Below are 72,089 nucleotides of genomic sequence, written 5' to 3'. Positions count from 1 at the left end.
GGTCTTAATTTGTGACCAAGCATTGGGCTCTTTTCTAGCCTCAGGCTCCTTATCACTGTCCTGAAGTGGCCATAGTTTATTCTGGGTAAAATCAATTTGACCCAGCTCAGACTCTGTAAATTTCTTACGACACAGCACGGACAAGACTTCCGGGGTTATGTTCCCCGTTGCCTCACGCACCAACAAAATTGCACTGGCAATTTTTGTATTAATTCCAGGTATCATTCTCAATTGCTCAAGGGTAGCAAAATTAATTGAAACCACTTGTGCACTAATACCAGATGTAACTGACTTGCCTTCTGGACTCTTTTGTTGTGACATATTTGATAAAAATCAAAATAACAACAACAAAATCAGAAATAAATTTAATTATTTCAATTCCAGAATGATCCAAAAAAAAAATTCTTTTAAGGATCCTTAAACTTCAACCAAGGTATACTACTATGCCAACTATAGGGATTTCCGATTGTATAAGTCCCAACAAACTGTCTGGAAATGTCGAATAATTTTTCAATTATTCAACCTATTACACTTAAATAAGTGTTTTAGACCTAGAACGTAATCGACTAAATTCAATTACGCCTCACCCGGTCCCTTTTCCAACACAAGTCACAACCGTTTTTAGACTGGCAAGTTGGCCAAGCCTAAAAATAGAAGTTCGGTAGCGATTTATTGGTCGGCGAAATATGGGCTCAAAATGAACCGCTGCCACCAATATTGTAACTGTGGGAAACTTACCAGGTGGAATCAGTCTGTACTTTATGCTAATTGGGACAATAGCCAAATAATATTGTCTAGCAACACCAGCAACGTCTTTTCGTGCTGCCCGCGCCAAGGGAAATCACTCTTGCTGTGTTCCGGGTTCAGGCTATCGCCCCGTAGGCCGTACCAGACCGTACGCGAGCACTACAGTTTCTTGTTTAACGTGGGTAGTCGACGAAAGTCCCCATCTGGAATTGATGGAACAACTTATTTCCAGTCGAGCCCACGGCAGGCGTCATATTTACCTCTCCAGCATCCAGTCTGGGCCAATACTGCTGGAAACAGTACCAATTTAAGTATATCACCCAGCACTGAACACTAGTCCAGATATCAGCCGCGACCGGGAATCGAACCCGGACCGCTGGCCTTGTAGTCCAACCTGCTAACCACTGCGCCACTGACTTACGCAGTGCTGCTGCGGGAGTGAGTCTCATGAATACACTAAACAAAATTAAACACTGTGTTTTTGTCACAGGGAGATGAAGCGTCATGACACAAGGGTAAACATTGCACCTGGTATAAAAAAAAACAACAGAAGGTGTATCTGGTCTCGTTAATATATTAGACACAAATTGTTTCATAGTGCAGAGGAGTTATTAGGGTTTGTGAATACACTGGCAAAAGGTGGGCATAACAACACAGTGTCAAAGTGTGTTAGGTGAACTTGGGCTACCGGATATACATATCAAAAGTAGCTATAACCTCGCCGCATTACTGGGCGACAGTTTGACTTTGGCTCATTGACACATAAGCTCAAGGTAAACATTATGTGTCTTGTGTCTTTTAGTTTGTAATTAATATCAGACAAATTAATGTTTATGCACTATATCATTTTCCTTATAGGTGCTACAATGGTTTTGAAACGGAGATTTTCTGCTCATCATTTCTTTGAAGATGTTAGAAAGCACAATGTGACAGTGATACAGTATATAGGAGAGCTCTGTCGGTACCTTCTATCAGTACCAGAGGTAAGTCTTTAAGCTAGTGGTTAGTGGACAGATTTGACATTGAATGTATATTTAACGTAATGAATCATATAATCGGCGTATCTGACACAGAGAATCATATTATCTGGTTGACATTCAATACATATCTGACGTAGAGAATCATATCATCGATTTGACGTTGAATGTATATTTAACGTAATGAATCATATACTCGGCGTATCTGATATAGAGAATCATATTATCTGGTTGACATTCAATGCATATCTGACGTAGAGAATCATATCATGGGTTTGACATTCAATACATATCTGACGTAGAGAATGATTTATCCTGTCACTTGCAGTATTTTCGACCCGATATCAGGGTGCCGTATATCTTTCTTGATATACCGTCAGTTGATCATGTGACCAGTGATATACCGTCAGTTGATCATGTGACCTTATGATTGATATTGTTGTCATAAGAAATTTTGCAACGAAACCATCATCATTGTGTTGGAAATGTCCGAACTAAGAAAATGAGTGGTCAAATAATGAGTTTTTATTCAAAAACGAAGAAGTTATTCCGATTTTGCCAATAATCACGTCATTATATAAGTGACGTCATTACGAATATGACGTCATTAAAGCGGTTGTCGCACACTTATTTTTGTAAAATAAATTGCCAAATATCGGAAAATGAAGTAATGACAAGATAAATAGAATAATAGTTTAGTGCCTAAGATAGAGAAAGTTTATCTGGCTCGGCTCCGGACGTTATCAGGTTCGCCTTCGGCTCACCCGATAACCTCCTCCACCTCGCCAGATAAACTTTCTCATCTACGGCACTAACCTATTATTCTCTATATCACGGGCTTTACATTCAAAGCGTATCTGACGTAGAGAATCACAGTATCGGGTTGACAGTGACGAGAAAACAAATTTAAATTAGATAAGCTAATTTTAACCAGAACATTTTTTACGGGCCACATATAATTTAAGTATTGATATCTAATTTTGATGCTTCATTGTACACTAGAGCAGCCTAGATGGCAAGCATAAAGTGAGAGTGGCTGTCGGAAATGGATTGAGAGCTGACATATGGGATACCTTCAAACGAAGATACAATATTCCAAATATTTGTGAATTCTTTGGGGCAACTGAGGGAATGGCTGGTTTCGTAAACGTTAGCAACAAGACTGGATCCTGTGGTCGTTATTCGCCTTTGTTGGTACGTACGTTTCAGAGTACGTGCAGTTTAGTAGTCGCGTTTTATATAATAACTCTTCTATGTCAAACAAGGCATTGCTGAACGCACATCGTATTTCCGTACCTTCTCGAACAGTGAAGAATTCACTGTTTATAAATTCAGAGAGCTATGCGCTCGCAATCACAAAGTCGACAACAGCATTTAGAGATAGTCATCGATATTTGCTTTAAAACTTTTGAAAAGATGAATTTCATAAATATAATTAATAAATGATAGTTGAAGGAACTGGTATGGCGTCAGAAAATGTCCAAAATGTGTGTTTATGCTTAAATACGTCTTTAAAGTTTTAATTTAATGATGATTTAATTTACATTTAAGCGCATGCTGGATCCATACAAGAAACTGCTCGTTAAAGTAGATGTCGATACAGGCGATGTTGTAAGAGATAAGAATGGGCACTGTATTCCCGTCAAAATTGGTACGTGATTAACGTGCTATTGGTATGATACGTTATGTTTTCTTTTTGTTGTTTTTGTTTGGTTTTCAGAGTTATTATTCGCCATTTTTCTCTTTTTTTATGGACTTAGACTATTTCTGCAAGGTGTATTAAATCAGACAAGTGTTAGCTGAAATACAGTTGAAACTTGGTATCTCGAACTCAAACTTTCGGCTATCTGGAAGACATTTTTAAGTTCTGTCCCGAAAATATCCCCATTTTTTGTAACGGGAAAATATATCTTGATATGCACCCACAGGTGAACCAGGCCTACTTCTTGTCACCATGCCTGAGATGAACGTGCAAGTCTATAAAGGCAGTCGGGAAATTAATGAAAAGAAATTGCTGAGAAATGTACTTAAAGAAGGGGACTGTTACTTCAACCTTGGAGATATGTTGGTATTGGATGCGGACTACTTTCTTTACTTCAAGGATAGGATTGGAGATACTTTCAGGTGAATCACTGTCTCTTAACGAATTTAAGTACCAACATGTATAACAGCTTACGGACCTTACCTCCGTGTACATTACTTTTCGGAAGAAATATATATGCATTATGTATGTTGAAACAGATTTATTCGCCAGAAAAAAAATGTACTACATGCGACAGAAATCGACAAATCAGTCTATATCGGGTGATATTTGTTGTTAGTAACCGTTCAATGTTTTACTGCAATGATTTATATATCTTTCCTTCAAATTCAATTTAAGAGTAAAACACCAAATACGACACACCTTACTGCGATCTTATACCGTGCCATCTAACATCTAAAAATCCCTTGACAATATTTTTCTAATATGTCTTCCTTTACAAGAGCCAAATAGTAGTCATTGTAAATGTTTATGGGCTGTTTAAATTTTGAAGATATTTATTATCAAATCTTGATAGAGATACCATCACAAAGCAATAAGAATGGATGTCCTTAGAATATTGAGCACAGAATACACATCGTAAAGCAGACCACTAAAAAAGAGAAACTGTAGTTTAAATAGAGGATATTACATGAGTGTCTTTCCATATTGAATTTATTAATCTCGTTGAATAAAATAATAAAATGCGAGGCTCTGCCTCTGTGGAAAGTCACAAATGTTTTTTTCCCTTTTTATCACAGGTTAGTTTTTCCTTTTAAAACATCAAAACTTCTACATTCTTTTACTATATAAACAAGTCAATTTCACCAACGTCTCCTATACTTATAACGACGTCGATTAGTGTATTATCATTTTTATTTAATGGCTTTATTACACTCCCGCGACGTCAAACATGTGATAAAGGCTCATATTGTCTTTGTTTATAATGTTGCTGCCACATTTTTTTGTTTTGTTTTTTGCTATGAACATAAAATATATCAATTTATTGATAAATCCTATTTCTGATAATTGTTTTCTCTAATATTTGTGAAAGGTTTGAACGGTCATTAACATAGTGTAAAGTATTATTTAATCCATTGTTTAGATTACCTCCCTTTATAGCTCTGACTATGTAAGTTCATATGCAGTATTAAAAGTAATGCTTTTCTAACAATGTAATTATGCATAATATTTATTTGAACATCTGTTTCATTTAGTTTTACCATAACTTGCTTTAAAGCCTTATGGGACTTTAAAGAAATAGAAGACTGACTGCTTTCTTTCAATCAGCAAGATACAATTTATTTATTAGAATAATATTTAAAAGCGTGGGCGTGGGGTAAAAACAGCTGTGGTATACCAGACAACGAGATCGAAAAAATGGGGAGTGAAAAACTTTTTCTTACAATGACTATACATAACATATAAAACAGAATGCAACACAGTATTTACCCTAAGGGGTACCAAATGTTTGAAGACTCTGTAGTTCTCACTCAGTTTTATTAACGTTTCGGCCATAAGGCCTTTATCAAAATGACAAATTCCGAGAATTACTCTACATCATGGCGTCTCATAATATAACAACATTTGAAATCAGAATGGACAAGAACATGTTGGAAACATGGGCACTGCCTTGGAGTGATCAGTAACCTATGCGATGGTAACTTGGATAACTGGGGTGGGTGGGGTGGAGATAGGGGTTAAATTGTTATATTCTACCAATTAAGTTACATCTTTATTTCATATAAACAATAAAATATTCAGACCTCGTTTCTGCACTTGTGAGCATTTCAGTGGTCATTTAGTATGACATGTCTTCTTATCAAAAATAGATCAATATTGACATGTTATGTTACAGATTAGAAAAATAATTTGTTCTGAGAAACTTCACCCTCTAAAAATGCTCCCATGAAAATAGCCGTTTAGCAAGTACGAGTATGTAGAAATTTTCTCAAAGAAAAAAACTTATCCCTGGAAATTCACAAAGAAAATGGTCTGGATCTTTTCCCAAATGCAATAAGCAATAAAACTAAATCAAACATATAACTGTCATATCCTCATATGACTCATAATACCAGATTTCATCAACAGCATGGAACTACATTTTGGACAACTTCACATGTAACACGGAGTTGTCACTTCCTGTTTGGTGTAATCGGTACTAAATGCGTTTGTGACATACCCAACTATTATGACGAGATGGTGTAAATATAATAATTCCCGCTGATATAATCTTAATGATAAAATAGTGTGCTAAATAACTTGTCTGAACAGAAAGAGCACATCTTTAATTATCTTAGTACAATAGAATAAATGTATCATAGATCTATTTGTTAAAAAAATACCTGAATATACCTTTTAAGCGCAACCATTTTGTTTTTCATTCAGATGGAAAGGAGAAAATGTTTCAACCGTTGAGGTATCCAGTGTTTTAAGCAAACTTGATGTCATACAAGACGCAAATGTATATGGAGTGGAAATACCAGGTATTTTAACAATATATATAGCTGTAAAATCATCCATATTCTATATAATGACAAATTTAAATTTCATTATAAAAAATAAGTCCTACTCATACTGGACACTTATCTCCTGTTGGTTTAAATCTGTTGCAGCTTTATCTCTCCAACTTATCTCCTACTTGCAAAATTGTTAACTACTGTTTGAGTCTTTTCTCAATATGACCTACTACCGTTTCACTCCGACCACAGTATCTCTGCAACTGAAAAGAGGCCTTATTGCAAAAGTATTCTACTAACGTTGCAATCCTTATAACTGGATATAGTCGTGTAGGAATTTGACCATTTCTATTGAATCTTCATCCCTGTTGTTTACCTCAAAGTATTTTACAACGTCCACAGTACCTCTTCAATTTAATCTAGTTTTTTTCTCGAGGTATCTAAATTTACTGCTGGTGCAGTCTGTCCACAGTGTATCTGCAATTCAGCCGAATAGAATCTTAAATGCTCGTGGTTCACTACTGTTGCACTCCCTGCGCAACTGAATAGAATCTTATCGCAAAGTATTTTTATCGCAATGTGTTTTTTACCAATGTTGCCGTCCGGCCTCAGTACCTATGCAACTGAACAGAATCTTATCGCAACATATTTTACCTATGTAACTTTGCAGTTCGGCCTAAGTACCTATACAATTGAATAGAATTTTATCGCCGAGTATTCAAGTGTTGCAGTCCGGCCTCAGTACCTATGCAGCAGAATAGTGTTATCACAAAGTAGCTAGTTTACCAACTCAGTACCTATGCAACTGAATAGCTAGAGTCTTATCGCAAAGAGTTTCATCAATGTTGCTGTCTGGCCTCAGAACCTAAAATATTTATCTAGTCTCGTAGTCCTTCCTCAGTACATATACAACGGAATAGAGTCTTATCGCAAAGTATTTTACCAATGTGGTAGTCCGTCCTCAGTAATTAAAACTATTTTACCAGCGTTGTAGTCATTCCTTCCTTAGTACCTACACAACTGAACATAATCTTATCGCAAAGTAATTTACCAGTGTTTTAGTCCGCTCTCTGTACCCCTGCAAATTAAGTCTTATCTCAAAGTATTTTTCTGTTACTGCAGTCTGTCTTCAGTACTTCTAAAATTGAAATTTTACAAATGTTGCAGTCTGTACGTAGTACCTCTCCAACTGAAAGGCTTTTCTCACTGTTGCAGTTCGTTTTCAGTACCTCTGCAAATGAAGGGTCTCATAGTAAAGTACAGTCTGTCTGCACTAACTCTACAATTCAATACTGGTTTATTAGCAAATGCATGTAACCTTACCTTCCGCTGTTTTCCAGTTTTGAAGTCTGTCTATAACCTGTGATGCTGCAATTATCTAATCTCAAGGCGTCGCACACCGTCAATATTACCTCTGTAACAGACTTTAGATGTTGCTTTTTAGTAAATCAAGAAAGCTACAAGGAATAAAGGCTTTGTTTTAAAAACATGTATTGCTATACGTATTTCAGGCACAGAAGGGCGAGCAGGTATGGCATCGATTCATCTGGAAGACAACATTAGATTCACACCGGATGTACTAAAGGACATTTTCCGTCATGCAGCAGAGCATTTACCACGTTATGCCAGACCGATGTTTTTGAGATTTCCTAGGGAAGTGTCTTTAACAACAACACTTAAGCAACAGAAAACACAACTGCGAAAGGAAGGTTTTCATCCACAAGATATAGACGACCCATTGTTCTATTATGATGAACAAAATAAAACATATTCTCCTCTTACTGTTGAAACGTACGATCAGTTTTTTACAAAGTCTAAGCTATAGTTATAAAGTATTAATGTTGACGGTTGTTAATATTGACAGAGGGTATGTTTAAAATGTGAATGCTGACAGTATTCATTTTGTAACTGTTATTGTTGATTGTGTTAATGTTGACGGAGTTAATGTTGAAATATTAATGTTGACAGAGTAAATGCTTACAGAGGTTATTAACAAGATTGAATTGATGATGACAGTGTTAATGTTAAAAGTGTACGATTTAAGGGAAAAGTTTTTCTCCGTCATTTCCACAAATACAGGTAGGGTAAATGCACTTACGTGTTTGGTAATCTCACATATTTTTCTGTGAAATGTTTACCACATATGTACTACCGGAAGCACAACATATGATTTTAAGCGGTGCCCATTTGGGAATACAATGTCATATGTTGGACCCCCTCCGGGAGGGGTATATCATCTCGATCGGGATAAATATGTATGCACCGGTCGATGTAACGGGGGTAACATAAGAACAATAGAAAAACATAAAAGTTTTGATACCTTGTTATTAAGAAAGTGCTAATTAATGCTCATACCATCATGAAAACTTTTTAAGATACATATATAAAAGTTCAGGATTTGTTTACAAAACAGGTAAAAAACGGATAAAAATGTACACAGGCGCGTTTGTATTGGTGATATATAGGTAAATGAAATCAAAAATATAAACTATATAGAATATAAATGTTAGCAATTTTTTTAGAGATACTGAAAATGTTAAGTTCTTTCTGTTGTTCTTGTATTTCAATATTCGCCGATCCGACCGAGGTAATATACCCCGTTCAGGCGCGCGTCAAGACGCCACACAACGAAATGTGCAAAAAAAACTGCGCGCACGCCATCAAAACGGGGCCTCCGTGGCCGTGTGGTTAAAGTAAATTACTTCAAATCACTTGCTTCTCACTGATGTGGGTGTTTTCTGAATTCTGAATTTTTTATATGTAGGCTTATGGAAGGTCGGTGGTTCTACCAAAAGCCACTTCCACTTGTCAAAACACAAAATTACAAGCTACATTATGAAATTGTGTTAGCCACTTTTGAAATAGGCCCCGATTTTTAAAATCTTCTCAGACAATAGCTTCCCCTAGGAAGGCAGTTACAAGTCTGCAAGTGTCCTAGCCCTGGTTGGAAAGTCAGAAATAAGCAGAGCATTTATATACAGCTTTGTATTTGCAAAAGTCATAATGTATAGTTTATAGGGACATGCCTCAATACGAATGTACTTCTTTTATTTTACTTTAGGGCCTCCGTGGCCGAGTGGTTATGGTCATTGACTTCAAATCATTTGCCCCTCATCGATGTGGGTTCAAGCCTCACTTGGGGCGTTGAATTCTCCACGCGAGGAAGCCATCCAGCTGGCTTACGGAAGGTCGGTGGTTCTACCCAGGTGCCCGCTCGTGATGAAACGATGCACGGAGGGGCGCCTGGGGTCTTCCTCCACCATCAAAGCTGGAAACTCGCCATATGACCTATTATTGAGTCGGTGCGACGTTAAACCTAACAAAATAAATAAATACATTTCTTTTATTTTATCTTTGACAATAGCTAGCTATGGGTAAAAGTCTTTCTTGGAACATACTACGAGATGTACTTCTTTGTCAAAAATTAGTGCAACTTTATTTAGCCGGTATAAAATATTGAACTCAAAGAGATAGCATAGTACTACTAATTAAGAGGATTGTACTTCGAGGCCTTAGTTCTACCTGGCATGGCAACGATTTGAATAAACATAATTTCGTTTAAAGTCGTTCTCGTCCTCCAAATCTGATCCACGTGAAGAAGTTGTAATTTGTCAACTGTTAATTTGATATGGATTAACGATATTCAAATACAAATACATGGCATAGGAAAACTCAGCAAAATTATAATTTTTCAGAAAACTAGAAATGTGCTTTTATCAGTCTCCCACCCATTACCACTACATTAAAACTGCCTTAAAGTATGTTTAAATTGTTAATCTTATTTCAAACATTATACAAGAAACATTATAAAATATATCACGAACCTTTAACCGGGTTATTTTCTAAAATATAACTTTGTCATTTATGTTCCATGTTAATTGTACGGAAAATCGTCACAATTTTCATTAGCGGATTAATTAATAACTTGGAGTAAATTTGTGGTGTTTGTATTTTTTGCAATTTTATCATTGTCATTATTATTATTATTATCATTATTTTGTTAAATAAAATGTCCTGTTTCATGAAGCATTCTCCACTTAGACAGATTTTCCTGAGTATACCCGTTTTAACTTTCAGATAAATCTCAAGACCTGTTTAAAATTGAATGTTAAAGTTTTACAGCAAAGTAATGTTTAGGTCAATTTTCAAGATATGTAAAACTGGTCGGAAATTTTTTACTTAAAACGGACTTTTTTAAAACAAGTGATAATATTGTTTACGGAGTCAATCGTGCGCGCACCGTATATATGACATGTTACAGTCGCTTAAAGTTAATCTCTGGCAACTGCGTGTGTCGACTCTTTTTGCTCAGTGGTTAGAGCATTGGACTAGCACTCAAGCGACCCGGATTCAAGGCACTTAGGATTTTTCGTCATAAAAACGTTCGTGTAGGACTGTTATTGTATAGACTTCTTAAGTGGTCTATAAGGCGTTTATAGACCTTATCGAAACAAAGAAGCCGATAGGTAACCACGTTTAAAGTAAATATTGTAGAAAATTACTGAAGTGCAATTAACTGAACTATTGCAGCTGTAAAATGTAGTGTCTTAGTTAAAGCGACTCGACATGATATATGTTCATAGTATCTTACCAAATTAACAAAATTATTTGTGTTAATGGGAGTAAAGCGTTGCAATGCTTTTGAAGTGACAAAGAAATTCAGCATTTTTCTCGCCTTTGTACACATACCTAACGCGTGTTTTCAATCACTTCATCTTTTTTCAGTGTCATATATACTTTGTATGCCAAAAATGAAAAAAAGCACCCCAACTGTGGGCTAGTAGCTTCAATAACACGCCGTTTTAAACTTTGTTAACCTAAATAAGCAGCCTTGGTTACTATGCCAAAAATAAATAAAAAAATCACCTCAACTGTGGGCTAGTAGCTTTAATAACACGCCGTTTTAAACTTTATTAACCTAAATAAGCAGTCTTGGTTACTATGCCAAAAATAAATAAAAAATCACCTCAGCTGTGGGCTAGTAGCTTTAATAACACGCCGTTTAAAACTTTGTTAACCTAGATAAGCGGTTTTTACTTAAGTACATTGATAATCGCAGTGGGAAATTTTCTTACCCGTTATTTTCCAAATTGGTTAAATATAGGTATTGATCTATCGATTTTTACTTAAAACCAATAAGATCCAACTTCCTGATTCTTTTGATTGGCTAGTCGCTGGATGAAATCGAGTGTTCTAATTTAAAAGTTTTAGCCGCACTTGATATAACTTTCAAATATATAAGAGTTGAACCCTGCAACACTAGACAGAAGGGGTTGGCAGTATCTAGTAATAGGTTTATCTGATATAAATTTATACATTTACACTACAATACAATAACGTTAGATGCCGAGCTTTTTCAGTAAAGGTAAGATAAAAGATTTTTTAATTAACAATGTTTTTAAAATATACTTTGAATGTTAAAGTGGAGCGCCACACTATGGACAATTAAAACGTTGTTGAATAATTTGTATAACTTGCACAGTATTAGAATAAATCACTTAACATCATTTCACGTGTACATAAATCAAGTTAGATCCTGCATGCTGTTTTCAAGAGAATGAATTTTAAGATGACGACAATTATAAGTTTTTTACAAATATTACATTTTTTATTTGCTTATTTTTGAGGACATTGATACTTAATTGAACTCACCGTATTAGAATTATGTATCCATTGTCACGTGTATACTTATTGGTGTTAGAATTTTGATGCGACATAAGTTTACTATCATTTTTGCTTTGCATGATTTCTAATATAACCGTTACTTTTTAAACATATTTGTAATATTTACTGAGTACTTTTTTAAAAAAAAGGAAGAAGTAAAATATACTTTGCAACAAACGATTTTTCCCAAACAAAGTAACATTTCTGTAATACAGTCTCATTTATCGTGACGATATGGTCATTTAATTTAGTGGTTCTTATTTTACAGCACTACCTACAAACCATTAGCTATGCTTCAAATTGTGTTGTCATTGTGCCTACTTGGCTCCCTGGCTAGTGCCCAGACGTCGTGTCCGTTAGACAGTAGCAGGGCGGTGAACTTGACAAACCAGGGTCTGACGTACATCGACGAAAGCACGTTTGATACGGTGAGTCGCTTATTACTTGCGTTATTTAGATATTAGCGAAAGTTAGTATTTCTTGGGAAAAAGGAATCGAACTCAAAATCACAACGAATTACAACTGTAAACAAAGCATTCCCACAGGAAATACACAACACGCTGTAAAACAATACGTATCAAAAATGATTTTGAAGCATTTCACTACCTGCTATATTGTATGAGTTTGAGTCACAGAAATATTCAAATTGTCGGGTTTTAAATTTTTATTCTTAATTGCTCGCCCATGTCAAAACATGTCTCTCCGCTACTTTCCAAACTTCCTTTCAAACAGCTTTTCTGCATGTTAGAAAAAAAATGAAAAGTATAAACTGTAATTTCGCAAATATCATCTTTATTGTATTTAAATTGACGAATGGTAAGGTTGTATTCGGGGGTTTGAATGCTCAGTTTTACTATCTTGGCGCTTGGACTGGTCTTTGCTAGTTTTTAAGTTACCAATATTTTGTATTTGTAGATGTATGACTGTAAACAGTTTGTGCAAAACATAACATCCTTGGACCTTTCAAATAACAAAATAACAAACGTCGATGTGGACAGCTTTGCCATTTTCTTCGAACTACTGTCGCTGAATCTTTCAAATAATCGAATAGCCTCACTGGATAACGGTACATTTTTTCCTCTCCGGAAGCTAGAGAGTCTGGATCTGTCTTTTAACTCGCTTACAAAACTAGAGGCTGGACTTATTAGTTTGTACAATTTGAGGAACGTTTGGTTCAATAACAACAACATAAGTGAAGTGGATCCTAATATTGTTGGGCAAGAGAATGTGGCATTAATGTATTTCAACATGAATAACAATTCAATGACCTATTTAGATCCGTGGCCATATAGAACATATCAATCTTACCAAAGACGTACGGACCGGGAGTTCTTTTTTGAGCATAACAAGATTTCGGAACTGAAAAATTACATGAACTGGACTTATGACCTGAAATATCCATTTGAGGTGCTGGTACACCTGCAAAACAATCTGCTGAATACAATCGGGGTAGAAACATTACGACAATATGACCCTGAACTGGATGCCCAATCCGTCTTCGCCGCGTTCTTAACGTACCAGGCTAATATTACACACAACCCGTTCTTCTGCGACTGTAAGCTTTATGACTTAACAGAAATTGTTCGCCGTGGTATCTTTCGCTACTCCAGAGTGGAAGAATACAGATACCGATGTGAATTGCCGTCGTCATTTGCTGGAATAGACTTCCTTCATGACCTTGAACTTGATCAATTTGTTTGTAATATAACAAATAACTGCCCTTCAGGTTGCTTCTGTCAGGATCGGCCACACAATGACACCTTTCTCGTTGACTGCACTGGTGCCGGTCTAACTGAGATGCCGGATGTCATTCCTGACCACAGTCGATCCAAACTTGAACTGATTTTAGACGGTAACAGCATCGGCGCTTTAAAGAACACTACTTATTTACCACAGATTTACAACATTTCAATAGTCGGGAACCAACTGAACAGCTTAGATAAAGACGTACTGTCAGGAATGAATGCAACGCGACTGGATTTTAGAAACAATAGAATCACAACAATTCCACGTGAAATTAAGAAATTTAGCTACAGTTCTGTCCAGCTCTCTGGAAACCCACTGGAGTGTGACTGCGACTCAATGTGGATGGCCGAGTGGATAGAACTGGACAGTGATGAAGGCGATATGTCTCTGACCTGTGATTCAAAAACTGGTGTCCGTACGATAGTGGACATAAGCCTTAAGGCGCTTGGTTGTACAAACGAGTTGCTCATCATCATTTGCGTTTGCCTTGGTGTTATATTGGCACTACTTGCAGTAGCGGTCGTATTTGCAAAACGGTGTCCTTATGAAACCCGCGTAATTCTTCACAAACTCTTTCGCATTCGTCCTGGACAAAAGTATGGTGTCGATGGCGACGAACAAAAAGATGTTGACATTTATATCGTTTTTGATGATATGTGTGAAGATGTGATTGGATGGGTTAGATATTTTCTAAAGAAACTAAACCGGAAAAAGCCAATCTATTCAGTTTTGAATCCTGCCAGATTTATGGAACCTGGAAGTGAAGCCGTAAATATTCCGAAGTGGATCGGCAAATCAAAAAGAATGATCGTTGTTCTCTCGGACAAGATATTTGACAACGAGTGGCGTTGTTTTGAGATAGAAGATGCTGAGCGTCGTATTATAGAAGCTGCCGCACGTCAAAATGGGAAAAACACGAATGAAAATGAAAATAATGAAACTGACATGGATAATAACAATGATGAGAATGGAGCAAATAATAAAGAGGAAAGAGAATTTTGTGCTATAAACATGGAAGATGAAAATATAGAAAATGCACCTAATATTATCTATATTATCTTTAACAGTAGCGATTTGCTGAAAACAAAACTGGATGAAGATAGATGGATAGAAAGAATTGGCGACAGACGCAATATAAGGAAGGGCAATCCAAAAGAATTTGATCTCAGAACTAAAGCATGGCAGGAAAAACTCCAGCAAGAGCCTTGGAAATCGAGGCTGGCCGGAAAAGTAGTTCTGTCACCTGATGACAGAATGTTCTGGTCAAAATTACGTTATGAGCTGCCACCAAAAGGTAACGGAGTAGGTGACGGCAATTTCACATTTAAGCGCGAAACTCCTCGAGAAAATCCAAGGAGACAACATTTGCAAGAACAGGAAAGAATTCGAAATGGTCCGAATGAAACTGAGGTTAGGCAAGTTCAGAACAATAGAAACAGAAAAACAGCTGCAGAGACTTCTGAAAAAGCTCGTGTTCATAAAACTCCTAATCAAAAGTTAACAGTAAATGACAAATTTTTAGACAATAACAGAAAGTATGTTCCTACTAAGAAGAAGGCTGCAAACAAGGGGGATCTGCTTAATGGTTTGAAAATTGACAATAGAATGGGAGTATTTACTATATCTAGAAATGAGGAGAGTGTGGATAAAGCACAAAGTCAAGACAATGATTCTAACTGCGAACGAAATAATCAATTATTAGACGTGCTGCAAGAGATAAGTTTTTCAGGACCCGATGCTAGACCCAAAGAAACAAGAATAAATATTCCAGAAACATTAAGTGGAAAAGTCCTTAGAGACATCGTGTCTAAGGTTAGTGATAATAAAGGGTCGCCGGCAAATTCGAGACCTGGTAGCGGTGTTTCAGAATGTGGCGATAAGGAAACAAGCAAGCGTATATTTACTATTGGCACACGGGGGAGTGGTCAGTCTAGTAATATTTCAAACTTATTGGGTTATAGCAGTAACATGCGCAGAAACGCGAGCAGCGGAACAATCGTCAGTAACGTATCATCAAATACTTCATCAAGTTCAAATGCTTAAAATATATCAGACTGTCTCGCTGTTTAGTCCGCCCTGTGTATTACATTTGTGCAATAATTTCACTTATTTGGTCATTTGTTTACATACGATTATTTGGTGCAATTCAGTTTTTTTTCCCATTTTCTATTTTTACTACTATCATTATCAGTGTTATTTATGTTGTAGTTGTGACAATGGCCATGATGGAAATGACTATGATGATTATGAGAAACACCATTGTCGCAGTCATCCTCCTCATCATCATCATCATCATTATCATCGACCTAGTCATCGTCGTCGGTATATGAACTAATATCAAATATATTTGTTATTCTCAATTAAAAAAATGCATTCAGTCTAGCAAGTTTTAAATTAATGAAAATTACTTTTGTTTACATTTCAAAAGAATATGATATCAACAACAGTTTCTCAAACCAGAAGTATTTGTACGAAGAAGGAAACCAAATGATTGTTTGACTAAAATTGTCTTTGTCTTAGTGTATGATCGTGCGTACTTCCAACGTATTCGTACACAATCCCGATGTATTCCTTTACAATGAACATGTATTCCTATGCAATTTCAATGTATTCCTATACAGTTCCGATGTATTCCTTTACAATGCACATTATGTTGCTATACAGTTCCAATGTATTCGTACGCAGTTTCGATGTACAACAAATGTATTCCAATACAATGCACATATATTGCTATACAGTTCCATTGTATTTGTATGCAGTTCCAATGTATTCCAATACAATGCACATATATTGCTATATAATTCCAATGTATGCGTATAGAATGCCGATGTATTCCTTTACAGTCATTTTTGAATTACATTATATCAAAATATTCAAATTATAATAGTAGCATTTGATATACATTTATTGCCTGTACATTTATTAAAAATGTATTAAAATATTTAAACTGTTTTGAGTTGTCACTGTCCAATACAAAACTCCAGAATCTTGTTTTCAAATAATACAGAAAAAAACATACATGCTGCACGTCCACCTACCTGCATGTGGTAAAAACTCTCAGTCAGAAAATGGCTAAACTGTTATGGCCTTCTACAGTACGGTCCGCAGACACTTGGGGCCAGGACCCCAAGTCGACCACCCTCCTCCGACCCTGCCAACTGTTAGCCAATATTTTTTGGCATTATAACACGTACTGAGCATAGGTGACGATCATAAAACGGGTTTTGTTATTTTGTTACAATTTTAGCATGTACAATCAATGCTCTTTAAAAGGAAAGATGGGCAACTGTGGCAGGGTGGGGTGTGGGGGTCCTGAGCCCATTGTTGTATGGTCAAGGACATCGCAAAATAAACGTGCGGACGTTTGAACAAATACTACAGTAGGATTTTAAATGATTTGTTTTATACATTTAATTGACAACATATGCTTGTGCTACTAGTATATCATTTGTTTATTTCTGCAGACTAGCGCAGACATGATTAGGCCTTTTCATTAGACGCTGTTACTCCAGTGCTAGGCGATGGCCTCGTTATACCTCTAAGCCATGAGCAACTTTTGAGGAGAAAGTGTTCCATGCCAAACCAATGACCTCTGTGGCGGCCCAATAGAGTTTTCGAGAAATACATTGTTATAGGTTTCTTCTACAACTGTATTATTAGAGGCTGATTCCTGTTTTGATCAGGCAGAATCCCGACTAAACACGGTTTGTAGAGACTAATGCTTCATGTATTTCTGTCTTCCCACTGCGCCTTTAAAGACTACCAAAAATGTGTCATATGAAAATGCTAGCCCTTGTTGTGGCATCAAATATTTGAATAAATATGACAAACGTCCATATATGAATGCTACAAACAAAATTTGGTGAAAATCTGTAATCAGTAATGTGGTTCGCAATAATATGTCTTTTAAAAGTTTCTCCATTTTGAGCCCTGTTTATTCGGACCAGTTGTTTCAGAAGTTGAAAACGTTGACGCTGGGCGATGGATGATGGATATAAGAAATTAAAAACACTTTTGTTGCACGAAATTCACACGATTTATATGCATATCCGATCCCTCTCTATGGTAAATGAGAAAACGGATCCCTCTCTGTTCGCGCACATGCAGGACAATCTTTGTGGTAAACAATGAACTCCAACGTCGGTGAGCTCGGAAAAATCGAAATTTTCGTCCTGAACACACTTTTGTGCATAAAAACATAGGGATCCGTTTTCTCATTTACCAAAGACAGGGATCCTGCATATACACCGTGATTCAAGACATAAACATGTAGTTTCTTAGTGAAAAAAAAAAACAACGTGAAAATTGGGACCAATTCCATAATATGCCGATATACGACGAAGACAAAAAGTATGTACGAAAGAAGAGAGCCATGTTGTTGCTTTATTGCTCGCTGACTTTCATAGTTCAAGTGAAACTTGAAAAACATTTCCGCTAATTTAACATCTGTTTTAACTTTTCGCTATATATACACGTGTACATATGAGCCGCCCCATGAGAAAACACCCATAGTGCGTTTGCGACCAGCATGGATCCAGACCAGCCTGCACATCCGCGCTGTCTAGTCAGGATCCATGCTGTTCGCTAATTCTTTCTCTAATATGCAATAGGCTTTGAAAGCGAACATGATCCATGCTGGTCGCAAACGCACTATGTTGGTTTTCTCATGATGCGGCTCATATATATAAAAAGTGACGATGCCCTCTGGCAGCCATATCTATGGATGATAAGAATTATGTTGAGGTCACCAAACTATGTCGTAAAAAATAATTAGGATCAGCCAATCGTATAGGAAAATGTGTAACAATTTTACCTCTTGAAAAAAACAACACCCAAGGAATATTTTTGAGAATATTTCAAAGTCGGATCAGCTGCAGGTTTTAGATTTCCACTGAATAAAAACAGGGAAATAGAGCCGATGTGCCAGTTACCAGACAGATCAGGGACTAATAATAGATATGTTTGATGAATTGAATGAAATTTCTTGTTTAACTCAAGGAGGTCCTTACATGTAGCTCGTCGAAAAACCTTCTGAAAGAATTATAATATACATCATTCCTGTCAAATTTTATCAGCCTAAAATGTGGATGGTCGACGTACACTCAAATGGGTATTTTCAAAAAAAGTATGTCACAAGTGTACCAAATAAACCTAATCAATTTTATAGGCACAATGAAAAACTATCCTTTATAGCATGCCAGGTCGATAATCTTTTTTATAATACTTGTAATTAAGAAAACGTTAAGAGGTTTAAAGCCAATCAGTTTTGTTATAAGATTTAAAAATAAACGTGGTAAAGTATCGGGAAGTCGGGTACAAATTTTAAGATTTTCCCTATATCTATATTTAAACTATGATACAACGATCAATTGATTTTATCGGTATGTATAAAAACCGCTGACAAAACGAAATATGTAAATTCTATTATAGTGAATCGCTTTTGAAGTACAATTGTATATGCATAAGAAAGAAACTTGATTGTGGTTTCTGTTATCACGCTACAAATAGATAAATTGAATAAGTATTAAGTTCTTCAATATTTGAACTTGTGTGTTCATGTTGGCAAGATTTTTCCGTTTTTTCTTCGTGGGTTACAAATAACTTTGATTTATTCTCCTAATAAATAATTTCCCCTAGATGAAAAGTTCTTGCCAAAATAGAACTTCCTGTTTTAACACTTTTTTCACGCCACTAGTGATTAGTTCGTTCAAAATACATGCAAGGCGCATTAATCCAAGTTTTTCTTTTTACATTTATCTCGTGTGTTTTATAAAGTACCTCCTTTTTCAAGTTTACTTAATTTCAGAATTGCCTTAATAGTTTGTAAAGAAAATATTCTATGAAATGTGAGCGAGTGCGGTAGTCCTGATGTTATATTTCCTAAAAACTAATGTTCTTCAAGCTGACAAAGTATGATCAAATTATTTAATTTAGATTTTTTTGTTCTTTTCGTTTAGCACCGTTCAGTTATGTAACAGCGGGCAATTAATCTAACCTGTGTTCCTGTATTCTGTACCAGTACAAACATGTTCTCCGCAATTAACTGTCAATTTCTCCACCTGAATCAGAGGTGGAGTGATTTCAGACACTATGTATTTTATCAGAGCATCACGGAGAACATAGGCCTACCCGGAGATTGAACTCGAGGCCCCTTGATCCGTAGATCTGCGCTCTCTCTACTGACCTGAGCGGACGGATAGATTAGGACCTACGACCTACCTTTAAAGCCGTGATGCCTGCAGGTGCACGTCAAAACATTGCATATCGAAAGTTTAAAACTTTTATGAATTGTGTTATTAAGTTGTAAACTGAATATAGGCCTAAAGTTAGCGTTTTGATAGTTTGACGTAGGTTGCAAGGCGCTACGCCATAATCTATTTCAACATATTAAAAATACAGAATTAAACAAGTATTCTCTATAATACATTCTTTAAATTCTTTATTTTATAACGTTATTATATTTTTAACAGTTTCAGAACACTAAATTATTCCAATTAAATACTTGGGTTTTAGTTATTTCTTTTTGGAACGGTTCCACTATACATAACTTTTGCTTATATTCGCGTATCAGTTTTGAGAGTAAGATATCATGATAATTGGATGTGTCGTGTTTAAAAGCTCCTATTTACTGCTTAAGATACCTTTAAATGCATATGTGACTTGACGCGGAAAATGTTGACATTCTCTTTTTGAAGTGATTATCATTTCAACGGAAGATGTTATATTCCAGCCCGAGTCTTGTCTTCTTTATTGACCCTAATATCTTGCATGATCAATAAGATCAATACATTGATTACTTCACATGTATCATGCATTATTTCAAAATTGAAGAAAAGAAATTATATATAGGTTATAGGACAAGTTTTTGTTATTATCAAAAATATTACCAATAATCCATTATGGAAGAACGTCAAAAACGTCTACAGTAAAAAATGTCGCTGTAAATTTGAAGGTGTGCTGTTGAAAGGAACGCTTTTACCTGATAAGGAAGTTCTCCAATGGCCTATGGTTTATCTTTAGATAACGCATTTTTTGACTATTGTACTTCTTGAAAATTGTATTTTGGGCCGAAATAGATCCATGCCAGATTTCTGTAACGAGCATGTTTTTAATAACAGGGTAATTTTTAATTAGTAATCTAGTGTAATTACAAAGAATTACCCGCATTTTAACATCAAATAAATGACGTTTTGTAAGCATGGCGCGTTTGAATGTTTAAAGCGTATCTTTGATTTGTTTTACTTACTAGCCTGTTTTTGTTAAAATCTAGGTTTGGCAAGTGAATATTTCTAGGTTTGAAATGTAATCAGCATGTGTTTTTTCTTCTAACTTTATTTTTCGAATTAAATTTTCTTAGTCATAATTATGCACCCTTCGTAGAATTACTTTACTTAGTTCTAGCCCCTGCTCCTCTATCCAGAATTACTAACATTGGGATAAGTGTCCAATGTATTGGTGCTTTACACCTGACATGCTAAAAAACTGGGAATTATTTCTCGGAGTGTCTTAGAACTGTATCTTGCACTATCCAACTTATATTACTAAGACTTCTGGCGGAGTCACTCATATGGATTTACCGGTGTCGATTACGCAGAAAGCCTAGATTGTTTTCGTTCTAACAAGCTCTCAGAAATATTGTGATAAAAGTAGGCTTATCAGGATTAAGACGTCGTCGGGAAGTGCTTCTGTAGTCCAACAATTTTGCTTTTTTTACGATGTATCATTGTAACATGCTGTTTTCTATTCTACACGAAAAGTAAGCAAGATTTAATCAAATGAATTAAACGAAGTCATGCGGCAGAACTCGACATTATAGTCGTCTCTCGTTGGTCACAGTGTCTTGGTATGAAACATCCAAAAACAATGACTAGATTTATGTGCCCGACAAACATCTGAAACAGTTAATATACTATGATAAAATGGTCCGACAATAGGAATCGTTGACCAATTTGTTTCCGTTTAATTACAGACTTTAAATTCATTTGTTGTTTATACGGTTAACTTTACTTTTTGGATTTAAGAGATTTTAGAGACGGCAAACTGGTAGGCTATGTGGGGAGAGCACGACAGAACGAACCATTAATCTGGAAGTGGGACAATGGAGATTTAGACAATACCTATCTTGACATATTCTGAAATGGGAAGACAGCTGTAAATTGAAAACTATTTTTTAAACTATAAGACACACTCTTACACTGGTAATGCAAAACAACAACAACAACAACAGTTCTGTACTATAAAGCAGGTTTAACGTTAAAACTTTTTTGGAATGTGCATCGTCTGTTTTAATAAAGTTAATGGTAATTTTTGTTATACCAATGTTTGTACAGTGAACATTAGCCTTGGAAATCGTCAATGACTTATGCAATCACTGCAAGTCTGTTAGTATGTAAGTAAGTGTCTGACTCAGACAGACTGTACCAGTTTGCAAAATGAAAAAGAAATTAAATTGTAAAATTGGATTCTCTAACCAACAAACCGTAACAAATCTGTGAATGTTTATGAAACAGTAGTTTGGCAACCGACTGGATAATCTTTTTAAATTTTCTTAACCATTTCGGCTCCGATTATCTAGTGTTTTGGGAAGAGAAGGGACACAACTATACAAAATTTGAACAGCCTCAGGAGTTATCTCCTGTGAACAAAACACAGGGTCTGAACATGGACTAATGAAACAGGTTCCAGCCTTACAAGAAACCAACTAATTTTGTGCATTTTTCAATACATCAAATATTCATACTGTGGAATGCTCTGAAAAAGAATCAAACAGAACTGAAATTAATTAATCTTTATTGATCAAATTATCTATCACATATTTTACACCTTTTTCATTATCAATAAATAACATTCTCTTTTTCAGCCAACTCTGTAGATCATGGCCAAACTAAAAAAATAAAGACTCCTGTTGTTTTGTAACACATAAAATCTAAATGGCTAAAGGCTCTGTATAAAAGTAAACAATGTAATACAAACGATCATAATTTGGAGCCTATTTAAACTGAACAGCCTCAGGATCAAATAAAAGGTTAAATCTTGAGAGTTTTCTTATTTAGAAAGATTATTCTCAATAGAAGGAACTTATTCAGTATAAATACATTTGTTCACTTTAAAGAGATGATGCTTTCCAACTGTTCCTGAAAGGAGAGCTGCAATTTAAGGTAGGTTCCAGTGAAAAGGAGATTATGACAAGTTGTTCCACTTTACAGAGTTTTTACGGGAAGTTCCACTTTAAAAAGGTTTCAGTTAAGAGTCGTTCCACTTAAGAAAGTTTCCAGTTAAGGGAGGTTCAAGTTTAGTGAGGTTTCAGTGTATTTGTATTGAATTCAAATTTTTTCTATTATTAAGATAAACGCCATTACTCCCTTTTTTGAAGCAATGACGGCCAGAGAAGAAATCATATTTCAAGCATTTAACTACAAAAGTGTCACACTGTTACTTCTCTAGAATAAAATATGTCTAGATTTCACATTCAGACAGATTTTAATCGTTCATTTGTTAAACAAATATTTGTATTTGGTTGTACACTTGAGTTGTTTGAATAGGCCCTCTCGGTGTCCTTTATTTGACCATGGTAGTTATCTCTGGAACAGCCTACAAAAAAGATAAACTTTTTAAATAACTCATTCATAACAGAAGGGGAATTTTTCAATATCTTAAAGATAAGAAAATGTGTATCTTACATTTTAAAGCAAGTTTCCCACAGTTTATTTTTTTTTTATTTTCAGCATCACATTAAAATCTGAAATAATGCAAAGTAAGGGAAATAACTCAAAAATTGTTTCAGTAGTAAAAGGTTTGACTGCTTCCCTTGCTTGAAAGAGGTTTCTCACAAGAAGATTACGTCAGTTTCAAATAAGTCACATTTAACAAGACACATGCCCTGCTCCCTTGTGGTCATCATTTTTGATATAGCAGAATGAGCTGACGGAATTTGGTAGATCACACAAGGAAAATCTGGGTGTAGTAATCTTAAAATTTGGTCGGCAGTTTCAAGGTGTTTGAAATTTTCCATACTGCCATAAACATGTACTACAATGTATATAGAAAATTGCCAGGCTCCTGTAAGCCATGTTTTAACAACAAGATGAGACAGCTTGAAGGAATTTGGTGGAACATTATCAAAAGGACATTCAGTGATTAATATCAATATTTTTTTGTGTATACAATATTACCTACCCATGATTTCTAAGTCTAAAAGGGCCACTTACATTTTGAACAAATCAGGATAGATTTATGTTTCACTGTGTTGTACAGGGTGTCCACTTACTCATGGTGAAAAAAACATATGAATTTTAAAGAATTAGGTTGATAGTTAGTATGGAGAAATTGCTTAAAACTAAATACTCGAAAGATCAAGTTTTCCCTAAGTAAGAAAACGGGCAATAAATTTATTTACAAATAACAGGCAGAGGAGTTGGAGTTATGATGCTGGATTCTTTACAGGCAGGGTCGACTTATCGATGGTGAAAAGTGTTATGCTAATGATTTAAAAGGCATATGCTTTGAAGGGTTATAAAACGTTGACTGATTAAAATTAAATACTGTAAACCAAGAAATCTTTATATCTCTAAGTACCAAAACATTAAATTCTTGCAAATATAGCAGGACAGAGTTATAAGGTTTCTTGGCCATGTAACATTGTTCAAACTTAGATTGATCAACATATATGTTGCAAATTTTATACAAATTAGATTTTGATATTTAATTTTTTATGGATAAAAGATGGTAATCTAAATAATTAAAACTATGCCAAGAAATGATTTTCTAAAGTAAAATTGGTAATAAATTTGCATAAAAAGTATAGATGGAAGTTATTTCTTGAAATTTATTACCACTTTGCTATTGGTTGGCAACAAGTATTTAAAAATTTCAAAGCAACAGCTTTTTGATGGTTTAGGAGTAATAGTTGAACCTTAAACAAGTAAAACTAACAATGAAATAAAGATAATTTTTATATACCAATTAAAGGGGGCTAATACATAAAAAAAAGAATGAGTTATTTTCTAGACTATCAGGATCGCTTTTGCCTGTGAAAATTTTCCAATATACAAACTAAATGCTAATGTTGTTTAGTGAGAGAAAAGGCTTGACCTCATAACATAAAACTTAACCAGTGATACCACCATGCCCTACACCAAACAACCTCAATTATAAGCAAAATCATCATTTTTTTAGTTACAAAAAAAATACAGATGGGTCTAGAAAACAGGCTATCGTGATTAATTTTAGCATCAACATATTTAATTTGAATCCATTGTTTCTATTACCTCCCTTTATGGCTAACTGCCCACATTCATACTGAAAGCAGTGCTTTTTTACCATGTTCTTACAACTTTTGTGGTGTAACAAATCAAAGAGCATAGCATTTCATGATGAAAAATCCCAACTGCCTGTGGTGGGATTCGAACCCAGGGTTGCTTGGGTGCTAGTCCAATGCTCTACCTCATGGCAGCCATGTTTTATAACAAAACATAATAATTTGAAAGAATTTGGTTGAGCATCAGCTATGGAGAACATTGCTGTAAAACTTTCAAGAGTGGGACATTGGTTTCTGTGGAGAAGATTTTCCAAGTTTTCCATATAGCTATAAAGAGAAAACGAGCGATGTCCCCTGGCAGCCACATTTTATTTCAACAAATTAACATGGCTAGGAGGAATTTGGTGCAAGGTCTCCCAAGTAACACTGCTAGGGAATTCTTTTGAAAAGCAGGCTAGTGGTTTTCGACTTTCCTTCTGACTGAAGTGACAAAAAGGATTATGTATGGATGACCTAGAATTGAAAAAATTTGAAAGAGGACTATATGACCAAGAGTTGAAGGAATTCATTTAAAATCTCTCTATGACTGATTAAAGTGAAGTTTAAACTTATCATGATAAACTGACATATGTTCCCCCAAACTGTCTTGATGACTCTGAATGTACCTAAAAACTTTTACCTTTCATTCAACATATACGAACAAAAATTGGCCCTAAAAGTTATTAAAGGTGGATAATCAGATTTTGGCCATGTAACGGATTTGTTCGAAACTTTAGCATCTGATCATTTACACTCATTTATGTTCACTTAACACTTAATACAAATTAGATTTTCACTGGAGGTATTTTTTAAATTTCATTTTCCTATCCTGGTTGCCCAACAAAGATAGAGTTATTTTATCATAAGTATAAATTTGATAAACATACTTTGCCTAAGGAAATGTATAAATATTAAACATATTGTAATATATTTGTAAAATATTTGCATTAAAAATTATGTATTTAGATGGAATTCATTAGAAACGCAAGTTTGAAAAATTATTATTACCGCCCTTTGCCTATCTTGGTTGCGCAACCAAGATAGATTGGAAATAAATTAATTCAGAAGCTACACACAGCTTTTAAATTTGCATTTTGGTTCAGATTGTTCAATAGTTGATATGTCTATCAAATGCAAATGTAAAACTAGACATTGTATCGAAATAAAAAGAAATACCCAGCTTTTTATATACTTTCATATTAAAGGGGAGTAATTACAAAATTTTATAAAAATAATAAAATATACATTTCAAATAGGAATTTAACTCTATGTAATCGGTCTTTTTGTTCCTTAAATAATTCTCTACCAGAATATACAAAACGTTAAAAATGTCATTAAATGTTGTTTAAATGTGATTGACTGCCTTTAAAATAGGACATTATCCTTTCAGTAACAATGGAAAACCTTAATTTTCCTGTGAGTTACCTACATGCCCAATTTATCACCATAACTTATTATCCTCAATTATAAAGCAGAAATCAATATTTCTAGTTTAAGTTACAGAGTTGGAAAAAACTATAACATCACTGGATCTAGTAAAACTATGTGCTAACTGTGCACTACACTCCTTCTCATTGCCATCTACCTATATTCTAAGTTTGATGTCAATCCATTGCATAACTCTTAAGTTCTGCTCTATACAAGCAAAATTTAAGTAAAGTGGCAGAACGGTGCATAACTAAAAGCATTAATGAAGCTAGAATACCGCACTTTATCTCACTGCCATTTACCTGTATTCCAGGTCTGAAGTCAATCCCCTGCACACTTTTTAATTTATGCTCCAGGCAAGCAAAATAGGGATGGGCAGACAATTTAATTACCAGATGTCACCCTTAGAGGGGACACATAAAGGTACAAAGCCTTAAGACAAGTATTGTAAAATGATTAATACTTGTATTTGATGGGTAAAAGTTTTTGTGGATGTGTCAATCAACAAAGTTAAAATCCCAATAAACAAGCAAGTTTCCCGTAATTATATTGTATCTGTTCAGTATGTGAAATCCACAATTCAAGTTCAAATGAAATCACTGTTTAATTCAATAATTTCACAGTAACCAAAATCCTTACCTTAAAAAGGTCCTGGACTAGACCATAGTCAGCCACTTGGAAAATTGGGGCCTCTGGGTCTTTATTTATAGCAACAATTACTTTACTGTCCTTCATACCAGCCAAATGTTGAATGGCCCCTGATATTCCTACTGCTATGTACAGGTCCTGAAAATAATAAAAACATAATTGAGCCTTGCCACGAGAAAACCAACATAGTGCGTTTGCGACCAACATGGATCCAGACCAGCTTGGGCATCCGCGCAGTCTGGTCAGGATCCATGCTGTTCGCTTTCAAACCCTATTGGAATTAGAGTAACTGTTAGTGAACAGCACAGATCCTGACAAGACTGCACAGATGTGCAGGCTGGTCCAGATCTATGCTGGTGGCAAACAAACTATGTTGGTTTTCTCATGACGCAGCTCATATTTGCATTGATCACGATCATAGAAACAAAATTTCGAACAGATTAGGGGCCTAAAGTAAAACAAAATTTACTTATTAAATTCCTGATGGTCTGTTATAGGATTAACAATCTACAAATTTTCTAACAAAGTAATTTTCAAGTAAACTGTGCACTACATAATTATTTACAAAATGCAGCATTTCAAAGAACTTTGGTTGTAACATGAAACATTTCAATTATATAACATCAGTAATTTTAAGTTAACCTCCAAGAGTCGTTTTGAATAGAATTTTCCTATTTCTCAACAAACCCTTACTTCCTTGTAAGTGTTAGTAAGTATTTGTCAGAAGTTTTTTGGAAAGTCATTACACTTATTTTAAGGCACTAATGGATCTCCAGATTTTGCCTAAAAATGATCTTTCTTTAAATTTGAAATTTTAAATGAGTTTTTGTTTGTAAACTAGCTTAAAAATGCTTAATCAAGTAAAAAAACATGCCCAAGAAGTGAACTGAACCAGACTACTGCGGCAATAAAAACTTTCCTGTGTTCTTGAAAAATACACCATGGAATAATACATACTTTCAATTTTGAATGTAAATATTAGAAAAAAACAACTCATTCTCATCTGTTTCCATAACATATTGTCTGTAAATAATTAAGTTTCAAAGCTTTCTTCAGAAATATAGCATTAATTTCCTGATATTAAAATTTTTCCCTTTTTTTTAGTTGTTGTACAATCCGGAGATCAGTTCCTTTAAAACTAGACAGAAAATCTTACTGGTGCAACAATTTTTCCAGTTTGTCCAATCTGCATGTCATTTGGTACGAAGCCTGCATCTACAGCCGCACGTGAGGCACCGACAGCAGCGTTCATCTTGTCAGCAAGTTCATACAGAAGTTTGAAATTGTCTCCATTCTTCATACCACGACCTGATTTACATGAATATAATAAAAGCATGTCTCCTTCATCCAAAAACTTCATTTCTGTACAATCTGTTTTTTCCTACTTCTCAGTTTTCTCAAAAAATGAATAATATTATCTTAAATCATATACATAAATGAAACTCAGATATCTGGACATGTGTAACTGTTGTAATTCATGATCCATACTGAAAGGTAAAATGTCATAGTATTTTACAATGAGATGAAATATAACATTAACTGTAAAATAATTAAAATTTAAAAATCAAACAAACGTAAATAAAACCAGTCATATATGTCCAAAACTGCACAGTCGTAAAATATTCCAAGCTCAAAATCTATCTACCAATGAGTAAGCCATTTAGAGGAAACTGTATTTCCCACCAATGCAGAAATACAAATGCCGAAAATTGTAATTACCCCCTGATATCACTACTCTGGCCCCTGTTAATTCTGGTCGATCACTCTTGGTCAATTCCTGACCCACAAACTCTGACTGGCTATTCTGTACTTCAACTGTTGGAGCTGTAAGCATATATAGTCAAACCTGTATGTAAAGATCATCCTTCAGAAATGGAAAAAAGTGGTCTCTGCTGACAAGTAGTTTGTCTACACAGGTAAATTTACAATATAAACTGATAAATGGGAAGAGATATTTGTTGCCTTTAAAAACAGGTTCTGTAGTTGTGGCCTATATTCATACAGGTATGACTGTACATAACTTTTGACATGGAGTGAGATTTTATGCAAAATCATTAGTATTCTTTGGGTCTAATATTCAAGGATTTCACACTTGCATCAGTCTATAGAATAAAAGTCAATGAACAAATAAAATTCCTTTTCATTTTAACTTCAAAGTTTTAAGTCCTCAGTGAAATACCTGTAGCTATTTTGGCCAATACCAAGAATTTTCATGTCCACTAAATTAAATGATTCCACAGTTGCAATGTTAGCTTATAAATAATATATACTAAAACAAGAAGCTGCATTCAAAAAACGCTTGATGCCTCCGGTGGCATCCTCGTCGATAAAAAGCAACCTAAGTCCAAAACGAGGTCAAGGTCAAACTGAGGTCAGGTGATGTCTGAAGATGAGGAATGGGCACAGGTTACATCTGCATTAGTATCAAGTCATTCTAGTAAGGGGTATTGTTGCTAGACGAAACGGTCCCATTTGGTTAACCTCGAACGGACGGACGAACGGATGGACGGAAAGGACAATCACTATATGCCTCCCGCATCAGTAGATGCCGGGGGCATAAATATCACTGCCTGGTTATCAAACTTGTCTGCCCATAACTCTGTGACCCAGAATGGTGAACAGTGGATAAGAACTTATCAAGTTAGAGTGGACACTGTTGATTGTCACAATTTTTAGTATTTATCAAAGGCTATAACTCCAAAGAGACCTTTAGAATGAGGTTTGATTTATATATGTATGAAATTGTAAATCAAACATAATCAAATAAAACAAACCTACTCTTTTTTCAGAGGCAGTAATGCTGTTTTCTTGTATTTATTTTTCAAATAACAGCTGCGTAAGGTATTTGTAAAATTGCAGTTAATGTATCATGTTGAATCTCTTTTCATTTATAGCTTTACCTACCATTTTCTGAGCTTCCTGACCCTCCAGATGTAGGGGCGGCATCAAATGCTGTCCCTCTGACTGTAATGACTTTGACTGGGTCACTTGACTTCAATGTTTGTATAGCATTTCCTGCAGAAATATTAAAGATTGAACACTAACTAATTTAGGAAGACCCATAATCATGAAAATCTGCATTATATGCAACATTAATATTCATTTTGTAATTTAAACATGGATCTATCTGTTAATTAGTTAAACTACAAGAGCTGTCAGAGGACAGCAACTCTCGACTATTCAACAGCTTTGTTAATTGAATGAATACAAAAGTCGAAAAAGGGGAAAAACTTTGTAAATATGGGAAACAAGGTTATGGAACCTGCACAGTGCTTATCAGCACATGACAGTGGACAAGTGTGTTAAGTTTCAATCCATTCCAATTAGTGGGTACTGAGATACCAGCTTACATAGAATTTAACCACAAACTGCTAAGCTGAAAAAGGGGCATAATTTTGTAAAAATGCAAAGTAGAGTTACTGAACCTTTGCACTGCATGTCATATCATAACAGTGAACAAGTGTCTGAAGTTTAAATCCTTTCCTATTAGTGGATACTGAGATACCAGCTTACATACAAAAACTGCTATGTCGAAAAAAGGGCATAATTTTGAAATAATATAAAGTAGAGTTATGGCACTTGCACAGTGCATGTCAGATCATGACAGTGAACAAGTGTGTGAAGTTTCAATCCATTCCCGTTAGTGGATACTGAGATACTAGCTTACATACAAAAACTTAACCAAAAACTGCTAAGTCGAAAAAGGGGCATAATATTGAAAAAATGCAAAGTAGAGTTATGGGTCCTGCACAGTGCATGTCAGATTATGACAGTAAACAAGTGTGTGAAGTTTCAATCCAGTCCCATTAGTGGGTACTGAGCCAGCTTACATACAAAACCTTAGCCAAAAATTTCTTAGTCGAAAAAGGGGCATAATTTTGTAAAAAAGCAAAATTATAAATAGAGTTATGAAACCTTTGCAATGTAAGTCAGTTAATCACACTGAATAAGTGTGTGAAGTTTCAATTCATTCCCACAAGTGGTTACTGAGATACTAGCCTACATACAAAAACTTAACCAATATGGGACACCTACACACGGGTGAGTCCAATAGCTCTACTATTCTTTGAATAGTCTAGCTAAAAAAGGAAATCACTTTGATCGCAGACTAAGTGATACAATAATGGAGATAACTGAAAATACAAGAAAACATGTATCAGTATTAATTGTAAGTCAAAACTCTTCAAAAAACAATTCAAAATTATTTGTTGTAAATCATTGGCGAGTTAAATAATCATAATAATTATTTAAACAACTAAATAACAACAAACAATACATGAAAAAGATTGATCATTAAGGTTTTCAAGACTTATGTATGGACAATGAAAATGTATATACCAGTACCCCACTTTGAAGTGAGAACAAATTCAATACCATTATCACTCACCTGCATAAATGGTCCTCACAAAAGTGTCTTTGTCTTTGACACCAGTAATATCTGATATAGGAGATACATCAAGCTTGGCAGCAACACGGGGCATAAAATTCTGTAAGTAAATCAATCGTGCATTTTATAAATTATCCGATGATATCATTTAAAGATATCCCATGCCCATCTCATTCTAAAAACTATTTTATTATAGATATTAACTTGAAGGGTAAAAATACCTGTGGAATGCATCAATTTGATTAAATATAAGAGCTGTGTATGCCAAACAACTATTGCAATATATGTCGTGTAGAAACAATCTTTTGTTAAAAAAAAAAACAAAAACGGCCAATCTTTTAAGTGGTACTACAAATACATGTACGTATATTCTTTAAGTAAGAACAATTTTTAACCAAACGCACGATTTACTGTTCATATATACACAAACATGTTTGTTTTCTGTTTACACATGTAGCATTTGTTCATTCTTTTTCAATTATCTAATTACATTTTATTTAGTTGGCAAAAACAGATATCACATGCAGGTATAAACTAGAAAATTTCAACTTTTTCAAATAAAATAAAACTGAAGTATAATTTTTGTGGGATTTAATTGTGTGGATTAAAGCAAATTTTATCCATCAAAATAAATTCCAATAAGAACAATAAACATTTCCAAGTATTAACTATTTTGGATGAATTAAATTGCACACTTATCACTGATGGCCAACTTTCCACAACATCAACCAAGATACAGTTTTGAGAAATGATTCATAACAGGAAGATAGGTGAAGTATATACTTATAATACAGCATCCGTGACTTATTAAATCCTAGCAAAATGTCTGAACAAGTGAAGTGCTTTTAAGCTTTAAAATTTATACTATCCTGACAAATTAAACTGACAAACAAGAGCTGTCACTAATGGTGACAAATGCCCCCGCAGCACCTTGACCTTTGACCTTGTGACCCCAAAGTCAGTAGGGGTGGTGTACTCAATAAGTACTATCAGCATGTGAAGTTTGAAGGTCCTGGGTGAAGTGGTTCGCATGTAAAGTGCCTTCATGCAAAAAGTTAACGTTAGCCCCTGTGACCTTGACCTTTGACCTGGTGACCCCAAGGTCAGTAAGGTTGGTGTACTCATAAAGTACTATCAGCATGTAAAGTTTGAAGGTCCTGGGTGAAGTGGTTCGCAAGTAAAGTGCCTTCATGCAAAGAGTTAACGTTTGGCCCCTGTGACCTTGACCTTTGACCTGGTGACCCCAAAGTCAGTAGGGGTGGTGTACTCAATAAGTACTATCAGCATGTGAAGATTGAAGGTCCTGGGTGCAGTGGTTCGCAAGTAAAGTGCCTTCATGCAAAAAAGTAAACGTTGGCCCCTGTGACCTTGACCTTTGACCTGGTGACCCCAAAGTCAGTAGGGGTGGTGCACTCAATAAGTACTATCAGCATGTGAAGTTTGAAGGTCCTGGGTGCAGTGGTTCGCAAGTAAAAGGCCTTCATGCAAAAAGATAACGTTGGCCCCTGTGACCTTGACCTTTGACCTGGTGACCCCAAAGTCAGTAGGGGTGGTATACTCAATAAGTACTATCAGCATGTGAAGTTTGAAGGTCCTGGGTGCAGTGGTTCGCGAGTAAAGTGCCTTCATGCAAAAAGTTAACATTGTGACGAACGAACTAACGAACGAACGAACGAACGGACAGTTGAAAACTAATATGCCTCCCTTCGGGGGCATAAAAAAAACGTGATCCATTTCAAGTTTTATTTTTTTTATTATTATTTTTTTTTTGGATTTAACGTCACACCGACACATGATAGGTCATATGGCGACTTTCCAGTTTTTTTTTAATGGTGGAGGAAGACCCCAGGTGCTCCTCCGTGCATTATTTCATCACGAGCGGGCACCTGGGTAGAACCTCTGACCTTCCGTAAGCCAGCTGGATGGCTTCCTCACATGAAGAATTCAACGCCCCGAGTGAGGCTCGAACCCACATCGATGAGGGGCAAGTGATTTGAAGTCAGCGACCTTAACCGCTCGGCCACGGAGGCCCCTCAAGTTTTATTACGTATTTACATCTATATTGCAGCTGACAAAGACCGTCTGACATGTATCTTTCCAATATCAGTTCAATCTTTATCAAATATAGAAAGACTGAAAAATAGAAAAAGCAAAACCATGTGCAATCCATGGTAAATGGCATGCATACTTTGGCCCTTTAATGCATAATTAAAACAAGCTTGAAAAGAAATAACTGTTCATCACAATATATTCATTCAAATTTAGCTTCTAACACATTTTATACTAGATTTTTTTTATTTCCTGTTATAACATCTGCAGAATCCCTCAGGATATGCTTGTGCCTCGTCTTTACTGGCTCTACCATCAACCATCCCCCTCTGAGATAGTATCATACTGCTGATGTAATAACACACACAAAAAACACTTGACCACATTTCATTCTAAGGTTATAGGACATGTACAAAAGGTTCTACCTTTCCTACAGCAGTGGCACTTGCCAGGATATATTCAAAATTCAACTGTTTCTGTAAAGCTACCACCAGAGGTGTCAGGGACTCTAAAATATACAAAAATGTTTGTTTTATTTCTATATATTAAAGATTATAGACAACATTTATTATGCTCCAACTTTTCTGAAACGTTAAAAATGATCATCTTTAGCATTTTCATGGGTCACACATATCTTTACATTTATGATAAAATGCTTTTTAACAAGACAAAACTTGTGGAAGCATAATATCTATTAGCCTGTTGGTGGCAATTGATTCTGCTTTTGCAGACTGACCTTGGTCTGCACTGTTCGCTTTTCAGGCAGTAAATTATCAGCAAACACCTCTTAGAATAATAAGTGGTATTACCCAAATTGAATGATGGGTCAGTCCATTTTAGAAATTTAGCATGGCAAAGGATATACAAGCACTATATACAATATTTTAGGAAATACCTGCTAAGAAACCTTTGTATGCCTCATTGTCAGCTAGCAAAACTTTCTGTACCCCTGTCACTTTACTCACTTCTTCTGCTACCTGTTCATATAAAGTACAGTGTCACTGTTTTGATGTTATACATGATTACATGCTATACAGACTTGATAGTCCATTTTAATCTCTGTTATTCAGTACTAACACCAACAAAAAAAGTTAAAGGTTACATGATCAAAGAAGAGCTGCCACTACTGGTGACAAATGCCCCTGAAGCCTGCCCAAGAATGCTTCAGTTGTAGGCATGAATTTTGTGACCTTGAGCTTGACCTGAGAGTCTTGGGTCATAAGCAAAATACATCTCTCAGTATGGTTAACATTTGTGTAAAATTATTTTCAAATCCCTTGATAAATGGCAGTTATGGACCAGACAAGAAAAAGACCATGATAACCTTTGACTTCTAAGTGTGATCTTGACCTTGGAGCTAGGGCTCAGAGTCTTGCAATGCCATGTCATCTCATTAAAGAGAAAAATTCTACCAAGTAATTTTAAAACTCCTTCATCAATGGCAGGTACGGACCGGAAAAGAAACAGACCATGTTCACCTTTAACCTCTAAGTGTGACCTTGCCCTTTAAGCTAAGGGTCTGGATCTTGCGCATGGCACATTGTCTCATTATGGGAAACATTAATTTTCGAGTAATTTCAAAATCCCTTGATGTGGTGCAGAGTTATGAACCGGACACCTGTTAACCTTTGACTTCTTAGTGTGACCTTGACCTTTGAGCTTGGGGGTCTGGGTCTTGCACATGACATCATCTCATTATAGTTAACATTTATGCCAAGTTATTTCAAAATCTATTTATGGATGCCAGAGTTATGTACTGGACATGAAACAGACCATTAACCTTTGATCTCCAAGTGTGTTTGACATTGGAGTACTAGGGGCTAGGTCCTGTGCATGACAAGTTGTCTCATAATGGTGAACCTTTATGCCAAGTTATTTCAAAATCCCTTTAAGAATGGCAGAGTTACAGCCCAGACAAGAATTTACACTGACGCACACACAGTTGCACAGACTCATGGACGGACAGTGGAATTTTAATATGCCCAACTTCGGGTGCATAAAAACAGATTATTTTGCAAGTCAAAATGATTAAAATACAATTACTTGTAATCAGAAATCTGATGATTACAAAAAGAAATTATAATCAATTATGGCAGATTATAATTACCCTTAGACTGACTATGGGTGCCCCTCTGAATAATATTTCAGACTAGGGCAGGCACCAAACTTCAACTAACTAACTATGCACTATACAGTAGCTTCATTTATGATGTGATCCTTTTATCAAGCCTAGATCACATGAGGAACACAAGAGCCAGGTTGGTCCAGCCTAGTAAAATCCAAAGAACTGAATCATTCTAAAATAAAGCTATTACATTAGCCCCAAGGCTTTTAAAATTCTTCAACCCATGAAACAAACTAGAGATGTGTCCACTGGACATTGGTGCCCAACACCTCCACTTCTCCCCCCTCCCTTCCTGTCACTGTGTAGGTTTCATCACTTAAGATGAAATATTTTTAAGATGTATGCAACATATACTTTTAAGCACTTTATGCCTATTTTATAATTTAACGGTAACTAAGTCAAAGACCATAACTCTGGTCTGGACTAGCCGAGTGGAATCCCAAACAGAACATCATGAGCACAACTTCACATGCTATATAACAATCCTCTGATTCACCAACCAGACATGGTGACATCACCTACCTTAGTACATTGTCAACCAGCAAACAGACATGTGACATCACCTACCTTACTACACTGTCAACCAGCAAACAGACATGTGACATCACCTACCTTACTACAATGTCAACCAGCAACCAGAAATGTGACATCATCTACCTTTCTACAATGTCAACCAGCAACCAGAATGTGACATCACCTACCTTACTATAATGTCAACCAGCAACCAGAAATGTGACATCATCTACCTTTCTACAATGTCAACCAGCAACCAGAAATGTGACATCACTTACCTTACTACAATGTCAACCAGCAACAAGAAATGTGACATCACCTACCTTTCTACATTGTCAACTGGCAACCAGACATGTGACATTACCTACCTTATTACACTGCCAACTGGCAACCAGACATGTGACATCACCTGCTTTCCTACATTGTCATCTGGCAACCAGACATGTGACATCACCTACCTTCCTACATTGTCAACTGGCAACCAGACATGTGACATCACCTGCCTTATTACACTGTCAACTGGCAACCAGACATGTGACATCACCTACCCTACTACACTGTCTGTCAACCAGACATGTGACATCAACTACATCACTATACTGTTAACAGGAAACCAGACATGTGACATCACCTCCCCTACTAGACTGTCAATTGGCAACAGGACATTTAACATCACCTACCTTACTACACTGACAATTGGCAACCTAACACGTGACATCACCTACCTTACTACACTGTGATCCAGCAACCAGACATGTGACATCGCCTATTTTACTGGCAGCTGTTATGGTATTGAGTGTGACGGGTGACAATTTCTCATTATTGTGTTCAGCAACCACCAATGTACTCTGGTATCTCTGCAATATGGCTGCCTGCAAATAAAATTGCAATTCTTTGTTTACTGATGCCCAAATAGTAAATGACCTTTGTGTGCTATTACATCATTTAGGTCCGTACTGAATAAAGTTATATCCATGTATGCTTCTTTATTTGTGTCATTACCAAAGCCATGGCCTTCCCTGTCATTCCCAGATGTAGCCAAATGCTACAAATTCAAAGAACTGGCTACAGATTTTTGAAAGTGGCTATAAGAATTTTTTTTAAAATGTGGCCAAATTTCAGCAATTCAGACTCAATTTGGTATATTCTCTCAAAAAGTGGCTATTTTATAAGGCCCAGTGGAGGCCCTGAAAGTTTCATTTTCTAATATCAAGATTTTCATATCAGATAAGTTTTTCGCAGAAGAACCTGCATAAGTAAATTACATTTATTACATTCAATGGGAGCGGTGTTCTAGTGGTCTAATGGATAATGTGTCGGCCGCTCAATCCAGAGGTTGTGGGTTCGAGCCCCATTTGGGTCACGACCATGACTTCTCATATGACACCAGTACTGGTTTTTCCAGGAAGCAGACTCGAGAGTGGTTACAATAAGCTTGAAGCTTTCATCACAATCAAGCTAAAACAAATTAGTATAAACTACTTAAATAACATGTCTCCCTTAAAGGCACTGGACTCAAGATTTTGGTTCAAAATGATCTTTATTTAAAAGTGAAGTTTTGTCATATATTATAAACGTTACGAAGAACAGGAGCTTTTAAACAAGTGTTAACTAGCTTTTCCTTTGATTTGACCGGGTGACCTAGTTTTTTTATCCTACCTGACCCAGATTCAAACTGGACCTTAAGATCATCAATATTAACATTCTGATCAAGTTTCATGAAGATCTAGTCATAAATGCGGCCTCTACAGTGTTAACAAGCTTTTTCTTTGATTTGACCTGGTGACCTAGTTTTTGACCCCAGATTACCTAATATCAAACTCGTCCAAAACTTTATTGAGGATAACACTCTGACCAAGTTTCATTAAGATTGGGCCAAAATTGTGATCTCTAAAGTGTTAACAAGCTTATCTTTTCATTTGACCTGGTGACCTAGTTTTTTAACCCAGATGACCCAATATCAAACTCGTCCAAGATTTTATCGAGGGTAACATTCTGACCAAGTTTCATTAAGATTGAGCCGAAAATGTGACCTCTAGAGTGTTAACAGTCAAATTGTTGACAACCGACGGATGCCAGACACAGGGTGATTACAAAAGCTCACCTTTGAGCACGAAGTGCTCAGGTGAGCTAAAAATGCAAAATCAAGACAAGAACTGTCAGTGGACAGTGCGCTCGACTATTCTCAGTGCTTGATAGTATAATATAAGCAATGAGTAAAACTTTAACATTACAATAAGCATATTCTAAGTCGAAAAGGGGCCATAATTCAGTCAAAATGTTTGATAGAGTTGCCTCCTCCTTTTTACAGACTTGGGTCATGATGGTAAACAAGTATGCAAAATATGAAAGCAATATCTCAATGGACTTTGCAAATATTTGGGGTGGTACGCAAACTTTAACATTTATTTTAAGTCGAAGAGGGGACATAATCCAGTCAAAATGCTTGATAGAGTTGCCTCCTCCTTTTTACAGACTGGGGTCATGATGGTAAACAAGTATGCAAAATATGAAAGCAATATCTCAATGGACTTTGAAAATATTTGGGGTGGTACGCAAACTTTAACATTTGTGTGACGCTCACGCTAACGCCGACTCAAAGAGTCGAGCTAAAAATATCATGTCCCAGACCAGAATTCAAACCAGGCCACAACAGCATATTTTTTCACTTCTAAGGCCTAAAAAAATACTATTTGTTTCCGGTAACATGCTCAAAAAAATTAGGGTAAGTAGGTCGGAAAATTGTTTTCTTTGGATTTTTTTTATTAAGGGAGACTTTTAGGAAATTACTTTTGTGTCAAAAAATGAACACAAATAAGGGGAATATGCCTTTAGAGCATCAGTAAGTTGATTTCTAACATCACTGGCCATGTTTAAAGCATAAAAAGTGAAGTTTTGCAACTTTTTGTTAAGAAGTTGAAAAAAATATTCTCCAAGGCCAATAAAAACATTTAGGGTCGGGCCAAAAATTTAGGGTAGGTGGAGATACCGGAAACAAACAATTTCAATAAGGTCAGCCATGAGAAAGACTTACTGAAAATGCACAATTTCGGAGTCAGAGGTTAAACTCTCTTGAAAGTGGATTAAAAGTTTCCTTGATAACCGTATCCAAATTCAAATCAGCTGTCCTGCATGGCACTAGTTCCAATGCCATCCCAGTCCCATCCGGTAATGCCCAGGGGTCCGTTCTTGGTTCCCTGCTCTTTTTAGCTTACATAAATGACCTTTCACAAAATATTAACTCAAAAGTCCATCTCTTTGTAGATGATACAGCAGTCTATCTCACACTGTCATCTGCAAATGAATCAGTTTCCCTCCAAAATGACCTCAAAATGTTAGAAGAGTGGAGTTGGAGTGGGATATGGAAATTAACCCCTCCAAATGTCAAACTATCCACATGACCACGTCACAAGAAGGAAATATCCTATTCCCACCAAGTACTACCTGCATGGAGTCCTACTCGAATCAATCACCTCAGCCAAATACCTTGGTGTGGATATATCAAATCTCTCATGGGACGCCCATATAAATAGGTCAACAAAGAAAGCAAATCAAACGTTAATTCTGCGCAGAAACATCAAGGTCAAATCTGAACCCATTAAGTCCATGGCTTACCAGAATCTGATGCTCGTTACACCCCAACTGGAATACATTATGGCTCAGTCTGAAGTGTGGTCACCCTATAGCCAAACCCTCATAGACCAGACAGAGGCTGTCCAGAGACGGGCAGCTCGCTGGAATAATGCTCATTGCTGAGTGCTGACTACCGTCAAACCTCCAGTGTATCAGACATGTTACAATCCCTCAAAATTCGCCACCTTGATCTCTGACGTATTGACAGCAGACTTCTGTCCGTTATGTACAAAGTCCACCACCACGAATTAGTTGCCATCCCCAAAGAAGGTTTCTTATTTCCCCTCACTCGCCTGACACATTCCCTCAGTTACAAGATATTCACAGCAACTACAGATTACTTAAAGTATCCTTTCTTCCCCAGAACAGTGTATCACTGGAATTATCTCCCTCCTACTGTTTTCCACCTCCCATCCCCTGAGCAGTTCAATGCAGCCATTTGCTGTACTGATCATGTCTCACCTTATTAAACTGCTGCTTTTAATATTTTACTTTTCCTTGCTTTTAAGTGTCTTTTTACAGTTCAGTCTTTTAATATTCTTGATGCTCCAAATGTCTACATCCCCATGAACAGAAGATAGATTAGAATCCGAGTGAGAAATCATAAGAAATATAAAATTTACAAAATATATCATAAATATAACAGCAACTTTATAACAACTACACATTTATAACTTTTCACCAGCTATTACCATATACACTTGTACCGCAGTACGTAACAGTACGCGTACATATAGTACTGTAGTAAAATACCACAGACTCTACCAAGGATCGAACCCCGGACCCCGTGATCTGAAGGCGGACACTCTAACCACGTCGCTAAAGGGTTAACCCAACAGCAAGGCTGTTGGAATTGGCCTTATATACCTACAACCACTACAGTACTCTGAGTCTAGAGGTCCGGTTAGTGGACCCTCAGCCACTTCTCTTTAATCTAGGACTAGGGGAATGTTTAGAGGGATGGCAGCTAGATTAAAATATCAGATCATCCAGTCTTCGTCGTAACCGGGTTGCCCGAAGTCCGGGACAAGTAGATCCTGTTTCGGGCAAGCCAAAGTTTTCAGGTGGTTGCCCGAACGGACAAGTGCTTTTTTTCCAAAATTTAAATCCCTTAATTTTCACAATAATTACAGAATTTCATGAATCTGAAATGAACATCCTAAATACTAGCTTTCGTATATTTATGCATGAATTGATGACTTCACATTTGCAATATATAAAGTAACTTTACAAAATTCAGAAATTACATCCCTAAAATTACCTGAATTGACTGGAATTTACCCGCGAATCGTAAAGATATCAAAACGTCATGCCAGTAATTTTCCATTCCACGAGCACGTGCGACCTATCGTATCGCTGTTACTTTTGTTTATCGACACGTACACAAAAAATGCGTGTAGTGCATTCATTTTTTAATATAATCGCTTCAAATTTTCAACACCGCTTGAGAAGTTATACAGTTTGAATTCTAGAACAATTTTAATAAGATATCGACAGAAATGTAGGCAAAATTTTATAAAAATGATCCAAGTTTCATACAATTATTTGTAAAATTTCAAACAGCGCGATCTTAATTATTTATTTATTTCTAAAAGTAAATAAATAATACATACTATAGTCATAAATTTCAGACTTTTGACAAGAAAGTACAAAAAAACAGAATTAAAAAATCTTAAATAATGAAAAAGCGGCAGCAATTTAAATACATCGAGTAAAACGATTTTTGGCAAACTGTTTTCTGCAAGTGCGGCAGAATAGGTTACGGGACCTCGTGAACGTAAATAAAAATTGTTTTAAAATAAAGCAGTATGATGTCGCTGTGGTTTTTAATAAGTTTAATAAGTAAATGAATCTTTGTTCTTTTTTGACTCGACACTATGTCAGATATTCTTTTCAAACAATAATGTAAATTCCTTGAGGGCAAGTAGGATATCTACTATTATCGTTTGACACATTTACCTGTCAGTTTATACGGGATATTGTATATTCGCTTTTAAAAAAATTAAAGAAGATTTTTTTAATGATTTCTTCTCAGCAATTTAAAGAACCGAGGCCGTACGATCAGACAGTGATGTGTCACATGGCGCGAAAACATGACGTAATGCCATGACAATCTCGGGCAACTATACCGCTTTGATCTCCACTTCAGAAGCCACGATACCGACACACTTCTTTTAGCTCTTTGAGGGGGTTTTAATTAATGATGAAAACAAGGCCAATTACTTGTTTATCAACAGAATAATTACCGATAATTGTTAATGTTTTTTTTCGCTTTAAACACGGGTGTGTTGATGATGTTTATTTTGTCCATATTTTTTTTGGACACGTCGCCCCGGACTGTGATAATAGGCTACATTAAAAGTTTACTTGATAATAATGCTTCAAAAAAACAATAAAAAAAAACAAAACAAAAATACTGACCTACCGACCCTACTTTTTTTGGCCATGCCAGCAGAAACACAACATTTTTTGGGGGGAGGGGGGTGGGGGGTGCCTAACCAGGCTGATCCATTATTGCAGTTAATTTTGAACAACTACACAATATTTTGAAGGCCCTAAAAAGTAAGTTTTAGAAGGGTAGTGCAAATCTGAACCCCACACCTGGCATATAACTAGATACTGGTATAGGTCTTACTTTTTTTCTACAGTTTTCTCCCATAATTTCTGTCTGCTAGTTACTTGAATATTGCACCATGGTTATCCACTTACGTTGGCTTAGCCTGCCCATAGATAGTGTGGGTAGGTTAGTTGACTACCATTTAAATAACTGAATAAGCATAAACCAAAATACATCATATTTATAAACAAAATTATTTCGGGCAAGTAAAAATGTTTTCGGGCAAGTGGTTTTCTTAACTTACTTGCCCGAAAGGACAAGTGCTGAAAAAAAATTAAGGCAAAGACTGCAGATCATAAACTTAGCCATCCCATTTAGCTAAATAAGTATATTTATTTGGTGTCCTCCCTATTTACAATTCGAAAGAAACAGGCAGACATCTGGCAATGGCGGGAAGGGTCTGGATTGTTTCCATGTATCTGATACTATCTCTGGTTAAGCTGATCTCTCACACATCATATCATTACTAGAATCATTACACCAGTAACGGACATGAATACAATATATACAGAAGGAAAAAATTACATAAACATTTTTACGTAACTTCAGAAAAACAAACAAAAAATTATCCAAATATAACGCCCAGTAGGATAAAACTCATTTCCGTCTGTGACACTTAAATTATTTGTATCTAATCACGACTGCGTAGATTAAACGGCTGGCAATTAAATTACAATATACTTTACCCTGCCGAGGGACACTGATCTTTGACAAAGTCGAGAAAACATTTTGTAAGGTTGTCCGAAAAGTTAAATTTGAGACCGGTGCTTATGTGAGATATTTACATCATGATAATAGAGAAAACTTAGGTTAAAGACCGTCATATCTCTATGCGGTCCTGACAACATGCAATTGTTAACCTGAGTGGTAACATATGAGCGCTGAACCATGGCAAATTAGACAATATACCACCATAAAGCCTTGACTGACTGATTCTTACAGACTCATAGAAACATATTAATGAAAATAAAACTGGATTTTATTTATCCTATAGTTGTAATGAACCTGCCCAGATAGCAGACATGCGTTGGCCCAACGTTGGGCCAACGGCAGACTCTTCGTTGGCCCAACGAAGATTTCCGACGTTGGCCCAACGCCATTTTGCTAATTGGCGCAACGTTGGCCCAACGGTTGGTACACCGTTGGCCCAACGACTGGTATCCTACACTCATCATTGGCCCTCCATTGGGCCAACAACTGATATCCTACACTCATCGTTGGCCCTCCATTGGGCCAACAGCATTTTTTCGTCTATCATGGTTGGCCCAACGTTGGCCCAACGCCATTTTGCTAATTGGCGCAACGTTGGCCCAACGGTTGGTAGACCTTTGGCCCAACGACTGGTATCCTACACTCATCGTTGGCCCTCCATTGGGCCAACAACTGATATCCTACACTCATCGTTGGCCCTCCCTTGGGCAACAGTATTTTTTCGTCTATCACGGTTGGTCCAGCGTTTGGCCAACTCTGTTTCTTTGTTGGCCAAAGATGGATTTCCAACACTATCCAACGATTACGAAATTGAAAAAAAGACTCAAACTAGCATTGTTTTAATACATGTTTTATTTTCAAATAGTTGTGATTTTGTTAACATTTAACAAAATGAAATCTAACATTTATTTAAAGTTTGTTTGCAATTTTCTGAAGAAATATACAGAATATTTCATCACTACAACATGTAAAATATTGATTCCAGTCTTTTATCAATCTAAATATTTTTCTTATTTCAGTCACTAATTAAATCCTACTAAAGTGAATTACTGTCTATATATTAACTCATTATATATCCAAGTTCTGTTTGTTTGTTTTCTTTTCTCACTGAAGTTGCAGCTTTTTATATTTTTGTTTTTTCCTGTGCACCACAGTGCTAGGCATTCCATTATTACTCCCTTGAACAGCACCCTGTAAAAAACAAAAATCATAATATTGATTAAACCATCTACGTCAAATTGATAACTAAAGAAAATGCACATAAACCTCTGGACATAAACTTGCGTAAAATGTATGAAATTAATTTTTTTCTGTATTTAACCGAGAAAAATATGTTAGAATTAACAAGAAAATGAGTTATTTTATTTACAGAATTTAATACTCAACACAAGTGCCATCCGCCAGCTTTAGATATAAGTATTTAACATATGTTCAAGTCATGTGGATATAACATGCATACAGGATATAAAAAGAAATTCTGTATAAGATTCCACAACTTTATCAAAAAATATTTTTAAAAAAATACTTCTACTTACAGTTTATAGCTGGAAGACCGGGTTTTTGTTAAATCTAGACCTGTCACATGTATAATAGTTTCCTTTACTTCACATGTCTATAAAGCTAGAAATCTGGCCTAGAGAGTAAAATTAACCACATTTTCTGGGATTTCTTACATAACTCGGGTTACCGAGAGTTCATGTTCCGGAATATTCAACACACTTATTGTAAACATTTTATGATTGTATAAAATTAGATATTTGTTATAGAGTTAGTAATGTTTTTTTTTTTTAATACTTTTTTCAAAATTTTTTCAAGGAAGTAGATTTGAAATAGTTCAAAATATCATTACGGCTGCAGATAAGTTTTTAGTTTAATTAGCCCAAATTTAACTGATTACGAATTGGTGCAGAAAAGTGTTGAATAATTAATTAAATATTGCATGTTACACCTACACAACCTGTGTATACCTGTGGGGGCTTGTGATAAAACAGTGACCTGTAAAATATACAACTATTACATTATTACTTCTAATGGACCAACGTTGGGCCAACGTTGGGCCAACGATGTTTTCTCTGTATAAGTCTTTCCCTGAAAATCAATATCGGGCCAATGCAGAGATATCTGTGACTGAAATTTAAAGTTGGTTCAACGTTGGCCCAACAGCTGTATTTACAATACTTATTAATCATTGTTGGGCCAACAGTGGCCCAACAACGATTATCCTTTGACGGTTTTCCGTCGTTGGCCCAATGACTTCATTTTTACAGGGTGGCGTCATGCGGCAATTTGACGTCTTAATTTAACAAGTTATACTCTGCGCATCAACCGTTGTTTATCACAATTTATACATTACTGGCAGTGAAATTAAGCAATGTTAGAATCTTAATTTAATTATTACAGAATCAGCTTAATTAGTTGATAAAGTTATTTCGACACTCTCCAGAATATCAGATTTCTAGACACTCACCTTTCCATCAAAAACCAACGTCTGACGCTGATGTACAAGGTGGTGGAAGGGCTAGTACCGGCTATCAACGCAGATCACTACATTCAGAGGCAGAGACCTAAACGAGCAGTAAGGGCAAAAAAATATGGCGCCAAAATTATTCTGACCATATTACCTCCAACATTGTGGATAATTACGTAACCAACAACTCAAAGTGCTATAAACCAATCTCAGCAGTCACTGATAACTTTAGATTCTCATTTTTTCCAAGAACAGTATTGGATTGGAATAAACTTGATGACAGTGTTGTGAACTTAGAGACAGTGGACTCATTTAGAAAAGACTCTCTCATTTAGACTAAGCGCACTCCCTCCGGTCGTGTAAAAGCCAGCAGTGGTTGCTACGACGTATCCTATTCAGATTCAGATCCTATTCAGATTCAGACATCAGGAATAAAGAATTATACCTCTACTATTTATAAAGTATAAGAAAAGGAGATGTTTTTACTATTCATTTAACTAAATTGAACCTCCCAAACAAGTTCCCTTTGTCTGCTGCGGGACCTAATTATTCTTACGCCGCCATTTTTATCTACCATGGGATAGGAGCATGCAGATTTCGACAGAATATTACAAATACACACAACACGGTAGAGTAAAAGAAAATACGATGCTACTGAGAAAGAGCAACACGGAGTGAGAGAAAGATAAGGACTCTCTTGTGACAGACCTTATAGGGCTTATACATTTGTTTTCGCAGATCTCAGCCTGCACGTGTCTGTACGAGATATGCACTCGTTGAAATACACTCCATACTATTTGCTATATATATATTTGTTTTCCTAACTGACTATATCAAAGTAACACAGTCATAGGCTTTTCCAAGACATCTGACAAAGTCTTCCGCCACCGTTTTTTTTTTATAACTTACACTAAGAACCGAGGAAGCTGCAAAAGATGACGGATTGTTCTTGGGCAACCACATCCAGCAAGATCTTCTGGATGTTTCTTTTCGCACAAGAATTCTATTGTGTCCATCAGTTTAAGGCTGGGTACAAGGAACTCTTCAATTCAATCAGTTTAAAAATTACCTGCCAGAATAAAAAACTGAAACTGAAACTGAAACTGCTTTATTTGATTAAACGCCTAATTTTACACATAGTATATTCACTGGCGTTGTACATTAAATTAAAAAAGAAAAATCATGATAAACTATATACATAATGTAATCAAACAATGAAATACGACATATTTGACAAAATTACTGTACAGTGCAAATTACAACATAGCGTATAAAGCATACGTCGATCACACTTCATAGTAGAGTATACTCCCCAGCCAGCATGACTATATCGGCCCGATATAGGTGTAATGTCGGAATGTTGGCAAAATGTGCCGATGTAGGGCCGACGTCGGGCCGTTGTGAAATGAGGGAGTTAGGTTTTACGGCTAATCGACACAAAATGATCATATATCGCCGAGATCGGACCGTTGAACTGCCGCAAAATATTGATATCGGTAGATCGACATCAATCAGTGTAACTATTTCGTAAGTCGGATTGACATCGGCCGATATTGGATTCTCTAACATAGCTATATTTTTCAAAAACTTATTGATAAACGTTAATCTAAGTGTTTATGTGTGCTAATTCATTAAGCAAATATGATGTATGCCAGAATTAATCAAACTAGGTTCCAAACAAAATTTGTAGACGGTTTTTATCAATTTTTATATGTAATAAAGGGAGGTTATATTTAAGATGCATTTTTATTTTATGCAGAATGCCGCCGTAGAAATATTTATATTTACAAAAAATGAAAATATAAATATGTTTAAAATTCTAATTTAACAATTTTAATAGTGTTAAGAATATACAGAACACTTACGTAACTGTATAAAACATATAGTATAATAGTTGCGAAAAATAATATATCAATAAAATCAAATAACCATCATAGACATGATGCGAGACACATCTGTTCTCAAGTAAATTACTCTGAGAATTTATAAAGTGTATATTTGAAGAAAACTTTGACACTGCGTGTCTTAAAACGAGTTTGGCACACATGTTTTGTATCCTTTGCATTTTCTGAATTTCACAGTGAGGAATACCATACAATATTGCATTGCAATAATCTATATGTGAAATGACCAGTGATAATACCAGAATTTCAGTAGCCTCTTTAGTAAGGTATTTTCGAATATTTTTGATTGTAAGATAATTAACCATTGCGGTCTGACATTTTCTCTTGACATGATCCTTAAACCTAAGATTTTCATCTAAGAATGCCCCTAGGTACCTTATACAATGAACTGATTTGATTTTGTCACCAGCAATGTCAATTTCTGTTATTGAACATTTGTCAAGTTGCTGTCTACTACCGAATAAGATGAATTCGGTTTTTGACGTATTCATTTTAAGTTTGTTTTGTTTCATCCAGTTATCAATGGTGAATGCACAGTTTTCAAGTTCTTGAATAGCCTGTTTCTCATTTTCAACTGAAGTTGGTCGAAAGCGTTTGTTTGCAATATGGTCATCAGCAAACCCATACACTGATATTGACTGGGGAATGACATTAAATAGAGTTCCTGCGTAAGTGAGATAGAGCCAGGGGCCTAAACAGCTACCCTGGGGAACGCTACATTGTAATGGGCGTGGAGTTGAAACAGCAGTTTCTACACTTACACTACAACTGCGTGGCCTAAGATAAGAGTCAATCCAGTTGAGAGCTGTACCACATAGCCCATACTGAGAGTGTAATACTTGCACTAAAATATCGTGGTCAACAGTGTCAAAGGCGGCACTCAGATCCAGTGCAATTAGAGCACTGACCTCCTGATTTTCCAAGCCTTCTAACAAGTCACTGGTTAATCGGAGTAAAGCCGTTTCGCATGAGTGAAAGCGTCTATACGCTGACTGATTCTTGGGAAGAAGATGGTATTCACTAGCATGTTTATTTAATAAGAAAAGAGCTGCCTTCTCTATAAGTTTCGATAGAAACGGCAAATTGCTCACAGGGCGATAATTGGATATCACAAGTTCAAGTCCGACCTTCTTCAACAATGGCCTGACTATCGCATGTTTCCACTTCGATGGAAAAATCCCTTGACGTAATGACAGATTAACCAAGTCAGTTATTAAAGGGACCAATTCATTGAGATGCCTCTTTAATATTTTGTGGGTAGTTTATCAAGCTCACAGGATTTGGTTTGAAGTTCATTTATCATTTTTTTCACTTCTGCTTCACTTAGATCTCTGAAAACCTCAAAAGATGGAACATCCCTTTTTTTCTGGTACGTAACTTTCATAATTTCCAAGTGATTCACGGATCTTTTCAATTTTGCTCAAAAAGAAATCTGCAAATTTTTCTGCCAATGTAATGTTACTTTCTTCAGCGGGCATTCGATTTTCGGACTTTTTTCCAGTGAGTTCCGATACCAACTTGTACAATTTTTTTGGATCGCTTTTTGAACTTACCACTTTCTCACTAAGAACTGATCTTTTTTCTTTACGAATTTCATAATGATACTTGAGACGTAGCTTTTTTACAGTGTCAAGTTGGTACGGTTCCCGGTATTTTCTCCATACTCGTTCAGCTTTACGTAATGACCTTTTAAGTTGAAGTAAGTCGACGCTAAACCATGGTTTAGGTGACCGACAGATCATAGTTTTCTGTGTCAGTGGTGCATGTTTATCAAGAACTGACTCTATTTCTATTTCAAACCGATCGACAAAAGAATCGACGTCTTCACTAATTACCGATATATATGCAAGGTCTCTTGAAAATTCTTCGTGATTGATCTGTTTAAAATTTCGAAATTCCACTGTTTTGCTAGTAATACTTTCTTTTTGTATATTTAGAACACATTTTACAACACAGTGGTCAGATACAAATAAACCAGGTTCACAAGATAAAATGTTAACACCAGTTGCAGCTTCCGTAATAACCAGGTCCAGACTTTGACCAGCTGTATGAGTAGTAAAGTTAACATGTTGCTCTAGACCCATAGCACCCATTTTGAATTCTGAAATTGTGCTGCTGTTTTCATTTATATGTAGGTTGAAGTCACCCATTACCAAGATATTTGTAAACTTTGGGAGTGTGTCTTCCATAAACTGAAAGAAATCTGGGACAAATTGAGCAGGAGTCGACACTGATGGAGATCTATAAATGCCGTCCAAATGAACAGTAATGTTTTTAAGAATAAGTTGCCAGACGCCAAATTCAAAAGTCTGTGTAGTTCCCATGGGCAGTCTACGCATATTCACTCCTGTACGGCACGTGACGGCAATACCACCCCCGACTCTGTTCTTTCTGTTCGCTACACTAATTTTATAGCCGTTTTGATTTAAGTCGGAAGTTTCGAATTGATGTTGTTTGTCTTTTTTTTTTTTTTTTTTTTTTACTGTTTTTTTTTCAAGAATATATACTCTGCCGTCCGACTTTCTGCTGACGATGTCCTTTACAAACATAGAATTCGGGAGAAGATTATATAAACCTTCAACTAGACTTTAAAAGGCTCCAAAAGGTTCTGGCTAATAAAATGCCACATCAGACCAAACATAACAAACAAAAGGAGACCACAATAGCTATATGTATTACTTTCTCTATACCACAACCAGACGTTTGCTTCTTTGAAATGTACGAAATATGTAACAGCAAACATTCATGACAGTCTTAATTGGAACCAATATTATACTCACTGGTTAACCTATCCCAGTAGGCATTTGACGTCGGTTAGACGTCGTATAGACGTCAGACCCCGACGTCGGATTAACGTTGGATTTTGGTTGGATTTGCAAACCGTTTAGACGTCGGATCCCGACGTTGGCTAGACGTCGCAATCCGACCATTTTCCAACCAAAATCTAACCACTTTCCAACCAAACTCTGACCAAATTTTCAACAGAATTTGCAATCAAACAAGTAATCAACACATGTATTTTATCATCTTTATTTCACATGATAACGACATAAGTCTAATATCATAAATCCAAAAAAGGTAATCCAGTAATTGAAACTTTCAAGTTTAGTCATGCCTGCATGATTCTTCAACTCCGCTAAAATTCCCATCTGAAATGTATAAAATTTGACAGTTACATCATTTCATAAAATTTGAAAACTTATACAAGTATGCTAGAGCTATTACTAAAGAACATAATTGCTATGTGCAAAACAAACATGTTATATTTTAAATTCTAAAAGAATTCTCTATAACCTCATAAAATGAAATGAAGTTTTATGTTAAACGCAATTGATTTTTAAAGTAATAAACATAATGCACCAATCTTTGAAAGAATACGTAACATTAAAAAGAATAACTATTAAACTAATTAAGTACAACTTTCAAAAATCTGCTACTCACGTTGCGGATCCCTTTGTGTAAAGCATTTATAAACTTGCTATCTTATCCCACAAATATCGAATTACCGGAAGACTTGTGTAAAGGCATGACTAATAAACAACATGTGTAGAAGAAGATCCTTAGGAGAATTTAGAATAATTTATACATGTGTATAGAATGCAATTTTTTCCTGAACAGTTTTAAATTGGTAAAAAAGAAATCCGTTTCCGAAAATAGACAATCTCATGCGATTTTGTAACATAATTACTGATAATGTTTGATGTGCTAATGAACTATTATTTATAAGCGCATGTTCAAGCATAACTATCTTTAAACTATTATAGCAAAATTACACCAGTTAATTTCATAAATGAAAACATTTAAACAGACTTTCTATCTAACCTAATTCCAACGTCTCCTAGACGTCTAAGTCTGACGTCTATTAGACGTCGTGGTTATGACGTTGGTAAGACGTTGGATTCAGGTCGCCGACGTCGCGACCAAAATCCAACGTCTAACCAACGTCGGTACGACGTCCGGTGTTTACTGGGATTGGCCAGAATGTACCTTTATTGCACATCGTGATATTGCACAGTTGAAAAAAAGTTACCATAAATAGCCCATCAAATAGGGAAAATTAGGTTACTGTCTTACAATCTTAAATATATTATCTACTAGGTAAATCGAAGAAAATATGAATGTCGAGGCATTAACACTACATGAGAAGAGAATTTGGTAAGTTGCTCGTCAACCAATGCACGTCGAATATCTTAATTAAAGAAACTATAGTTCTGTCTGTAAACCATACAAGAAAACAAAACCCAATAGTTGTGTTTTCATAAATAAATACTCTCAAATATTTATATCAAAATCCATAAATATTTTCTTTGATGTCCCGACTCATTCGATATGCCGGTATGCCTTTAATAAATAATGTTGTCGATTTCTTTAAAATATCTTGTGTTACTTTCATTTATTAATCCACAGAATGACCGTTCTTTAACCTTCCATCTACTCATGTAAATTAATTTCGTCGTTGATTCGTAGTGACAACAGAATTGTAATTATTGTATTTCTGAATCTTATTATTTCCTTATTGTAGGGAAACGGCTTTAAAAACCTTAATATATTCCTGTCCTAGCTGTTATAACTTAAATAAGTTAAGCAAGAATGTAATTGCAAATTAGTTCTTTAGATGGGTTACGTTGCTCACAAAGACTTGCGACTTATGTATTTCTGTGTACATGTTGTATTTTGTGATATGTATCTTATCTCTAATAAAGTATGTTCTGCCCTGTTCTGTTCTATTCTGTTCTGTTCTTTACAGTCTAAGGTTATATCAGTTTAAGCACGTCGAGTATAGCATTGCGGCTTAGAATCATAATTTAAGTAAAACAGAATTGCAATACCAGCCGTACAAAATATCCCCAAAACAAATGTATTTTTCTTGCATACCAGACGGGGATTCCTGGTGATTTCACCGGTGCTGGAAAACTCCATCTTACACCCCCAGGGTGTAAGATGACTCTCGTGCTGTAAATGACGTATGACGAACTACATATGTACAGAAGATGTGTGTAGTAACAATAATGTTTTTCGTAAAACGGGATAAAAATTAAATACCTTGATAGTTCCTCATTGTTCCTTACAACGTATTTCTCGATTCAAAAAAACGTTATTTTAAGAAAATAACATAACGTTTCATTGCAGATGATGAAAAAATCCCGGAACTCTTACGTTGTTTTCGTCTCTGTAACGTCATGACGTACTTCCTGTTTACGGACGTAAAGTTCCCGCGCTTTGTTAATACGCTACTATAAGAAAAAAGTGCTATAAGAAAATCATTTGTTTGAATTTATTTTTTACTCTTCTTTGTTGAATATGGTATACAAGGAAAAGATTCTGTCACTGGCTGTAGGTGCAGATGGGAATATCCGGCTCTCGGGAAACTATTTACGCGGTCGCTCGGCTGGAGCCTCGTAACCGCCTAAACAGATACCCTCGAGACCGGAAATTGCCGTCTGCACCTTCAACCAGTGAAAGAATCTTATAATATCTTTCGCCAGACTATTCAAAGAATAGGTAGAGCTATTGGACTCACCCATTCGTCCGGCGTCGGCGTCCCGATTAGGTTAAGTTTTTGTATGTAAGCTGGTTGTTCAGTAACACTTGTGGGAATGGATTGAAACTTCATACACTTATTCACTGTGATAAACTGACTTACATTGCAAGGGTGCCATAACTCTAGATTGCATTTTGTTTTTTACAAAATTATGCCCCTTTTCGACTTAGAAAATTTTGGTTAAGGTTTTGTATGTAAGCTGGTATCTCAGTACCCGCTATTGGGTATGGATTGAAACTTCAAAAACTTGTTCACTATCATAATTTGACATGCAATGCACAGGTTCCATAATTCTACATTGCTTCTTTACAAAATTATGCCCCTTTTTCGACTTTTTGGTTATGTTGGTATCTCAGTATCCACTAATGGGAATGAATTGAAACTCCACACACTTGTTTACTGTCATGTTTTGACCTGTATTGTACAGGTTCCATAACTCTGCTTTGCAATTTTACGAAATTATGCCCTTATTTCGACTTAGCAGTTTTTGTATGTAAGCTGGTACTATGCCTCTTTTTCGACTCTTACATTCATCCTATTGACAAGGCTGTTGAATAGTCGAGCGTTGCTCAGTCCTACTACAACTCTTGTTCATTAGTGGTAGGGATAGTTTCAGGATGCTCCTTTATTTTTTTCCTTCCTTTTCTTACTGCTGATTGCTCATCTCGTTAAGCACAAATCTTCAAAGAAATGGTAAGGATTTCTACCAGGTAAATAACATAAACGACCATTAAATGTCAATTATTTTTGATAAATTGACGCGAAGTGATTTAATGTCTAGTTAATGACGTACATGTATCTCTGGCTTAGTAATTGCACAGTTCTCACTACTATCTATATTGTGTAGATTAATTGTACAAAACAACACATTATTTATTATAATTATAACATAAACATGTCAGGCAAGACACTTTTTTGGAGAAACTGGTTTGAACATGGAATAAAGTACATTGAACACCTATTTGATATCAGAACTGGTAAATATTACAAATTCGATGAATCTAAAAACAAATATGGTCTAAACGATAAAGATTTCTTGAAATACAACTCTTTAATAAGTGCTATATCAAGAGAATATCAACTGAAGGTTGACCAAAATCTTTTAACAAATATTCGAACTCAGACACTTTTAGAAAAGATCATTAAAATCAAAAATATAAATATATTCCTTTATAAAAAAAATGCTTAATAATATAAAAATTGAGCCTGCTACAGCAGAAGCTAAATGGAATAACCAATTTAAAACTAACAGCCTGACACATACGGCTCAACAAAGCCACCCCTTAAGAGATGTTCACGAACGTAGCATAGAATATTGTATCAAGCAGGTTGTAGACAGGCATTTATAGCATACATTGACACTGCTAATCCTGTCGACTGGAAATGGACAAGAGGACTGGTACTTGGCTTTAGTTATTTTATACACTTCATAATTAGCTACTATAAATTGAAGGAAATTCATCAATATTATTACAAGAATACATACAAAGGCAGATACAAATATATCAAACCAATGCTGTGTACAAACATTTTGAAGACCTTTGTGCTAGATAGTGAAATTCTGTCAAACCTATTACAGTGAAAGGGTTGTTACCCCTAAAATTAAAAGTTGTTTGTTTAGGGTAACGTGATCATAACTTTTCTTTCAACTTTTGTAAGTTCACGACGAAATCTTGTGGGCATTACCCTAAACAAGCAATTATTCTAGGTCTTATAACTGCGCTATACTAAGAGGTATTCCTATCACTATACTGGACAAAGAGCACACATCATCTATGATTATAACTAGGACGGTCTGCAATAGTCATTTTACCTGTGTTGAATGAGCTCCATCGGCTACACAGAGATGCAAGGTATTATACTAAATTATGACCCACACATACAATGTTCTGCATGATCATATTTCTTTATTAGATACATGATATTATATTATTACATAGCCCGATTTGGAACCTAAGATAAAAATACAATCTATGACTAACACTTGTTATTAGATTTTAAGGAAACCTTAGATACCTAAGTGTTTTTCGAAATGTTTCCGTACTACAATCTGTTCGATTAATGTACATGAGCCGTGTCATGAGAAAACCAACGTAGTGAGATTGCGACCAGCATGGATCCAGACCAGCCTGCGCATCTGCGCAGTCTGGTCAGGATCCATGCCTCCTCGCTTTTAAAGCCTACTGCAATTAGAGAAACCGTTAGTGAACAACATGGATACTGACCAGACTGCGCAGGCTGGTCTGGACCCATGCTGGTCACAAAGCCACTATGTGGGTTTTCTCATGGCGCGGCTCAATTATTATGTAAAAGAAGAACATTTAGAAGCATACAAGGCAACCAAGTAGCACGCTTAATTAGACTCAGTCTGCTCATGATATGATATAAAATGTAAAATTTTCAATAAAATCTGTAGAAAGGTCCTTTTGAAGCATAGAATGCAACCAAAACGAATAACAACACCCATTGTACTAGGAAAAGGCGATCCAACTCAAAAACACTGTATTTTCCAAGTAACGGAGTGACATTTTCTCTGGCTACTAGTATTACACAGTTTTGTTTCATCAAACTATTAAAAGGCTGTTATGTCACACATAAGATTATGTCAATATGTTTAAATATTACATGACATTTGTTATAGGTAAAATGTATTGCTGTGACGAAGGAACACCAAGCGGCCTCTAGGCTGATTTGAAAAGCAAATCATTACAAAAGTATTTCGTAGGAGCAATCTTTCGTATCTTCCAAAACGCCCGCTTTGCTTTCATTCCACTTACGGCTACGTACATCGACTGCAAAGTCACATCAATATTACACGTCATTGCTTCCACCAAATCCTCATCATTAATGCCTTAAAACGTATTTTGAGAAGTTCTGAAGCTTAAAAGAAGTCGCCTTAAAATCATGTAGATCAAGAAACTTTAAGATTGACTTATATATAGTATTACCTTTACGCTACTCAGTTATGATATTCATCATAAGTCCTACATAGTTGTATTTGCAAATTATTTCCGTGTTGTATCTCAAACCTTTTTCAAAGAGCTATGTAACACGACTTCATCATAAGTCCTACATAGTTGTATTTGCAAATTATTTCCGTGTTGTATCTCAAACCTTTTTCAAAGAGCTATGTAACACGACTTCATCATAAGTCCTACATAGTTGTATTTGCAAATTATTTCCGTGTTGTATCTCAAACCTTTTTCAAAGAGCTATGTAACACGACTTCATCATAAGTCCTACATAGTTGTATTTGCGAATTTTTTCCGTGTTGTATCTCAAACCTTTTTCAAAGCGCTATGTAACACGACTTCATCATAAGTCCTACATAGTTGTATTTGCGAATTTTTTCCGTGTTGTATCTCAAACCTTTTTCAAAGCGCTATGTAACACGACAAAATGGAATGCCTCCAGTTATCTAATGACGTGTATGTCATGCCTAATATACTGGACAGACAACGATCTAAGGCTCCACGTTTGACAACGCTTTTACAAAAAGCTAACCTCTAGGTACAAATAATGACACAATATACCTAAAGAGCATTTAACCATTTCTATTATGTTAATACTGTAACTGATAAGTGATCTTTTCATTTATCTACCTGAATTGAAAGTCTACCTACCTGTACATGGCATACTTGGCTTGCTTTACACTGACGACGGTTACAAAAATATAGGCTGTTCGATGTCTTTAACTTTTAGCCTGCAGACAAGTGATTCTGCCTTTGCGACCATTGCAGACCAAGATCAGCCTAAGCATCCGTGCAGGCTGATCATGGTCTGCACTGTTCGCTGTTCAGTCAGTAAATTTTCAGTGAACACCCTTTCGAATGTTAAATGGTATTGCCCAAATTGAAGTAAGAACCAGTCCATTTTTGAAATTTAGCAGGCTAAGGGTTAAATGTACACGAGATTTACGTTCAATGTAGAATAGCAAGCTGAATAGGCAACCATTCTACGCTAAAATAAAACATTGGTTCCATACTTAACAGATTATTTTGTCAACTGCAGGATACATGTAACAACAAAAATATGTTAAGTTTTTAATGTCGTTACGAAAATATCACATGTGAGCAATTATAAACACGGCCATTGGCCAAAATATTTAAATTATCTTCTTCCTTTCACGTCATTCACCTTAGAGAACATACGAAAGCTCAAACCCATTCGGCTATTCGTTCTAAACCAGATATATGACTAAGCATTCACTGCTTCAATTATGAAAGAACGACATTTACAAATCCAATTTGTATATCACCGATGTTTGCGCCATGTTTACCAATTTCAATTCGTATTTCTCTTTTTTCCCACCGAATAAATCAACTCAAATTATGTTAGTTTGATAACTTTAATGATACACAAGCACACAATAATAAAAATAGGAAATACACATAACAAAGAAGCATATTGGTAGGCTATTCTGATAAATTTAGTGCCCCTTCACATTGAATGGTTTGTGTATTGACATATTATGGTTCACGCAATAGTGCTTGGAAAAAGGACTGTAGTCGATGATACTGGAAAGTCAGAACAATTAGTTTAAACATATTTATTTCGTAATGTACATTTAAGCATAACAACTGACAAGACTACACGCAATAGGAAAAGGATTGGAACGATAGAATTAATTAAAATAGTTCCTCTACTTACAGATGAATTACATACAATAATGGCAGGCACTGAATATACGATCTTAAATATATTACATCGAAATAAACGATTAAAACACTATAAAAGTGTTGTCTTGTTTTCACGTTTTGTCTCCTCAAATGTTATACTTCAACAACACAAACGACTGCTTTTAAAAACGATAAGCACTTTATTCCTGAAGGTGGTGTTTAGCCAGAATAGGAAAAGTGGGTTTGTGCAATTGTTAATCAGATACAGTCGTGTCAAGAAAAATAAAATTATTCCTCCATGTATTGTGTTCTTATATTCTGTCGTTGCTAAAACTATCCCACCAATGGATGGAATTACTGTCATCAAAATAAACACAATAGTGACAAGAAACATCAATTTTGTTGTCCTCAGAGCCTTATCATATCGGCCTATTTGTACTGACAAATTTCCTATTTCACGGTTGTTCTGATTATCTAATGGATTCATCCTGTGATTTCTAGCCCTTATGTGCACTACAATGCGTATGTATGAGATAACAATAGTACAGCTTGACACTAAAACAATTAATACAATTAAGGCAATTACTGTATATGAAATAAGTTGAAGATATTTTTGAGAGGTGTCGCGAATGCACTGGCCTAAAATATTATTGCGTCTAGTAAAAGCTACCATAGTCCCAGTTGCCAAGGAAAACCCAAATGCGAAAACGCCAATGTAAAACGCTCTGTTTGGAGTTATAAGCTGATAGACTGATTTTGACTTCCACAATCTGTCAATCGCAATACATGCTATTATAATGGTTGGTGCAACGAATGAAGAATGTATGACTAAATTATGTAGTCTACATCCGAATAATGATCCAACGTTTGGCCACAACTCTGACATAATAATTGTATAGATTGGTACACTAATACTCAAAGAGAGAATATCTGATACTGCAAGAAAAGTCAGAAACCAATCCGTTGAAGTTTTCTTGTTTGTTTTGGCCTGAATAGATATAATCAATGCGTTCCCTGGTATTCCAATAAGAAAGGCAATGCACATAACAATTATCAGAACAGTTCGACACCATTGGGGAACTAAACTAGCAAGGGCGAATCTTACGTTTATTATGATCTCCGTGTTATCTTGTAGTATTTCAGAACTGTTCTCCATTTTCTGCTTACGTCTATTGGTAGCATTAACTTTGAATTTGAATTCTTCTTACTTGTCACGAGCTCTAGCTATATTTTTCAAGCGAATTTTCTTCCTGTGTTTTCCACCAGTTTATGGAAACCTTGATTTTTAAATTTAATCGAATTCTCGTTTTTCCTTACGCAATATGGGTTTGCTTTCAATTTCTTATCGTTAAGTATTAAAACGGTTTGAAGTAAAAATGACACCAAATTTCTGCATGCCCTTTTACAACATCGGGTATTCATTAATTTTCTATTTCAAATGACCTCACAATACGTATCTTTTTCCAACGTCCCGTCATTTTCAATTTCCACTTGTAGTAGATTAAAACGTAAAAGTCAAATCCAGCGTGTCAATGTTTGAGATCACTTTGCCCTTTAGACCTAAAAATGTTAAAAGAAAAACATCAAAACTCCAATTCATACGACGATACTTATGCAGTATTTGAAAATAAGGGAGTATGAGTCTGTTAATGACAGGATATTAAATGTAAAAGGCTGATGCAAGAGGGTTAATAAGCATTTTTTTCAACAGATACATTTCCCCATGCAGATGTATGAGGCTCGAAGGGTTTATATATGTGCCAATAACATATTTCACTTAAGAAAACTGAAAACTTATTTTAAAAAAGTTACAAGACGATATTTTTTTTATTTTACACAACACTATACTAAGGTATGCTCATTAATATGTAAAAAAAAAAAACGACCACTTTATAATGTTCGAATGGACACTTGGCATATGCCCTTTGGAACATTAAAAAAATACGTGGTATCACAATTTGACCAACAACGTTATATAATCGAAATAGAGTAATACTTTGCATCCTAAAAGAAAACTGGCATTTTGTTATTTATTTACTAGATGCATTTTAGCCATGCACAAAGTTATCTTTACACTGAGTCTCTTCGTATATGTAGTATTGACACACTGACTTGACTTAAATGAAATAAAACATCTTAAAACTAATTGAATCCATTTGAATATTATTAAAATCTTAAACATTTAAACTATTCACTGCTAACAAACTCACTTGCAATAATTCGAAATATGAGACCGAGTTTAACATGAAAATAAAACTGATTCTTGCACGTTTTCGTTGACTGAACTGAATTCTAGTAATACATGAACGAACTTCTGTGTTGGAAAAGCAACCACACGTAGCGTTTTATAAAGCAATTTTTGATGACATTTTGTCAAGTTTTCAAACATTACGTTCACTCTACATAAATATGCAACCACTTTACGCCATGCCTCTTGTTGATGGATAATTAATTCTGCGCAGAAACATTTTACACTTGACTTCAATGCTTGAAGAATCCAATATAACCGCGTTTAAATTACACTGTTATTTTGTTTGTATCCTTCTGAGGACATACGTTAAAAGCAATTAGGTTGAGTATTATATGTACCGTAAAATCAGATATTATTGCAAATTTACAAATTCCTTTTTTTTCTAAAATTTGAATACGTTTGCTTTGTAGAATACTTGCGATATATGTTCATTCTGCAATATATGAAGAGTGTTATTCATAATAATAACACTAATACTTTCACGAAAAGTTTTCGTTATTTTACGAATACAGACTGTTAGTGAATAAAGTGAAAATATATATTCCTCACAAAAATTTGTGTTTTTACAATTATACTTTCTATGGCCTGGATAATGTCTGATGGTTGCGTTTTTTTTGTAGATTTATTTTCTGTTTAAATGCCAGTCTATGAATATACATGAATGAGAAACAAATACAAATTTAATGTGCCTCATATCTAAGATGAACTCTGCCTGACCCAGCTTGTGATGTACCCATGGGCTGGAATACCTTTTCATTGATAGATCTTATATATTAATCTAAATAGTGTGAGTGGATACAGGTTGAATAAGAACTGCTTGTTCATTGATAATTCATCCGCATTGTTCATGAACGGGACTATTTTGTGTAGCACATGAACATCCTTTGGATGTGATTCGGGATAAAATAAAGATGCTATGATTGTCAGAAATACACTTTAATTTTGGTAGCTGTCGTTCATTTCACATTAACATCGAAAAGAAAACATTTCTTATATATACATTACATTTTCTTTCCATTTGAAGAAGATTATATTATAAATTGCACACGTTTTATTGCATTTAACATTAAATTCAGCCTTTCGGCCATTGTTTCATCAGAAGGAAACACTGTGATAACATCTAAGGAACGTTCTCCCTGACTAAACGCGGACGTCGTCACAACAACGACGTTGTGACTACGCAGCATTGTCCTTTTACTGTTCATACACAAAGAACGTCAACATTTTCAATGGCGAATGTAAATAAGAAGATTTTTACAGTTAATATTTTTGCTGGTTAAGATTTCAAAGATAAATTGTTTCTCAGATCGAACATTATTTTGAATCAAAAGACTATGGCTTTAACACCTTTTAAACTAAGAATAAAAACATTGTATAATAAATATAAGTCAGTAAAAATCATGTCCAAATCATGTTTTGTACTAATTGCCTATTTGTACGAGGAAATTAATTTCTTTAAAAATGTAATGATTTTAAACTATCTGATTAGACAATGTTATGATTACGCTTAAAATAAATGGTGTATATAATAAGTGAATTTAAAAATTGGAACAATGATTAATTTGAAAGTTCGTTTTTGTTTGCTACGCTGTATGTTTAAAGGTAGTTCTGTACGTTGGAAAACCCAGAAGTAATGACGTAACGTTATTTATCCGGAAAACGTAGAATAAAGCCTGGATTCGGCGTACGGAAATGAAAATCAATTTATAAATTAATTGAAACCTGTGAGTAAATTTATTACAATGGCACTGTTGCTATTTTTTTAAAGTCAAAATATGATATTAAACATACGGCACGTTAAAAAAATTCAAAATAATGTGTTAAAATTAGCGTGAAATGTCCGGTTCACTTTAATCAAAGTCAAATATCTAAAAAATGAGCACAAGGACCAATACATTTTATTTCTACAAATTATAGTACATATGTTTATGAACAACCGTAGGAAGTTTCATCAAAATCTACATTGTAGAAAACATTCTATTCGCGAAAATGTTATGAAAGTTATAATTTTCCCCTATACTCCCATTATGAAATATTGCATGAGATCCAAATTTTTCAAATCAGTTTACTACTAAGTAGCAAAAAATCAAGCACACAATCCTATTATTTTATTTGCTGATTTTTTTCTAGGTATATTCTGAAGTTTTTAAAAATCAGAGTTAAATCAAATTCTACATTTGTAGAAAAACTTTCGATTCAAACGTGCAGAACTACCTTAACTAATAATTTCAGTAAATAGTTTTTATCAACAAATCTGTCATACATAAATGTACCTTTCTGCATTTCTGTTATGCCGTTAAAATCCTCTTCAAAGCGAAGACACTCCATTATTTTATAAGCTACGTTGATAAAAGCTGTGGTTTTAAAGCTGCAAATGAGGTTGTCAACGGTCACGTGGTAGGTAGTTTTCTCTCTCGGTTTATTAATTAAATTGATCTTACATGAAACAAAGGTATATAATACTATAAAAGGATACGTGTATTCTGAGACAGAAATTTATATATCTGTTCAGATGTTTAGCCAGGTACAATATATGTGCCATGCCACAAGAAAACCAACATAGCGATTTTGCGACCAGCGTGGATCCTGACCATCCTGCGCAAATGTCTTAATTTAGCTTTTCATCAAAATCTACATTGTAGAAAAATTTCTATTCGCGAAAATGTTATGAAAGTTATGATTTTACCATAGACTTCCATTATAAAATATTGCGTGCGGTCCAAATTTTTCAAATCAGTCTAGCAAAATGTCAAGCACACGACCCTATCCTTTTTATTTGCTGAAATTTCTACATATATTTTGAAGTTTTTGAAAATTAGAGTTTAATCGAATTTTACATTGTAGAAAAAAAATTCGATCCAAACGTGCAGAACTATCTTAATAATCCTAACTCGTTAACGATTATTGTCACTTTCTTTTGATGCAGCAAAACCACCTGTGCCAGTAACTTCCGTTTAAAAGGATCATAACCCCATCAAAAAAAAACAAGAGGACCATGATGGTCCTGAATCGCTCACCTCTTCCCACATGACCCAGTTTTGAGTATGACGTCGTTTTTTCTATTATTTGACATAGTGACCTAGTTTTTGAGCTCATGTGACCCAGTTTTGAACTTGACCTAGATATTATCATGATAAAAATTCTGACCAATTTTCATGAAGATCCGTTGAAAAATATGGCCTCTAGAGAGGTCACAAGGTTTTCCTATTATTTGACCTATTGACCTAGTTTTCAAAGGTACGTGACCCTGTTTTGAACTTTATCTAGATATCATCAAGGTGAACATTCTCACTAATTTTCATGAAGATCTCATGAAAAAAATGGCCTCTAGAGAGGTCAAAGGTTTTTCTATTTTTATACCTACTGGCCTAGTTTTTGACCGTACGTGACCCAGTTTCGAAACTAACCTAGATATCTTCAAGGTGAACATTCCGATCAGGTTTCATGAAGATCTCATGAAAAAAATGGCCTCTAGAGAGCTCAAAATATTTTTCTAATTTTAGATCTACTGATCTAGTTTTTTACCACAGTTTACCCAGTTTCAAACTTGACCTAGATATCATCAAGATGAACATTCAGATCAACTTTCATACAGATCCCATGAAAAGTATGGCATCTAGAGAGGTCAAAAGGTTTATATATTATTTGACCTACTGACCTAGTTTTTTATGGCACATGACCAAGTTTCAAACTTGACCTAGATATAATCAAGGTGAACATTCTGACCAATTTTCATGAAGATCCATTCAAGGGTATGGCCTCTAGAGAGGTCACAAGGTTTTTCTATTTCAAGACCTACTGACCTAGTTTTTGAGTGCAGTTGACCCAGTTTCAAACTTGACCTATATATCATCAAGATAAACATTCAAATCAAGTTGCATACAGATCCCATGAAAAATATGGCCTCTAGAGAGGTCATAACGTTTTTTCATTATTTGACCTACTGACCTACTTTTTGATGGCACGTGACCCACTTTCGTACTTGACTTAGACATCATCAAGTTGAACATTCTGACCAATTTTTATGGATGCATTCACAAGTATGGCCTCTAGAGAGGTCACAAAATTTTTCTATTTTTAGACCTACTGACCTAGTTTTTGACCGCTCATGACCCTGTTTCGAACTTGACCTAGATATCATCAAGATGAACATTCAGACCAACTTCCATACAGATCCCATGAAAAATATGGCCTTTAGAGACGTCACAATGATTTTTAATATTTGACCTACTGACCTAGTCTTTGATGGCACGTGACCAACTTTCGAACTTGACCTAATTATCATCAAGATGAACATTCAGACCAACTTTCATACAGATCCCATGGAAAATATGGCCTCTAGAGAGGTCACAAGGTTTTTCTATTATTTGACCTACTGACCTAGTTTTTGATGCACGTGACCCACTTTCGAACTTGACCTAGATATCATCAAGGTGAACATTCTGACCAGTCTTCATGAAGATCTCATGAAATATATGGTCTCTAGAGAGGTCACAAGGTTTTACTATTTTTAGACCTACTGACCTAGTTTTTGAGGCACGTGACCCACTTTCGAACTTGACCTAGATATCATCAAGGTGAACATTCTGCCCAGTCTTCATGCAGATCTCATGAAATATATGGCCTCTAGAGAGGTCACAAGGTTTTACTATTTTTAGATCTACTGGCCTAGTTTTTGATCGCACACAACCCAGATTCGAACTTGACCAAGATATCATCAAGGTAAACATTCAGACCAACTTTCATACAGATCTCATGAAAAATATGGCCTTTAGAGACGTCACAATGTTTTTCTATTTTTAGACCTACTGACCTAGTTTTTATCGGCACGTGACCCAGTTTCAAACTTATACTAGATATCATCAAGGTGAACATTCTGACCAACTTTCATAAAGATCCCATGAAAAATGTGACCTCTAGAGTGGTCATAAGCAAAAGTTTACGGACTGACACACGCACCGCACGCATGCACGGACGGACGGACGACGGACACCGCGCGATCACAAAAGCTCACCTTGTCACTTTGTGACAGGTGAGCTAAAAAGCAAGATTTTTTTGTCCGAGTCCATATTTACTTTTACAGTCTCCGGAAAATTGCCCGTTGCTGAATTGTGCAGTGTTGAGCTGATTAATCTTGCGTTTTTGTAACTTTGCTCTTAATTTATTCTTTGATGACATCTGTCTTGCAGTCGGTGGTTCATACAAGCGATTTACTGAACAGCAGCAGTGTTGCCGTCGCAGGTCTATTGCTCTTTTCTGAATTTCATCAGTACTACCTTTATTGCACTGTAGCCTGATTTATGACAAATGCATGGCAATCGGTGTCACGGAATGATATATTTGAGCTTATTTACCTCTTTATTCGTATTGTTATGCATATGTTTAATTTTTTGAAGGCCTAAACACTATGCCGTCTCATGTCTACCTGTTTTCGCGGGTACAGCTTGAATTGTTTGAACCAAAGTACATGTATCTATGAGGTAATGTAATGCTTTTTCAGTAAAATATACAACACTGTCGTGTAAACCTTTTAGAAATTGTAAGTTTAACACATTTCATGTGTAACAAATGTATGACAAAAATGTTTTTCATCATACAAATTCCGTATCATATCCGTAAAATACAAATGCAAATAATAATATTTACGGGAAAATCATATTTTTTCATATTTAACGTTAATTTAATTATTTTAACAAATTCGAAAGTGACAAATTGAACACCACACACTTGTTTACTGTCATGCTTTGACATGCATTGTACAGGTTCCATAACTCTGCTTTGCAATTTTACCAAATTATGCCTTTCTTCGACTTAGCAGTTTTTGTACGTAAGCTGGTATTATGCCATTTTTCGAAGCTAACATTTATCCAATTAACAAGGCTGTTGAATAGTCGAGCGTTGCTGTCCTAGGACAACTCTTGTTCATTAGTGGGAGGGATAGTTTCAGGATGCTCCACTATGCATGAATTTCATTTATTTTTTCCTTCCTTTTCTTACTGCTGATTGTTCATCTCGTTAAGAACAACTCTTCAAAGAAATGGTAAGGATTTCTACCAGGTAAATAACATAAACGACCATTAAATGTCACTTATTTTTGATGAATTGACGCGAGTTGATTTAAGGTCTAGTTAATGACGTACATGTATCTCTGGCTTAGCACTAGTAATTGCACAGTTCTCACTACTACCTATATAATGTAGATTAATTGTACAGAACAACACATTATTTATTATAATTATAACATCAGGTAAGACACTTTTTGGAGAAACTGGTTTGAACCTGAAATAAAATACATTGAACACCTTTTTGATATCAGAACTGGTACATATTACAAATTCGATGAATCTAAAAACAAATATGGTCTAAACGATAAAAATTTCCTGTAAAACAACACTTTAATAAGTACTATTCCAAGAGAATATAAACTAAAGGTTGACCAAAATCTTTTAACAAATATTCGAACTCAAGACACTTTTAGAAAAGATTATTAAAATAAAAAATATAAATATATTCCCTTATAAAAATACTTAATAACATAAAAACTGACCTTGGTACAGCAGAAACTAAATGGAATAACCAATTTAAAACTAACAGCCTAGAATGGATAAAAATGTATGATATAATCTACCTAACCACAGTAGATACAACTTCCAATACCGTTACCTGATGCGACTTATACCAACAAACAAATACCTCCTTATTTGCAATCTTTCAACATCAAACCTTTGTGATTTTTGTAATATGAATGTAAAAAACCAATGAACACCTCTTTTGAAAATTTCAGTTTGTACAATTTCTTTTTGTGTTAATTTAAGCAGTTTCCTACAGGCAAAAAATTTTACCTATACATTCAACTTCATTGATGTATGTTTTGGCATATTAAATGAAACACCTAATTATTATATGCAAGTAATTAACTTTATAATCATTCTAGGTAAATACTTAATTTTTAGAATGAAGCTGCGATATGTCACTCCACAAATTGAAATAATCAAACAGTATCTTAAGATGAAAATTAATGTTGAAAAAGAAATAGCTTTGATGAATAACAAGCTTACAAAACATACTATAAAATGGGCTAAATTTATATAGCATACAAATTCTATACTGTAAAATATTTATCCATTTATCAAAAAACCTTAACCACCTATCACAGTATAGAAACGATCAACGCTTGAGATTCAGTATAGAAATTAAAACAAAATCAGAATTCTTATCGGCTTTTACAGGGTTTTCACTTCCATAGTTATTTATCAGAATCAGATCAATGCATAACAGAATAAATTACAGCTATATGAACACACAACTGTACTTTTTTTACTGTTATTATATGTACTACAAGATTGCTATGTGATATAACTGACTGATAGATAAATTGAGCAGTACGGAAAGTATACACAATATACTATTGACACATAGGTTCAAGTAGATACTTTGAATTGCTTACTTAATTGACTTATTTATAGTATTATCGTTACGCTACTCAGTTATGATATTCATCATAAGTCCTACATAGTTGTATTTGCGAATTATTTCCATATTGTATCTCAAACCTTTTTCGAAGAGCTATGTAGCACGACTTCATCATAAGTTCTACATAGTTGTATTTGCGAAATATTTCCGTGTTGTATCTCAAACCTCTTTCGAAGAGCTATGTAGCACGACTTCATCATAAGTTCTACATAGATGTATTTGCGAATTATTTCCGTATTGTATCTCAAACCTTTTTCGAAAAGCTATGTAACACGACTTCATCATAAGTTCTACATAGTTGTATTTACGAATTATTTCCGTGTTGTATCTCAAACCATTTTCGAAGAGCTATGTAACACGACTTCATCATAAGTCCTACATAGTTGTATTTGCGAATTATTTCCGTGTTGTATCTCAAACCTTTTTCGAAGAGCTATGTAACACGACTTTATCATAAATCCTACATAGTTGTATTTGCGAATTATTTCCGTGTTGTATCTCATACCTTTTTCAAAGAGCTATGTAACACGAAAAAATAGAATGCCTCCAGGTGTTTAATTACTTGTATGGCATGCCTTATATAGAAGACAGACAACGATCTAAGGCTCCATATTTGACAACGCTTTTACAAAAAGCTAACCTCTAAGTACAAATAATGGTACAATATACCTAAAGAGCATTTCACCATTTCTATTATGTTAATACTGTAACTGATCAGTGATTTTTTTCATTTATATACCTGGATTGAAAGTCTACCTAGCTGTACATGGCATACTTGGCATGCTTTACACCGACAACGGTTACAAAAATATAGGCTGTTCGATGTTTTCAACCTTTAGCCTGCAGACTGTTCGCTGTTCAGTCAGTAAATTTTCAGTGAACACCCTTCGAATATTAAATGGTAGATAGATAGATAGATAGATAGATAGATAGATTTCGGTAAGAAGTGCACATACATGGACAAATAAAAACAAATGTATAGTAATTACACCATAATAACATAATGCATACATGAAATTAAAAATAGCCATGACAGGCACACCGTCACCAAGGATTACACAAAAAAGAGAAAACTCTTATTTCCATTGTGGTCCTTTGTGTTGGTGGCATGCCATAGACAGGCATAACAGAGTTTACAGAATTATGTGACTAGATGGAAATTGAAGTATGTGACTAGATGGAAATTACACAGCTACATCAAATAAAGAATTATTTGACTAGATGGAAATTGCACAAGTATATTAAAAAGAAAATGCGAGCTTAAATTAAAATGTTCATACATTGAAGGCCATAAGAATAGTTATTTAAACACATTAAAGTAATTATGCTAAACTGTCTAGTAAATAATTCTTTACTAACGTTTTAAAAACAGATAATTTCTCAGTCTGTCCTATACTAGCAGGCAACTTATTCCATAGGGAAATACCAGAAAAGAAAAAGGACTTTAACCCAAAACCTTTGACCTTTGGAACAGTAAAAGCACCTTTGTGACTTAACCTTGTCCTATATGAATGAACAGTATCCTGTGGGATAAAATTGTCTCCAATGTAGTCCGGGGCTAATACATTTTTTATCTTAAAAACATGATACAGGATAATCTGGTCTACACGTCACCTGCTAGTTATACCCGAAAGGGGCGTCAAGAAGTATTCATACATACATACGTTTGTTGACTGGTAACCAGTTGAGAGATTTAAAGTGCTCTGGGCCAAGGTGCGACCTAGCATCAAGGTCCAGAACAAACCTCATCAACTTATTCTGTGTGGTTTGGAGCTTGGATTTAAGTAACTGAGTCAGACTATGGTACCATATAGAACAGGAGTAATCAAAATGACATTGGATTAGGACCATGACAAGAAGTTTCTTGGTGTGTTGAGTAAGATAACGTTTCTTCCGTTTCTTTGGTATTGCCCAAATTGAAGTATGAACCAGTCCATTTTTGAAATTTAGCAGGCTACATGTTAAATGTACACCAGATTTACGTTCAATGTAGAATATCAACCTGAATAGGCAAACATTTTACGCTGAAATAAAACATTGGTTTCATACTTAACAGATTTTTTGTCAATTGCAGGATACATGTAACAACAAAACTATGTTAAGTTTTTAATGTCGTTACGAAAATATCACATGTGAGCAATTATAAACACGGCCATTGGTCAAAATATTTAAATTATCTTCTTCCTTTCACTTCATTCACCTTAAAGAACATATGAAAGCTCAAACCAATACGGCTATTCGTTCTAAACCAAATATTTGACCAGGCATTCATTTCTTTAATTATGAAAGAACGACATTTACAAACCCAATTTGTATATCACCAACTTATGCGCCATGTTTACCAATTTCAATTCTTATTTCGCTTTTTTTCCCACCGAATAAATCAACTCAAATTATGTTAGTTTGATAACTTTAATGATACACAAGCACACAATAATAAAAATAGGAAATACACATAACAAAGAAGCATATTGGTAGGCTATTCTGGTAAATGTAGTACTCCTTCACATTGAATGGTTTGTGTATTGACATATTATGGTTCACGCAATAGTGCTTGGAGAAAGGACTGTAGTCTATAATACTGGAAAGTCATAACAATTAAAACACTATAAAAGTGTTGTCTTGTTTTCACGTTTTGTCTCCTCAAATGTTATACTTCAACAACACAAACGACTGCTTTTAAAAACGGTAAGCACTTTATTCTTGAAGGTGGTGTTTAGCCAGAATAGGAAAAGTGGGTTTGTGCAATTGTTAATCAGATACAGTCGTGTCAGGAAAAATAAAATTATTCCTCCATGTATTGTGTTCTTGTATTCTGTCGTTGCTAAAACTATCTCACCAATGGATGGGATTACTGTCATCAAAATAAACACAATAGTGACTAGAAACATCAATTTCGTTGTCCTCAGAGCCTTATCATATTGGCCTATTTGTACTGACAAATTTCCTATTTCACGGTTGTTCTGATGACTTAATGGATTCATCCTGTGATTTCTAGCCCTTATGTGCACTACAATGCGTATGTATGAGATAACAATAGTACAGCTTGACACTAATACAATTAATACAATTAAGGTAATTACTGTATATGAAATAAGTTGAAGATATTTTTGAGAGGTGTCGCGAATGCACTGGCCTAAATCTGTCAATCGCAATACATGCTATTATAATGGTTGGTGCAACGAATGAAGAATGTATGACTAAATGGTGTAGTCTACATCCGAATAATGATCCAACGTTTGGCCACAACTCTGACATAATAATTGTATAGATTGGTACACTAATACTCAAAGAGAGAATATCTGATACTGCAAGAAAAGTCAGAAACCAATCCGTTGAAGTTTTCTTGTTTGTTTTGGCCTGAATAGATATAATCAATGCGTTCCCTGGTATTCCAATAAGAAAGGCAATGCACATAAAAATTATCAGAACTGTTCGACACCAATGGGGAACTAAACTAGCAAGGGCGAATCTTACGTTTATTATGATCTCCGTGTTATTTTGTAGTATTTCAGAACTGTTCTCCATTTTCTACTTAAGTCTATTGGTAACTGTGAATTTGAATTCTTCTTACTTGTCACGAACTCTAGCTATAGTTCTCAACCGAATTTTCTTTCTGTGTTTTTCACCAGTTTATGGAAACCTTAATTTTTAAATTTAATCGGATTCTCGTTTTTCCTTACGCAATATGGGTTTGCTCTCAATTTCTTATCGTTAAGTATTAAAACGGTTTGAAGTAAAAATGACACCAAATTTCTGCATGTCCTTTTACAACATCGGGTAGTCATTAATGTTCTATTTTAAATGTTATGAAACGTGGAAATGACGTGTCCTTTATATCGTTCTGATCGCAGAGACTTAAATCGGTTCAATGTAGAATGACCTCACATCTCTACGTATCCTTTTCCAACGTCCCGTCAGTCTTCAATTCCACTTGTAGTAGATTAAAACGTACAATTTAAATCCAGCGTGTCAATGTTTGAGATCACTTCGCCCTTTAGACCTAAAAATGTTAAAAGAAAAACCTTAAAACTCCAATTCATACGACGATACTTACGCAGTATTTGAAAATAAGGGAGTATGAGTCTTTTAATGACAGGATATTAAATGTAAAAGGCTTATATGCAAGAGGGGTTAATAAGTATTTTTCTACAGAAACATTTGCCATGCAAATGTATGAGGCTCGAAGGGTTTATAGAAGTGCCAATAACATACATGTAGTTCACTTAGGAAACTAAAATCTTATTTTTAAAAAGCTACAAGACGATATTATTTTTATTTTACACAACACTATACTAAGGTATGTTCATTAATATGTTAAAAAAACGACCACTTTATAATATTCGAATGGACACTTGGCATATGCCCTTTGGAACATTAAAAAATACGTGGTATCACAATTTGACCAACAACGTTATATAATCGAAATAGAGTAATACTTCATTCTAAAAGAAAACTGACATTTTGTTATTTATTTACTAGATGCATTTTAACCATGCACAAAGTTATCTTTACACTCTTCGTATATGTAGTATTGACACACTGACTTGATTCAAATGAAATAAAACATCTTTAAACTCATTGAATCCATTTGAATATTATTAAAATCTTAAACATTTAAACTGTTCACTGCTAACACTCACTTGCAATAATTCGAAATATGAGACTGAGTTAAACATGAAAATAAAACTGATTTTTGCACGTTTTCGAAGAACTGAATTCTAGTAATACATGAACGAACTTCTGTGTTGGAAAAGCAACCACACGTAGCGTTTTATAAAGCAATTTTTGATGACATTTTGTCAAGTTTTCA

The 72,089-nt window shown here is 35.2% G+C and overlaps 3 protein-coding genes across 5 annotated transcripts in view; 2 read left to right on the top strand and 1 right to left on the bottom strand.

Moving 5' to 3' along the window:
* LOC123522916 (long-chain fatty acid transport protein 2-like) overlaps positions 1-9,646 on the top strand; it is a 19,037-nt gene extending 9,391 nt beyond the window's left edge. For all 3 annotated transcript variants that reach the window (XM_045300435.2, XM_045300437.2, XM_045300436.2), the window contains 6 exons: positions 1,606-1,730; positions 2,727-2,918; positions 3,276-3,375; positions 3,653-3,848; positions 6,133-6,230; positions 7,715-9,646. In XM_045300435.2, coding sequence (XP_045156370.2) covers positions 1,606-1,730; positions 2,727-2,918; positions 3,276-3,375; positions 3,653-3,848; positions 6,133-6,230; positions 7,715-8,028 — 1,025 coding nt within the window. In that variant the 3' untranslated portion in view covers positions 8,029-9,646. The remainder of the gene's footprint in view (positions 1-1,605; positions 1,731-2,726; positions 2,919-3,275; positions 3,376-3,652; positions 3,849-6,132; positions 6,231-7,714) is intronic.
* A 1,737-nt stretch (positions 9,647-11,383) lies between these two features.
* Positions 11,384-16,560, top strand: LOC123522918 (protein toll-like). The gene is made up of 3 exons (XM_045300438.2): positions 11,384-11,568; positions 12,136-12,295; positions 12,783-16,560. Exons 2-3 carry the CDS (start codon positions 12,158-12,160, stop codon positions 15,654-15,656), a joined length of 3,012 nt encoding a protein of 1,003 aa, XP_045156373.2. The 5' UTR covers positions 11,384-11,568; positions 12,136-12,157; the 3' UTR covers positions 15,657-16,560.
* A 5,826-nt stretch (positions 16,561-22,386) lies between these two features.
* LOC123522919 (electron transfer flavoprotein subunit alpha, mitochondrial-like) lies at positions 22,387-43,141 on the bottom strand. Its single transcript, XM_045300439.2, has 10 exons — positions 42,996-43,141; positions 36,785-36,931; positions 34,317-34,398; positions 33,847-33,929; positions 31,373-31,472; positions 29,890-30,000; positions 28,705-28,809; positions 28,142-28,293; positions 26,977-27,123; positions 22,387-23,204 (listed from the first exon to the last, which is right to left on the bottom strand). Exons 1-10 carry the CDS (start codon positions 43,035-43,037, stop codon positions 23,172-23,174), a joined length of 1,002 nt encoding a protein of 333 aa, XP_045156374.1. The 5' UTR covers positions 43,038-43,141; the 3' UTR covers positions 22,387-23,171.
* Positions 43,142-72,089: the final 28,948 nt, after the last annotated feature.

The sequence above is a fragment of the Mercenaria mercenaria genome, chromosome 8 (assembly GCF_021730395.1).
Source record: "Mercenaria mercenaria strain notata chromosome 8, MADL_Memer_1, whole genome shotgun sequence".
NCBI lineage: Eukaryota > Metazoa > Mollusca > Bivalvia > Venerida > Veneridae > Mercenaria > Mercenaria mercenaria.
Note: the sequence above shows the minus strand (reverse complement) of the source record. Positions and strands in the feature narration are given on the sequence as shown.

What these genes read in the sequence shown, in the direction of transcription:
- LOC123522918 (XM_045300438.2), top strand. Translation starts at nt 12,158, where the DNA reads ATGCTTCAAATTGTGTTGTCATTGTGCCTACTTGGCTCCCTGGCTAGT. An exon ending in ACGAAAGCACGTTTGATACG is followed by an intron (nt 12,296 to 12,782) that starts GTGAGTCGCTTA and finishes TTGTATTTGTAG; the next exon opens with ATGTATGACTGTAAACAGTT.
- LOC123522919 (XM_045300439.2), bottom strand. Translation starts at nt 43,037, where the DNA reads ATGTTTTCTCGACTTTGTCAAAGATCAGTGTCCCTCGGCAGG. An exon ending in CTGGATCACAGTGTAGTAAG is followed by an intron (nt 34,399 to 36,784) that starts GTAGGTGATGTC and finishes TTATATGAACAG; the next exon opens with GTAGCAGAAGAAGTGAGTAA. An exon ending in GTCAGGAAGCTCAGAAAATG is followed by an intron (nt 28,810 to 29,889) that starts GTAGGTAAAGCT and finishes ATATGCTTACAG; the next exon opens with CTCCAACAGTTGAAGTACAG.